Source organism: Petromyzon marinus, chromosome 1, assembly GCF_048934315.1.
Source record: "Petromyzon marinus isolate PM22_M1 ecotype Great Lakes invasive population chromosome 1, UKy_Petmar_22M1.pri1.0, whole genome shotgun sequence".
In the NCBI taxonomy this organism is placed as follows: Eukaryota; Metazoa; Chordata; class Hyperoartia; order Petromyzontiformes; family Petromyzontidae; genus Petromyzon; species Petromyzon marinus.
Genome location: NC_133667.1, coordinates 11,954,046 through 12,026,134, shown reverse-complemented (window position 1 = coordinate 12,026,134; position 72,089 = coordinate 11,954,046). Strand labels below are relative to the sequence as shown.

The following is a 72,089-nucleotide window of genomic DNA, read 5'->3' as shown; positions in this document are numbered from 1 at the left end:
CATTTGAGGCCGAGTTGACCTAAGGGAGGCCCCAGGACTGGTTCAGATAACCGTCACTGGTGTTGGCCGCTAGCGGGAATCGAACTCGGGCCGCCGGGTTCGTAGCGCAGCGCGTTAACCGCTACACTAACGCTCCGACGTACACACACACACACGCACTAGGCATGTGATGATTCATCCCCCCCCCCCCCCAGAAAGTTCGACGAATCGTCACGATGCAGACTCGAGATCAAATTCCAGATTCTAATTGATGTTTCGCTTTGGTCTCGATTCTCTCACCGTCTTTCCTTTTTATCGTTTGTCCCCTCTCTCTCTCTCGCCCGTCCGTACGCCCACCGCGTGACTTGGGACCTCTCTCGCGGCACATCCCCCGCCGCGGCAGTTTGCTTGGCCGTACTTCACCGAGCCGGTGAACGGAGCTGGGCGCTTCCCCGCCCTCCCGTCCCCCCCAACCACCCCCCCCCCCGGCCGTGAGATTCGCGGCGCGTGAATTCGCACCTCCGATTGGCACGGTTGGCTGCGTACGGCGGTGCGAAGGAAGTTTGGGTCGAACGTACGGAGAGCATTTCCCCTGTCGCTGGGCCCATTACGCCGTCCAATCGTCTGCATGATGCAATTTAAGATCGATCGTGAAGATATTTATTTGCTTAACGTTTTTTTTTTAAATATATATTTACGATCAAAATTAAATAACGTATATATTTAAATGTAAAACTAATGATATATTTTACATGTAAATATATACTTCATCTTAGATTATGTGGGGGTGCAGTGGCGTGCGCACAGTGCTACGATCCCAACTATATAGTTAATTATATACTTATATATCGATATCCTTATATATAAATATATATTTACAGAAATAATTATATAAAATACATTTATCTATAATAATTTAGGTATAAATATTATATATTTTGTATCCATGAATGGGTTGCATTGTTACATGCCTAATCACACACGCACACACATGCCCGCACGCGCACACACGTAGACCTATAACAAAGACAAAGGAGCCTGTCATCAGCCATACGGACTGCTGGGGCAAGTGCAGATTAGCGAGCAGCTATTGTTAAGGCTCGGCACATTGGCCAGCCGCACAGCACTTCGCTGCCTATGCCGCTGTTACCGTGGTACTCGGCTACCCATTCATTCAGGGCAGCTTTGGGGAAGTTTCGTGATGGTTCAAAATCATCACCGGCGTTATCCACGTCCGGGAATCAAACCGAAGGCTCTGGGATCGTAACAACGTGCGCCCACCACTGCACCACCGCTCCCCACGTAATCTTATTCTGATATTAAATTTATAGAGCGCCAACACAGGGCGCTTGACAATACGGGGGACTCCTCTATTTACGAACGAGTTAGGTTCCAGAGGTCAGTTGGTAAGTCGATTTGTTCGTAACTTTACTCCTGTCGATTCTAAACACGTATGGCGTGTACAATAAATACATGGGAATGGCTTTCAAAGTTGTATAATATTCTGTAGATGGCACTGATTCTTCACGTTCTGCAGATGTAGATACCACTGGTTCTTCACGTTCTGCAGATGTAGATGCGACTGGTTCTTCACGTTCTGCAGATGTAGGTGCCACTGGTTCTTCACGTTCTGTAGATGTAGATGCCACTGGTTCTTCACGTTCTGTAGATGTAGATGCCACTGGTTCTTCACGTTCTGCAGATGTGGATGCCACTGGTTCTTCACGTTCTGTAGATGTGGATGCCACTAGTTCTTCACGTTCTGTAGATGTAGACGCCACTGGTTCTTCACGTTCTGTAGATGTAGACGCCACTGGTTCTTCACTTCTGTAGATGTAGATGTCACTGGTTCTTCACGTTCTGCAGATGTAGATGCCACTGGTTCTTCACGTTCCGAAGATGTAGATGCCACCACCGCCGCCATCTATTGCACGGCGATTTAACTTACGACTCTCGGTCCGAACGGGCAACAGGACATATGGACAGCTTTGGGTCGTATTTCTGAAATTTCGTAAGTCGAATGTTCGTAAGTTGAGGTGTCCCTGTAGTTAAAAAAATGGCGACAGAATAGAATGATTGAGATGGCAGAGGCGGTGCTCCAAGGTATTCCAGTGACCAGCGCTAGAGGGTTAACTTCGGGGGATGACGAAAGGCTTCGGGGGAGGGACGGGAAGCGTCGGGAGAGGCGGTGGGGTGGGAGGTAAGAGGAAGAGAATGGGCAACAATGGAGAAGAGGCAATTGCGATTTATGAGGCGCCCTTAAGCGAGGAAGGAAATTGGTGAGAAGTAACCGGGGAGAGAGGGACTCGAGACATTTCTGAACGAGAGTGAGAGAGACCAGGTCGAAAACTCGAGAGAGAGACTGGGTTTAACGGCCGGTGGGGTCTTCAGCTGGGATTATAGTCTCCATTCACTGCTCTTTTCTGACCTCCAAGGTCAGGGAACTCCAGAGCTCGGGACGCAATGCAGACAGAATCCCAATCACCCCCAGGGGAGAGCACGTTTGCCTATAACAAAGAGAAAGAGCCCCCCGTATTGCATTAACAGGCTGGTTGGTGCTGTTGGCGAGCACCTACGAAGGCCGGCACGGCACACAAGGGGGTGGGTGGCCAACGCCACTCCCGGCCGCCTTTGTTTCCCCAGTGGCGATGTTTACACATTGCACCAGGTACCGAGTCGAACTAGGAGAGGCTCAGGACGGGTTCAAATAATCGTCACCGGTGTTGGTGGTCGTGAGCGAGAATCGAACTCGGGTCGCCGGGTTCGTAATTACGGAGCACTAACCCTCGTTGCACTACCGCTCCCAATTCGGCTGCCTATATACACACCACACGTGTTTATACAAATGCACACACCCCCATTACCAACGCCGACACCCATATATGCATCATACCTTAGGCAACCAGAATACAGCCCACAATTTAATGCTGAATGGCGGTGACATCGCTACGGCACCTGCGACCAAAACCATGACGCATGCCAGACGATTTCAAATGCTGCACCCGGTGTGACCGTACTCGCGCACATCAACAGCAACAACCGTATCGACACGGCGCCTGTGCCGGGCTAGGTGCACTTTTTTTTTAGGCCGCTTGAAGTGTCGAACGCTCGCTGGCAGGAGGTCACGGGGCCTTACCCGGGTGCCATGGGTTGACTCGCGCATCGCTCTCACACCCACACCTACCGGGTATGCGCGCGCGTATGTAATAAGGGAACGCACCCACAGGCACATGTATACTGTTTGACAATGTGTACACGTACACCCCCTTGTATGCTGCCGCGCGCGTGCACGTTGCAATACATAACATAACCGCCGTTCACCACTAAGTGGCCACGGTGCTTGTGCCAGGCTTGGTGCACTTTGACGCCCAGTGAAGTGTCGAAGGCCCGCTGGCAGGAGGCCACGGGACAGACCCAGGTGCCGTGGGTTGACCGACTGAGATGGCTGGCTGATGCATCACTTGTACTCCCCGCCCCCCCCCCCCCTATTGTGCCAACTTTGCGTTTTAGCCGTCCGGCGCTCCGCTCGTTGTTGTGAGCGTCGCTCCTGCCCCCACCGCTGTTGCAGGAGGGCGACTGCTTCCAACTCCCCAGCCAGCGCCCTGTGTTGCAATACGCACACGCCTACACACACACATATAACCACATGGGCGTGTATAGCCGTCCACATATATACCCCTTCACCACACCACGCAGGGTACACACCGACATGTAAATACACACCAACGTCTCGCGCAAGCATTTGCCTGCATATCGCACGATAGCCCGAGGCTTCACATTCTCCGTCCGCTTTGCCCGGCTGAGAACTAACTGATCGTACCTGGGGGGGGCGTGGGGGGGCTGGTGGCCACGTGACTTTGAAGTAGCCACAACCCTCGTCCAGGAGGTGTGTGTACCGGTTGGATTGTGTTGTGCCGGTCGCAGGCAGAGCCGGCCCGGCTAAAAAAATTGGCGTCCGCGGCGCGCGCCGTCCGTGGCGATCGATTCGACGAGCCCCAAAGCTGAGCCGCCGCGCCAAGTTAATAATTGCTCAAACCGCTGTAACGAGTTGACGATGCTGATGATTAAAAGTAAACGAAAATGAAAGCGTTGTGCCTGTTGGCAAAGCACCCACGGGAAAGGGGAGTCGAGGATGTGGAATCCACGTTGTGACGCTGAGACGGTGCGAGCGGGCCACGCTGTGACGGTGCTCACATTCACCGCTGGTGGAAAGGGGTGGCTCTCGAGAACTCTCGAGAGAGTCCCCGTCTCCCCTTCTAGAGGAGGAGATTAAAGCTACCCCTTCACGGCGGGCGGGTTGGACGTCTTGGGCGAGACGCGAAGCACCCACCACACTTTTCCCCACCACGTGCTACCTGCCGATCGAACCACCGCTGGGGTTGCGACCGTGTATTCAGCAGCCATTGGAACTGCACTCCGTTGATTTTAAAACGTAAGCAAAAAAACTGCAAATGTTATATATATTTTTTTTTAACTGGCCGATGCCATCAAGCTCGCCGCACTCGGCACACTGGCACACTTGCACACTTGCACACTGGCACACTCGTGTGGATAAGGCGCGAGAATTCGATTTTTAAAAAACTTAAACGGCCCGTGGCTCACGCGGGAGGGGTTGCTCACGCCCAAGAAACGGCTCGCAAACGATACGGAATTTTTTTTTTATTCGCAGAGCATCTTAGATGCTCGTACTCGAAGGGTAAAATGTGTCGAGCGTGGTTCTCCACCCTCCACCCCCTCCCCTTGTCACGTCCGTAACCGCGCGGGGCCCTCTCGCAGTGACAGCGGTGAGATTGTGGTGAATTAACAAGAAAAAAACGTCACTAACGGTCTGCTTCTCCTATAGCGGCGGCAGTAGTTGCGTTCCTGAAGAACACCGCGTAATGTGGAAATCTGGAAGCATCCAGCAGCATCCCAATGTCCCGTGCGATGCTGCGCCGATGGCAGCCGTACGGGCGCGCTTGTTCCTGCACGCGCTGTGACGTTCGCTCGATCGCCGTTCTCAAATCGCCGTGTTCCCTGATGCACTCGTAGCGTTCTAGCCAATTCGCGTTCTGAAGATGAACACGCCGCGTTACAGGAGAACGGACTGTGCTATTTTTACTTTAGGGGCCGTCCATGAATGACGTCACGCACCTAGTGGGGTGGGGGGTGGTGGGGTCAGACATTTGTGACGATGTGTGACGATGGGGCGTGGGGGGCGGGGTTTGAGAAATGTGACGTCACATCAAAATGCGCAACTTTAAATAAATATAGACAACACATACTACTTAATTAAATAGACTTTTTAATAAACGTTTTCTCCTACAACATCAGAGTGCAGCGCCACATTAAATACGCACTACAATGACAATAGTTTAAAGCGATTTGAAGCATGTTTTATATTTGGGGGGGGGGGGCAGAGCGTTGTGACGTCATATTTGAGGGGGGGGGTCTGACTTTTTGTGACGCCGTGCGCCTAGGGGGAGGCGGGGGGTGGGGAGTCAAAACTCGTCCAAAATCGCTCGCGTGACGTCATTTATGGACGACCCCTTTACCAGTTCGGGCCCCACTGAGCTATGTAGCTTGTTTTTTTTTAAATCAGAAGCGGCCTGGCCATCACAAACGATCGCTCAACGGAAGTGGCTTATCGTCGCGCGGTGCCGATTCCAACCGTGGAGGGTAAAAACCGGCGCACCCGAGAGACGAAACCACGGCGACAGAGACACCGCCGACTCCGAATATGAACAGACTGCGTCGGGTTCGGGGTCAATCGCACGACTACCAGGCGAGGTAGTGAACGTCTACGCCGCCCTGGTTAATGTGTCGCTCGCCAAAAGATATTCGAAGGTCCTGTCTGTTCGACCCTCCGGGTCATGTCTTGACGCACGATTCGAGCGCAGGTTTCGGCAGCTCCGTGCTTCGACGCGTGGCATCGTCCCCCCCCCCCCCCCCGATAGAGACACCCAGCACAAGGTCCCGAGCCCTTTGGAAAACACTTCTCTAAACCAGCTTAAAAAGACGCTACGAATCTTAACAACGTTCATTGAAGCTCTGTCGTCCCGACAGGTCTGTTCCTTTCACCCGAAGAAGGCCACTTGCGTTGTGGCCGAAACGTCGTGAGAATTTCATCGTGTTATTTTTTTATTAATTTATTATTTTTATTCTCATTCTACGTGGTGACTTTACCGAAAGAACCAAAGAAGGAGGAGGAGGAGGTGCTGCTCGGCGCTCTGACATAGCCACCAGCGCTCTGGTATCTCTTGGGAGGTGGCCGATTGCTTCCCCCTACCCCGCACCCCACTCGCAGAATCCGAACCGTGCCGCCGACGTCGGGCACAGCGTACGCTCCTCGGCCCCGCCGCCGTGGCGAGATGTTCCCGCCCTCGCCTGGTATGCGGGAGGTCGCGCCCTTCGAGCACGACCCTTGACGACGCCCGTGCACGGCGAGTTTGCCGTCTCTGTCTCTCTCTGTCTCTCTCCCCCGGCGGTGGGCGCGTGGATTTGTTCTCCGCGTCATCCGGGGGTTTTTCACCATCCACATTGCGAATCGACATGGCGCGTTCCGTGTGCATGCGGCGATGAGCCATCTTCGCGGAGCTGTCGTTTGTGGGCCCAATCCCCTTTGTGAAAAAGAGCTGCCTACGTAGCTCAGCGGGTCTTACCCGGTTAAGTAAAAAGTTTAAGTTTAAAACAGTTTGAAAGCCTTCCAATTAGGGTGGCTTTTATTTGTGTTTTTCAAAATCGATTCCCGGTTTGTCTTGTAAGCACCTCATTTTTTTATATAATAGGAGGGGACTTGTAAGGCGGTCATTGGCCCCCGGTAACATAAAAAAAAATAGCAGTAGTTCTCGCCCCGAGCCAGACTCAAAGTGCCTTGTGAGGCTCATGTGCTCGGCACGGTTCCGGCTCTGCAGTGGAAAACCACCCTCGGCCTCGAGGGCCCCACACGCCCGGGCCGGCTCGGCTCGCGTGTGCCAGTGGAAAAGCGCTCTTGAGAGACGCACCCAGGTCCACCAGCAACAACGACAGCAGAGCCGTCATTCGCCAGTAAGTGGCGGTGACGTCACCACGGCGCTTGGTGCCAGGCTAAGTGCACTTTAAGGCCACGCGAAGTGTCGAACGCTACGCTGGCAGGAGGTCACGGGAAATACCCAGGTGGTGCCATGGGTTGACTCACTTTGAGATGACCGGCCGATGCACCGCCTGTGCCCCCTACTGTGCCAGGTCGACCACCACCACCACCTGCGTTCGTTAGTTCTTAAATGCGGACTTCGTTTTTTTTTGCAAACGGCCACAAATGAAAATCCGTCGAATGATCCTTTCAGTTTCACTACCTAAATGTTTCCCTTCTCGTCTGCAGTTGCAACAAGAAGGTGGTGTTTGTTGTCGATGATGTTTAAACAAAAAACAAGAAATGCAATTTCGGTCAATGAATCTCTCGGTGGGTGTTTTAATATTTTTTTTTTTACGCGGCGTCATCGTCTCCCGTCCCTCCCAGTGGGCGAGGCGCGCGCGTGTCTCCGATTGTTGAGTCGCGAGGCGCTTTGTCAGTTTCTGGGGGAATACAGCGCTGTCTCTCTGTGGGTCTATACTGCAGGGGTGGGGAACCTTCTTTTCTGCCAAGGGCCATTTGGATATTTATTCAACATCATTCGCGGGCCATTACAAAATTATCAATAAAAAAAATTAGCCCGTTATATTTGGTGAAAACATTGAATTAACTCGCCCCTAATGCGATGGCTGGAACTGCTTCTCTTTGGCGAGGCGTGTGATGATGTTAGCCGGTATTGATGACGTTAGCTGGTATTCATGATGTTAGCTGGTTTTGATGATGTTAGCCGGTATTGATGATGTTAGCCGGTATTGATGATGTTAGCTGGTATTGATGTTAGCTGGTATTGATGATGTTAGCTGGTATTCATGATGTTAGCTGGTATTGATGATGTTAGCTTTTATTGATGACGTTAGCTGGTATTGATGATGTGAGCTGGTATTCATGATGTTAGCTGGTATTGATGATGTTAGCTTTTATTGATGACGTTAGCTGGTATTGATGATGTTAGCTGGTATTGATGATGTTAGCTTTTATTGATGACGTTAGCTGGTATTGATGATGTTAGCTGGTATTGATGATGTTAGCTTTTATTGATGGTGTTAGCTGGTATTGATGATGTTAGCTTTTATTGATGACGTTGGCTGGTATTGATGATGTTAGCTGGTATTGATGATGTTAGCTGGTATTGATGATGTTAGCCGGTATTGACGATGTCGCTACTCGCAACTGCTTTCCCAGGTTTGCTCTCCTAGATTTGTTGAATTTCGAGTCCCGCCTGCGGTTGCCTTGGCAGGGGCACACCAAATGATTTTGCGGGCCTTGTCCGGCCCATGGGTCGCACGTTCCCCACCCCTGGTCTATAGTATTTTGAGTTTGCATGTCTCTCTCTCCGTGGTCACGTGGATTTTTCTCCTGATCCTCCGGCTGTTTCCTCTCCACGTTTCGAAACACGCGTCGAGACTATTTTGGCTGCCGATGTAAATTTTCCACGTGATAAGCCACTTCGTTGAGCTATCATCTGTGGCCAGGTCGCTTGTGAGCTTCATACCTCAGTGGGCCTTACCTGGTAAAATTAAAATATATTTCTGTTTTAAATATATATAAAACAAACACTTAATAATAAAAAGCAATTATGTTGTAAAATTACATTCGCACTTAAAACGTCAGTGATGTTAATCACGGAGTCAGTTTAAATGAGGGGGGGGGGGGCAGGGGTGGCAGAGAACGGAGATGCCTAGGGACGAGACTTTGGGTGTCGGTTCCAAACATTTTCGGGGCAGCCGCGTTCAATGCCTTTCATCAAAAAATTTGCTTGCGAACTCTGGGAACTGTTACTACTGCTAAACTATTTTTTTTATTTTCCAGGTAAGACCCCACTGAGCTACGTAGCTCTTTTCTCAGATGCGACCTGGCCATCACCAATGAGACCTCAACGAAGTTGGCTTATCATCGTCACGTGGAAATGCATAGCAGAAGCCAAAATGCTCTAAGTGCATGATGTTGACTCTACATGTGGAGGGGAAAAACGGAAAAGCCTGGAGGAAAAAAAAAATTCACGCGACACACGGGGAGCGAGAAGACGCCGCAAACTCCAAATATACAAGCGCCAGAGTCGGGATCCAACCCGCGTACTTCTGTATTTCCATTTTCCCGAAGGCCTTAAGGGTCGCCAATATGCACGGCGGTTTTCAGGAGCGTAAACCCCCGCCGCCGCCGACCGCCGCCCGCGGTTGGTGAAGGATTGTACTTTCAGTGTGGGCATGTGATTTGTCAGTTCCTTTTAAGCTATTGCACACGTGCAGCCCAATATATATTTTAAAATATATATATATCTTTTTTTATTAATCCACTGCTGAGTGAAGGTCAGCCAGTCAGTGATGGTTTAGGCATGTTTTTTCTATTCAGCGTATAAACTTCTTTTTTTTAAACCCCCACCCACTCTCAGCTTCACCGTGATGAATCACGAGGGCATTGCAGGTTTTGGTGGAGGTCGGAGGAGTTAGCGCAGGACACCCAATGGATTTACCCACAGCGCTACGCCTACTGCAGCTCGGTGTCTGTGCGTCAGTAACACTGTGGGTGGCCTTCAAATGAGAATACAGTGAGGGGAAAAAAGTATTTGATCCCCTGCTGATTTTGTACGTTTGCCCACTGACAAAGAAATGGTCAGTCTATAATTTTAATGGTAGGTTTATTTGAACAGTGAGAGACAGAATAACAGCAACAAAATCCAGAAAAACGCATGTCAAAAATGTTATAAATTGATTTGCATTTTAATGAGGGAAATAAGTATTTGACCCCCTCTCAATCAGAAAGATTTCCGGCTCCCAGATGTCTTTTATACAGGTAACGAGCTGAGATTAGGAGCACACTCTTAAAGGGAGTGCTCCTAATCTCAGCTTGTTACCTGTATAAAAGGCACCTGTCCACAGAAGCAATCAATCAGATTCCAAACTCTCCACCATGGCCAAGACCAAAGAGCTCTCCAAGGATGTCAGGGACAAGATTGTAGACCTACACAAGGCTGGAATTGGCTACAAGACCATTGCCAAGCAGCTTGGTGAGAAGGTGACAACAGTTGGTGCGATTATTCGCAAATGGAAGAAATACAAAAGAACTGTAAATCTCCCTCGGTCTGGGGCTCCATGCAAGATCTCACCTCGTGGAGTTGCAATGATCATGAGAACGGTGAGAAATCAGCCCAGAACTACACGGGAGGATCTTGTCAATGATCTCAAGGCAGCTGGGACCATAGTCACCAAGAAAACAATTGGTAACACACTACGCCGTGAAGGACTGATATCCTGCAGCGCCCGCAAGGTCCCCCTGCTCAAGAAAGCACATACATGCCCGTCTGAAGTTTTCCAATGAACATCTGAATGATTCAGAGGACAACTGGGTGAAAGTGTTGTGGTCAGATGAGACCAAAATGGAGCTCTTTGGCATCAACTCAACTCGCCGTGTTTGAAGGAGGAATGCTGCCTATGACCCCAAGAACACCATCCCCACTGTCAAACATGGAGGTGGAAACATTATGCTTTGTTTTTTTGCTAAGGGGACATGACAACTTCACCGCATCAAAGGGACGATGGACGGGGCCATGTACTGTAAAATTTTGGGTGAGAACCTCCTTCCCTCAGCCAGGGCATTGAAAATGGGTCGTGGATGGATATTCCAGCTTGACAGTGACCCAAAACACACGGCCAAGGCAACAAAGGAGTGGCTCAAGAAGAAGCACATTCAGGTCCTGGAGTGGCCTAGTCAGTCTCCAGACCTTAATCCCATAGAAAATATGTGGAGGGAGCTGAAGGTTCGAGTTGCCAAACGTCAGCCTCGAAACCTTAATGACTTGGAGAAGATCTGCAAAGAGGAGTGGGACAAAATCCCTCCTGAGATGTGTACAAACCTGGTGGCCAACTACAAGAAACGTCTGACCTCTGTGATTGCCAACAAGGGTTTTGCCACCAAGTACTAAGTCATGTTTTGCAGAGGGGTCAAATATTTATTTCCCTCATTAAAATGCAAATCAATGTGTAACATTTTTGACATGCGTTTTTCTGGATGTTTTTGTTGTTATTCTGTCTCTCACTGTTCAAATAAACCTACCATTAAAATTATAGACTGATCATTTCTTTGTCAGTGGGAAAACGTACAAAATCAGCAGGGGATCAAATACTTTTTTTCCCTCACTGTATATTTTTTTAAAAAAACGGGCGACATTTTGCACATCGGTCCTTCTTTGTAGCACGTAAACGAAGTATCGTTGCGCTGCGAAAGAAGGGCCACTGACAAAGAAATGTCGCCGTTATATGTGTTTCATTTTGGCGCCAAAGTGTTAGGCTATTATATTCTCCAATATGGCAATAAAGGGACTCCTCTACTTAGGAACATTCGATTCAGGAACTCTCAGAGACAGGAACAAACCTGGTCCGTACGTCCGGTTGCAGATGCTCGGACCGAGAGTCGTAAGTTCAACCGCCGCGCAATGGGTGGCGGTGATGACATCTACATCTGCAGAATGTGAAGAACCAGTTGCATCTACATCTGCAGAATGTGAAGAACCAGTGGCATCTACATCTGCAGAACGTGAAGAACCAGTGGCATCTACATCTGCAGAATGTGAAGAACCAGTATTATCTACATCTGCAGAACGTGAAGAACCAGTGGCATCTACATCTACCGGAGATTATACAATTTTTAAAAACATCCCCCGTGTCTAGTGTAAATGCCGTACAACATGCCCGAACCACGCTCTCCCTAGCCCGAACCACGCTCCTCCTAGCCCGAACCACGCTCCTCCTAGCCCGAACCACGCTCTCCCTAGCCCGAACCACGCTCCTCCTAGCCCGAACCACGCTCTCTCTAACCCGAACCACGCTCCACCTATCCCGAACCACGCTCTCCCTAGCCCGAACCACGCTCCACCTATCCCGAACCACGCTCCACCTATCCCGAACCACGCTCTCCCTATCCCGAACCACGCTCTCCCTAGCCCGAACCACGCTCCACCTATCCCGAACCACGCTCCACCTATCCCGAACCACGCTCTCCCTAGCCCGAACCACGTTCCACCTAGCCCGAACCACGCTCCACCTATCCCGAACCACGCTCTCTCTAACCCGAACCACGCTCCACCTATCCCGAACCACGCTCTCCCTAGCCCGAACCACGCTCCACCTATCCCGAACCACGCTCCACCTATCCCGAACCACGCTCTCCCTAGCCCGAACCACGCTCTCTCTAACCCGAACCACGCTCCACCTATCCCGAACCACGCTCTCCCTAGCCCGAACCACGCTCCACCTATCCCGAACCACGCTCCACCTATCCCGAACCACGCTCTCCCTATCCCGAACCACGCTCTCCCTAGCCCGAACCACGCTCCACCTATCCCAAACCACGCTCCACCTATCCCGAACCACGCTCTCCCTAGCCCGAACCACGTTCCACCTAGCCCGAACCACGCTCCACCTATCCCGAACCACGCTCCTCCTAACCCGAACCACGCTCTCCCTAGCCCGAACCACGCTCCTCCTAGCCCGAACCACGCTCTCTCTAACCCGAACCACGCTCCACCTATCCCGAACCACGCTCTCCCTAGCCCGAACCACGCTCCACCTATCCCGAACCACGCTCCACCTATCCCGAACCACGCTCTCCCTAGCCCGAACCACGCTCCTCCTAACCCGAACCACGCTCCACCTATCCCGAACCACGCTCTCCCTATCCCGAACCACGCTCCACCTATCCCGAACCACGCTCCACCTATCCCGAACCACGCTCCACCTATCCCGAACCACGCTCCACCTATCCCGAACCACGCTCCACCTATCCCGAACCACGCTCCACCTATCCCGAACCACGCTCCACCTATCCCGAACCACGCTCCACCTATCCCGAACCACGCTCTCCCTAGCCCGAACCACGCTCTCCCTAACCCGAACCACGCTCCACTTATCCCGAACCACGCTCTCCCTAGCCCGAACCACGCTCCTCCTAGCCCGAACCATGCTCCACCTATCCCGAACCACGCTCCACCTATCCCGAACCACGCTCTCCCTAGCCCGAACCACGCTCAACCTATCCCGAACCACGCTCTCCCTAGCCCAAACCACGCTCCACCTATCCCGAACCACGCTCCACCTATCCCGAACCACGCTCTTCCTATCCCGAACCACGCTCCTACTAACCCGAACCACGCTCTCCCTAGCCCGAACCACGCTCCTACTAACCCGAACCACGCTCCACCTAACCCGAACCACGCTCTCCCTAGCCCGAACCACGCTCCTACTAACCCGAACCACGCTCCAGCTTACTAGGCCATCCGATCACCATCTCTGTACCTTTGACCCTCTCTCCCCAACGTTTATCACCTCGGCTGTTGAAACCCGGCCACCTCATGTCACTTTTTTTTACGTTTGAGCTTCGCTGTTGATCCTTGCAGCGGCACCGACTGACGACAGCAAAGTGCGCGCACACAACAGGGGGAGGGGGAGGAGGCTGTGTCAACAATCGGGGGAATTCACTAAAGTAGAGGATGTGCGGTCGCAATAATGATGACAAAGATCCCCCACCGCATGGCAGTTAACAGACACCGGCCGCCTTTGTCTCTCCCAGTGGCGATGTTTTACTACACACGCCGCACCAGGTGCTCAGTTTGAGGCCGAGTTACACAAAGACAAAGATCCCCCCCGTATAGCCTTGACAGGCTGTTGGGGAAAGTGCTGTTGGCGAGCACCTGTGAAGGCCGGACCGGTACGCCGAGGGAGTGGGTTGCTCAGCAGCACGCCCGGCCGCCTTTGTCTCTCCCAGTGGCGATGTTTCACTACACACGCCGCACCAGGTGCTCAGTTTGAGGGCTAAGTCGTCACTGGTCTTGGGAGGTCGTGAGCGGGGTGTCGCCGCGGGTTCGAACCGCAGCGTGCTAACCGCTCCGCCACCGCTCCCCTGTGGCTAAGGGGCCGTCCATAAATGACGTCACGCACCTAGGGGGGGGGCGGTCAGACATTTGTGACGAGGGTGGGGGGGGGGTTGAGAAATGTGACGTCACAACAAAATGCGCAACTTTAAATAAATGTAGACAACACGTTCTACTGAATTAAATAGACTTTTTTAAATAAATGTTTTCTCCTACAACATCAGAGTGCAGCGGCACATTAAATACGCACTACAATAACAATATATTTTGATTTATTTTATTGTTTCCCTTCTACGTGACTTTACCGAAAGAACCAAGAATATGAATACAATGATAATAGTTTAAAGCGATTTGAAGCATGTTTTATTTATTTATTGGGGGGGGGGGGGGGCAGAGCTTTGTGACGTCATATTTGAGGGAGGGTCTGACTTTTTGTGACGCCGTGTGACGAGGGTGTGGGGGAGGGTCAAAAATCGTTCAAAATCGCGTGACGTCATTTATGGACGGCCCCTAACCTCGCCACGAGACCCGGCCACCTGAGTTTCGAGTATTTGGCGACTGTGGACGCCACGGAGGCGAGATGTTAACTACCTCGCCTGGTGTACAGGAGGTCGTAGGTTCGATCCTGTCCCTGACGACGCCTGCTGCTGTATATTTGGAGTTTGAGGTGTCTCTCTCATCATCATCATCATCACGGTGGCTGGGAGATGTTAACTACCTCGCCTGGTGTACAGGAGGTCGTGGGTTCGATCCCGACCCTGACGATGCCTGCTGCTGTATATTTGGAGTTTGAGGTGTCTCTCTCTCATCATCATCATCACGGTGGCTGGGAGATGTTAACTACCTCGCCTGGTATGCAGGAGGTCGTGGGTTCGATCCTGTCCCTGACGACGCCTGCTGCTGTAATTTTGGAGTTTGCGGTGTCTCTCTCTCATCATCATCATCACAGTTGCGAGATGCTAACTACCTCGCCTGGTATACAGGAGGTGTCGTGGGTTCGATCCCGACCCTGACGACGCCTGCTGCTGCTGTATATTTGCTGTCTGTGTGTGTCTCTCTCTCTTTCTCTCTCCGTGCTCGTGTGGATTTTACCTCGGGTCCTACGGCGGGGTTTTCCCTCCACACTTATGAACGCGCCTTTGGAGTAATTTTTTTGCTGCTGATAAAAAAAAAATCCTAATTTTCGACGATGCTACATCTTCACGTTGACGCCTTTTTTTTAAACACGGGCGGCGTGAATATATATTTGTTTTTTTTTACACAGGGGGAGCACGCGAGCGGCACAGACTTGTTGTACACGTGTCTTTCTTTGAAGCGGGGGGGGGAGCGGTGGTGCTGCGGTTAGCACTGCGCTGCGCTACGAATCCGGCAGACACAATTACCGGCTCACGTCCACCGACACGAACGGCGATTATCTGAACCGATACTGGGACTCCCCCTAGGTCGACTCGGCCTCGAATGTGCACCTGCTGCGGTGTGTAAAATAAATAAATCGTCGCCACTGGGGGAGACAAAGGCGACCGGACGTGGTGGTGCTGGCCACCCACTCCCCTCGTGTGCCACAGTGCCGTGCCGGCCTTCATAGGCGCTGATACTCGCTGACAGCACTTGCCCCAACAGTGTGTTCAGGCTATACGGATGATCTTTGTCTTTGCGTGTGACCTGCGCCTCCTCTAGGTGGACTGAGCCTCAAATGAGTACCTGGCGCGGTGCGTAAAACATGAACACTGCCAAGACAAAGTCGGCCGGGCGTGACGGCGGCCACCCACCCACCCACCCACTCGCCCGTCGTGTGTGCCACGCAGTTGCCGGCCTCCATAAGGTGCTGCTTGCTCGCGACTCGCAGCACTTGCCCCATAAAAGTGCTTGTCGCAGATTTGAGCCTGGCTCAATGAGCAGGCTGGCTGCAGGCGGGTGGGCGAGTAAGAGGCGAGTACCCCCCCCCCCTTTCCGGATTCCTGACATCGCCGCTTGGCACGATCGCTTGATTGAAAGTTCACAAAGGGGGCTTTTTTTCCTCTGGCCACCTCGACACTCGACCGCGCGTCGAGTCAACACGATGGCACCACCACGCCCGTCTGTCCCCCTGGCTAGGAGATGTCAACTCCCTCGCCTGGTGTACAGGAGGTGTCGTGGGTTCGGTCCCGACCCTGAAGACGCCAACTGCTGCTGCTTGTTTATTTGGAGTTTGCGGTGTCTCTCTGTCTCATCATCATCATCACGGCGGCGAGAAGATGTCAACTCATTCTGCCTTGCCACTCTATGCACCTGCCTGCCCTGATGTTGTACATTCAGTACGCCAGTGCGTTTGCCCGTCTGTGTCTATGTCTTCATTAATATATGAAACTGAACTCAACTTTTTTTTTTTTACCAGGTGAGGCCGACTGAGGTTATAAAGCTCTCTTTCAAAAAGCGACCTGGCTTTCACAAATGATAGCTCAACGAAGTGGACATTATCATAATCATCATCACGTGGAAATGTTTAGCGGTAGCTACATAACTCTGAACGCGTGGATGTTGACTTGTAAAGTGTGGAGGGGGAAAACCGGAGGACCCGGAGAAAAATCCACGCGACCACAGAGAGAGGAGAGACACGCAGACTCCAAATATACAGCAGCAGGCATTAGGGGTAGGGATTGAACCCACGACCTCCTGTATACCAGGCGAGGTAGTTAACATCTCCTAGTCACTGCGAGGCCTCTTCAGAAATATCCTGTAACAGACCTGTTCACGGCCACCAACACCAGTGCCGATTATCTGAACCGGTCTTGGGACTCCTCTCGGTCAACTCAGCCTCAAATGAGTACCTGGTGCGGTGTGTAGTAAACATCGCCACCGGGGGAGACAAAGGCGGCCGGGCGTAGTGCTGTCCCATCCACCTCCCTCGTGTGCCGTTCCGGCCTTCATTGGTGCTGCTCGCTCACGACACTTGCCTCCAAAAGTCTTGTTAAGGGCTATACGGGGGATCTTTGTCTCTGTCCCTGCCTCTCCATGAACACAATTGCCTCTCCACCCCGTCTAGTCTGGACACAAAAGCTCCTGCTTGCTAATCCACATCGGTAGGTGGGAGGGGAGCTTAATTAGGACTTAAGAGGAGATCATAAAATACCAAGCCCCGTGCCCACCACTGTGTCCCAAAGCGGCTGCTGTTCGAACGGATAGAGAGGGGAGCTAAACGGGCACGGCCAGGGCTGGAGAAGAAGAGATGGAGCTGATGTGGTACAGGACTAGGCCCTGGTGTGGCCCAATCAATTTCAAGGACAATGCAAACATTCTCGGAGTGAGCTTGTTTTTGTTTGCATTCTGACCTGCAGGCATCGTGGTTAATGTGAACACGATTCCTCGTAAAACGGTTTCTGTTTTGTTGCCAGAAAAAAAGGGGGGGGGGGAAACCCCTATTATTATATTTTGGTACTGGCAAAGGAAGCCTCATGATGTGGTACAGGAGGACGAGGAGCTGAGTGGACTTGCCGATGACCGGTACCAGTGGTGTCAAGATCGGCCTCTGTGGAGGAGGCAGTCGCCCTCCAACAACAACGGAGGAGCGACGCTCACAACAACGAGCGGAGCGCCGGGGCGGCTTAAAACGCCGAAAGTTAACGCATCATGGGGCCGCACAGCTGTCGCGTCTGCCAGTCATCTTAGTCGGTCAACCCATTAGCACCACCTGGGTCTGATCGCGTGACCTCGTGCCAGATATGCGACCCTTCGAAACTCCACGTGGCCTCAAAGTGCACCTAACCTGGCACAGGCGCCGTGGTGACGGCGGTTGATGTTGCTGCTGCTGCGTGTGGTGCGCGCGCGCGTGCGCGTGTCCCTCCCGTTGAGTTTATCGGCCCACGTGTTCACGTGTCTGATGTGTCCCTTTGTCCCGTGCTGTACACGAGGGGGTACGCGGACCCCCTTTGGGGGTTGCGGTGCGGGGGGGAGGGGGTGCACGTGGCAATGTCCCAGGCGGGGTTTTTACGCGAGATGATTTTAAACGCGTTCGCGTGATGACCACAGCGGTGCGTCTCGAGAGAGTCATTGGTGAACGATGACGTCACATTAAATCTTGCCCATACGAAAGAAGTTTAAATAAACGTTGAAATCGATGTCGGTAAAACCTCGACAAACGACATCAACTCAGCGATCGTAAACGTTGCGGGCAGGGGCGACCCGTCCGTAGAAGCGAACGAGGGGGGGGGGGGGAAATGCAAATTTAAAAATATAAACAAATATAATTAATTTAATTACCGTGCGCGTACAGAGCGGATATTGCGTGATTCGCCCTTGGGCGCTGCCAGTTGCTGTGGCAGCTCGTGTAAGGGCCACCCCATGAATGTGTTTGGGTTTCCAAACTGTAACCCTGTAGGGGCCACCCCATGAATGTGTGTGGGTTTGCAAACTGTAACCGTGTTGAGGCCATCCCATGAATGTGTGTGGGTTTGCAAACTGTAACCGTGTTGAGGCCACCCCATGAATGTGTGGGTTTCCAAACTGTAACCGTGTTGAGGCCACCCCATGAATGTGTGGGTTTGCAAACTGTAACCGTGTTGAGGCCACCCCATGAATGTGTGTGGGGTTTCCAAACTGTAACCGTGTTGAGGCCACCCCATGAATGTGTGTGGGTTTCCAAAATGTATCCGTGTTGAGGCCACCCCATGATGTGTGGGTTTGCAAACTGTAACCGTGTTGAGGCCACCCCATGAATGTGTGTGGGTTTGCAAACTGTAACCGTGTTGAGGCCACCCCATGAATGTGTGGGTTTCCAAACTGTAACCGTGTTGAGGCCACCCCATGAATGTGTGGGTTTGCAAACTGTAACCGTGTTGAGGCCACCCCATGAATGTGTGTGGGGTTTCCAAACTGTAACCGTGTTGAGGCCACCCCATGAATGTGTGTGGGTTTCCAAAATGTATCCGTGTTGAGGCCACCCCATGATGTGTGGGTTTGCAAACTGTAACCGTGTTGAGGCCACCCCATGAATGTGTGGGTTTCCAAACTGTAACCGTGTTGAGGCCACCCCATGAATGTGTGTGGGTTTCCAAACTGTAACCGTGTTGAGGCCACCCCATGAATGTGTGTGGGTTTCCAAACTGTAACCGTGTTGAGGCCACCCCATGAATGTGTGTGGGTTTGCAAACTGTATCCGTGTTGAGGCCACCCCATGAATGTGTGTGGGTTTCCAAACTGTAACCGTGTTGAGGCCACCCCATGAATGTGTGTGGGTTTGCAAAATGTAACCGGCGAAATTAGGGCACGCGCGTAGAGCGGTCCAGTTGAACCACGTGTTTTTTTTTCTTTTCCTCGAGCGTTTTTGATTCGCTTGCAGGTGACGACAAAGTTGGGATTCAGATGACCCTCACAAAATGGACAATTTGGTTGAAATATCGACGTTCATCATTCAGGCAATATTTCTTGTTTTCAGAACCACCGCCGTTGTGGGTCGGGCAACGGCGCTACCGGTAGCCCCGAACAAGGTTTGAGAATCACTATGATACCGTATTTACGTACAGCCCCTGCTCAATCCAACCAACACCGTACGGGCAGTGGTGGGAGTGGAGGTGGGTGCACTTTTACCATACTTCACCACGTTGCTCGGTGGTTTAGTATGGTCAAAGGGGAGGGGGGTGGGGCCCATAGGAGTATGGTACAACAGTGAATTCCGCTGCACCGCCCTGCGCTGCCCATCACGCACGCCCATGTGCGTGCACATTTAGAAGTGCGCGTTTAGATTACGTGGCTATTGCGATCAAATCTCCGCGTGAAAAGCCACTTCGCTGAGCCGTCGCTTCTAAAGGAGAGCTACGTCGCTCAGTGGGGCCTTAATCTGGTAAAATAAAATAAAAAAAAATGTGCTGAATAGTTTTATGTTGAACTTCTTTAGCACCGTACGTAGCCAACCGTGCTCATCGGAGGTGCGGGGAAGGGAGACCAACCAAACGTATGAAGCGGATTTGGAAGCTTTCGTGACTACAGGAATCCACACTCTTTGGTTCTTTGGCTAAAGTCACGTGGGTATAAAAAAACACCGCAAGAACCAAAGGGTACAGTTCTAAAGACATGAAATGAGAGCACCTGTGATGCTTGGTGGTCACCCATCCCAAGCCCTATTAAAGTTCACACCCGCTTAGCTTCCAGGTAATTTTGTCAGCGGCCACACGCGCTCTGCTCCAACACGTAATCCGCCAAGACAAAGGTCCCCCGTGTAGCCTTAACGGACTGTTGAGGCAAGTGCTGTTAGTGAGCAGCAGCAGCGCCTATGAAGGTAGCGAGCAGCACCTATGAAGGCCGGCACTGCGGCACACGAGGGGAGTGTGGTGGGGTGGGTCGGTGGCAGCAGCACACCCGGCCACCTTTGTCTCCCTAGTGGCGATGTTTACTACACACCGCACCAAGTACTCATTTGAGACTGAGTCGAGCTAGGGGAGGCCCAGGACCGGTTCTGATAATCGGCACTGGGTGTTGGAATCGAACCCGGGTCACTGGGTTTGTAGCCCAGCGCGCTAATCACTGCGCTACCGCTCCCCACGGAGTATTCCACCATCGCCCCATTCACCAACCAACCCGTACCGACCAGCGTGGTGAAGTATGGTTTTTAAAAAAAAAATACCCCCAACGCACACGAACTGCGTGGCGTGGGGACACACTCTCATCCAGCAGTGGATTTCTTTTTTTTTGTTTTAAAGAGGCTATCTTTGCATGCGTACCAACCAAGTGAACATTCCTTAGCTTTCACATCTCAAACAAACCTGCTTGGCAGGTTTTAAGCATTCCAGCTCGTCAGCGATGGTTCAGACACGTTTTCCTATTCAGCGTACGAACCTTAAAAAAGAAACTCACCCAACCGCACCCCACACTCAGCTTCACCTTGATTAGGAATCGTCACCTTCCTGCAGCCATACATAAGCGTTGTCACCGACCATCTGGTGTACCCTAGATTATCCCTCCACTACTTAGAAACTATATTCTTGGTTTATAATAGGGTTTTTCTCTTTTTTTTTTGGCAACAAAACTGAAACCTTTTTACGAGGATTCGCGTCTGCATTGGCCACAATACCTGCAGTCAAAATGCAAACAAAAAGACATACTATGATAATATATGCGGCATTGTCCTTGAAACTGATTGGTCCACACCAAGGGACGGCTTTCTTTTGAGCCTCGACCCAATTGGTGCTCGACCAGATGACGACACAAGCACCAATTGGGTCGAGGCTCAAAATAAAGCCGTCCCTTGGTGTGGACCAATCAGTTTCAAGGACAATGCATATATTATCATAGTATGTTTTTTGTTTGCATTTTGACTGCAGGTATTGTGGTTAATGCAGACATGAATCCTCGTAAAAAGGTTTCAGTTTTGTTGCCAGAAAAAAGGGGGAAAACCCTATTATTATATTTTGGTACTGGCAAAGGAGGTCTAATGATATATTCTTGGTTCTTTCGGTAAAGTCACGTAGAAGGGAAACAATAAAATAATAAATGCTCTTCCTGTGGTTTTCACACCTGATGATGATTGCTTGTGTTGCAGTCGAAACGTCGTGAGAATTTTATTGTTTTATATTTTTATTATTTTATTGTTTCCCTTCTACGTGGTGACTTTACCGAAAGAACCAAGAATATGAATCCCTGCAGTCACGAAAGCTTTAAATCAAAAAATACTTAGAAACTATTAAAAAATAAACTATTGTTTTATTTTACTGGGTAAGGGGCCCTCCATAAATGACGTCACGCACCTAGGGGCGGGGTCAGACATTTGTGACGATGTGTGACGAGGGGAGGGGGGTTTGAGAAATGTGACGTCACATCAAAATGCGCAACTTTAAATAAATATAGACAACACGTTCTACTTTATTAAATAGACGTTTTTAAAATAAATGTTGTCTCCTACAACATCAGAGTGCAGCGCCACATTAAATACGCACTACAATGACAATAGTTTAAAGCGATTTGAAGCATGTTTTATTTTCTTTGGGAGGGGCAGAGCTTTGTGACGTCATATTTGAGGGGGGGGGTCTGACTTTTTGTGACGCCGTGTGACGACGGGGGGGGGGGGTCAATATCGTCCAAAATAGCGTCACGTCATTTATGGACGGCCCGCCCCTAAGACCGACCGAGCGACGTTGCTGGCCACAAATGATAGCTCAACAGAGTAGCTTATCGTCGTGTGGAAATGTACAGCAGGAGCCAATTACACAAAAGGTGTGGATGTCAATTCTAAATGTGGAAGGGGAAAACCGGAGGAACCGGAGAAAAATCCACGCGACCACGGGGAGAGAGAGAGAGACACCGCAAACTCCAACTATACAGCAGCAGCAGGCGTCAAGGGTAGGGATTGAACCCACGACACCTCTTGTATACCAGGCGAGGTAGTTAACATCTCGCAACTGTGATGATGATGAGAGAGAGACACCGCAAACTCCAAATATACAGCAGCAGCAGGCGTCAAGGGTAGGGATTGAACCCACGACACCTCCTGTAGACCAGGCGAGGTAGTTAACATCTCGCAACTGTCATGATGATGAGAGAGAGACACCGCAAACCCCAAATATACAGCAGCAGGCATCGTCAAGATCAGGATCGAACCCACGACCTTCAGTTCAGTTTATTTATTTAGGTATAGCCCTGTGAGCCATTCGGCTCTTGAATCGGGTGCAACCTCAACAAACAAAAAACAAAACACGAACAAGAAAACATCTTAAAGTGACTGTGTGTGACTGTGCAAACAGAAAATCCATGAAAAAAACAGCAAAATATTCCTGAAAAAAGGACCGTACACCAACGGTGTGTGCAAAAAATCCCAGTGGGTTGCAAGTCAAACAACAACAACAACAACCACAAGAAAACTTAGATTAAGGCCATCAGTCTAACTCCGTACTACAACAAAACAAACATGTCCTAACCAAAAAACGTTTTCGAAATCACCAAAAAATAAAGCCATAATTACATCGTAACAGTGATCATAGGGACTGTGACCGAAATTTTGCAATGAACTACATAAATAACATGTAACACCAAATCCTAGAGCCATAGCTGGCTGCATGAGTTACTCAACAACAGAAACATCAGTCGGGGTATCAAATTTTTCAATGCACCTATAAGATCAGCACGCTAAATCAAAATACAGATAATACTTTGCAGCGTCATCCGGAGTGAAAGATTTTATTTTACGCCAATGAATAGCAGTGGCAGCTAGGGGTGTACAACTCCTCTAGAGCAGTTTTGAGAGAAGATCTAATTGGTAGCGATTCAAATTGCAGTTTATTGGCAATAGCATTCCAGACCCTGGGGCATCAATAGCAAAGGCCCTTCCTCCAGTTTTTGTACGGTAATAGGGAATGTGAAGCTGGTAAATGAGCGAAGACCTGAGGTCAAATTTGTTCTTTGAAACAGAGAGGAGATCCAGCAGGTAGTCTGCGGATTTTGTTGTAAGTACATCGTGAATAAATAAGATCTGGTGCACAAGCCGTCGAACATTAAGAGATGTTAAGTTTGACCCAATGGAGAGATCACAGTGGTGAGTCCTATATGGGCAGTTCCATGTAAATCTTAAGGCCGAGTGATAGATGGAATCAAGCTTCTTCAGTACAGTACTTGAGGCTGATTTATACACGATATCACAGTAGTCAAGTAGAGGCAGTATGGTAGCTTTTATCAATTCCAAACTGAACATTGGGGGGAAGCAGTGCTTGTGTCGATACAGAAAACCAATTTTTATTTTTGTCTTTTTACCAATATAATCATGTGATCTTCAAAATTCAGTTTTGAATCCACGATGACCCCAAGATACTTATAGATCTTGACTTGCTCTATTTGATAATTATTTAAGGAATGTAATTGGGGAAAAATAACTTCCTGCTTTAGTCCTGGTGAGAAGCATAGCACCTTGGTTTTGGAGGTATTCAGGACTATACGAATAGGTTTTACCCTTTTAACTGGCACAAAAACTGACACCTTTATTCAAGGCATCATGTTTGCAATAACCACAACACAAACAGTCAAAATGCAAACAAAAAAAAGAAGACAACTCTGAAAATAAATATGCACTGTCCTTGAATTTGATTGGTCCACACCCGAGACAGCTTTTCTTAGAGCCTAGTCTCCATTGGTGTTGGACCAGAAGACGCCAAAAGGCGTACAACTCAAAAACAGCGCACTATCAGAGTATTGAGGGCTCGGGGTGAGCATTAACATTATGAGACCTCCTTTGCCAGAAACAAGATATAAGAATAGGTTTTACCCTTTTAACTGGCACAAAAACTGACACCTTTATTCAAGGCATCATGTTTGCAATAACCACAACACAAGCAGTCAAAATGAAAAAAAAAGAGTTGTATTTTTTTTGTTTGCATTTTGACTGCTTGTGTTGTGGTTATTGCAAACATGATGCCTTGAATAATGGTGTCAGTTTTTGTGCCAGTTAAAAGGGTAAAACCTATTCTTATATCTTGTTTCTGGCAAAGGAGGTCTCATAATGTTAATGCTCACCCCGAGCCCTCAATACTCTGATAGTGCACTGTTTTTGAGTTGTACGCCTTTTGGCGTCTTCTGGTCCAACACCAATGGAGACTAGGCTCTAAGTAAAAGCTGTCTCGGGTGTGGACCAATCAAATTCAAGGACAGTGCATATTATTTTCAGAGTTGTCTTCTTTTTTTTTGTTTGCATTTTGACTGCTTGTGTTGTGGTTATTGCAAACATGATGCCTTGAATAAAGGTGTCAGTTTTTGTGCCAGTTAAAAGGGTAAAACCTATTCTTATATCTTGTTTCTGGCAAAGGAGGTCTCATAATGTTAATGCTCACCCCGAGCCCTCAATACTCTGATAGTGCGCTGTTTTTGAGTTGTACGCCTTTTGGCGTCTTCTGGTCCAACACCAATGGAGACTAGGCTCTAAGTAAAAGCTGTCTCGGGTGTGGACCAATCAAATGCAAGGACAGTGCATATTATTTTCAGAGTTGTCTTCTCTTTTTTTGTTTGCATTTTGACTGCTTGTGTTGTGGTTATTGCAAACATGATGCCTTGAATAAAGGTGTCAGTTTTTGTGCCAGTTAAAAGGGTAAAACCTATTCTTATATCTTGTTTCTGGCAAAGGAGGTCTCATAATATTCAGGACTAGTTTAAGAGCAACTAGCTGATGTTGTAGTTTGTTGAAATCACCCTGTAGCTTAGCAATCACGCCATCTGGAGAGTGGCCAGCAGTAATCATTATCGTGTCATCTGCAAAAAGATTTACCCTGGAATGATCCAAGTCATTGACATAAAGAGAGAACAAAAGGGGGCCGAGGATGGAACCCTGTGGAACCCCTTTTGTTATCGTAACACTGTTTGACCTCCAACCATCTGTGAATACAGTTTGGGTGCGAGAAAAGAGGTAATTTTGTAACCATTTTGCTGCGTTTTCGGAAAAACCGAGGCAACTTAGTTTCCTAAGCATGGTATTGTGGTCTACTGTATCAAAAGCTTTGGACAGGTCTAGAAAAAGACAGGCACAGTACTGCTTATTATCAAGGCTACTGTAAATGTGATTCAGAGAGTTTAATGCAACAGATGTGGTGCTGTAGTTTTTTTCCGGAACCCAGATTGTTTTAGATGTAGTAAATTGTTGGTGGACAGGAAACTGCTACTTTGGTAGTTCAATAATTTTTCAAAAATTTTCAAAAACGGGGACAAATTTGAGATACGTCGGTAGTTATTTGGATCATCTTTAGGGCCCCCTTTGTGAAGTGGACGGACATAGGAATGTTTCCATTCTAGAAGAACTGATGCTTCTTTGATGGACAGGTTGAAAATATGGGCTATAGGTTTGTATATTAGGAGACCAACAGTTAGTAGAGCAAAGACGGGAATACTATCTGCTCCGGTAGAGGAGGACCTTTTGAGGTTGGACAGTTGTTTCAGAACATTACTTTCGTGGATTGGCTGGAAACTAAATTCGTTTAATGTTTGGACGGGTGTAGGAATTTGCATGAGCAGGGGTGACTCTCAAAACATTATAAAAAAGATTTCCAGCTTCAGAAAAATTAAGGTTAAAATTGTCAACAATTTTTTGGGAATCTGAAAATTATTCCCCATTTCGGTTAACTCAGCGGTCAGATTGTCTGTTTTGGATGCCTTTTCGATACATTTGATTGTTTTCCAGAAAATCCTGGCATTTCCATGTGCTTCCAGGAGAGTGGAGGAAAAGTAGACATTTTTTGCATGCCTTATTTTTTTACGCATCTATTCCTCAAAATCCTGTATTCTAGCCAGTCATTGACCAAATTACTTTTCTGAGCACATGCCCAAGCCTTGTCCCTAGTTTTCATGAGCTTTGTAATCAAAGGATCAAACCATGGTGGGCGGTTGCCTTTAGTTTTAAATCTAACCAACGGACCATGTATGTTAAGAATTTGGAGAAACGTGTACCTTGAAGGTCTCCCAAGCCGTAGTCAGGTTGGGGATATCACAGACCTTGTCAATATCCGAGTGATGCACATCATTAGTAAATGCCTGAGTGTTGAAATGTCTCATAGAGTGCTTCTCAACCAATTTAGGGGGGGCTTTGGGTCTGGCTGATGATCTCACCCCAAAAATGAAGGAGTGATCACTAAGGTTATTACCCAGAATACCAGTCAGTGTGAAATTGTGAGGGGCATTTGTCAATAGGACATCAAGCAGAGATGACTGTCCCGGATTTTTTAGGTTGGGTCTTGTGGGGACATTTATTAATTGAAACAGATTAAATTCATCTGCAAAATTTGTGGTCACGGCCGGCGGGTTTAGCCAATTCCAATTTAGATCACCTACTAAACCTATTTCATCTTTAGGGAGGCCCCCAAAAAGCTCTCTCAGTGCAGATGCAGCTTCAACATCCTTCCCACTAGGCGGTCGATAGCAGCACACTGCCAATATCTGTTGATTATTTGGGAGAGCTATTCTGAGAGCCAGACCTTCAAAGCAACATTTTTGAAACAAGGAGTGAGCTGGTGAACATGCAATTGTATCACGAACATAGATGGCAATTCCACCTCCTTTAGATCCTCGGTCAAGCCGAAAAAGGTTGTAGTTGTTAATCGTAATCTGCAAGTCATTGACGGCAGGAGTGAGAAATGTTTCTGTTAGGCAAAAAATGTCCGGGTCAAGATTTGCCACTTCTAGTTTTAGTTCACTTAATTTAATCACAAGCCCTCTGATGTTGACATGTAGAACACCAACACCTTTCCTGCCAGAACAATCTGGTAGGAAAGGCCAGGATGAAGCTCAATACCACCCAGAAAGAATAAAAGTAGAATTAATAGTTTGCACAAGTATTTTCTGTGAAAAGATGAAGAGCTTTTTGATTTACAGCTTTCGTGACTGCAGGGATTCATATTCTTGGTTCTTTCGGTAAAGTCACATAGAAGGGAAAACAATAAAATAACAAAAAATATAAAACAACAAAATTCTCATGATGTTTCGACTGCAACACAAGCAATCATCATCAGGTGTGATAACCACAACAAGAAAACTTGAAACTTGAAAAAAGTTTTCTTGTACGTGACTTTACCGAAAAAAACAAGAATAAGGGATGAATAGCGGCGAACCTTGGACGAATAGCAGTATCTCGCAGATGGTGTTATTTTTAAGAGCAAAATGAAGATTGGAAGGAGTGCTGGTAAATGGGACAAAGATAGGGTTTAAAAGGATACAATGATGGAGTGTAGAAGTGTCTATGAACTGTTTCATTAGCAGGTGTAGTGGCAAATCGAGCAACAAGTATGGACGCAAAGTAACGAGGGTAGCTGTTTGTAGAGTTGATTTTGGCACTAGATATGGCCGGGAGGGACAGCAGTAGGATACAGAGCAGGAGAATTGCCATCTCTAAAATATCCGGGGTACGCACAGATTAACACACAAGCGGAAAAGAAAAAAATATATTTACTTGTAGGCCGAGCACGAGAAAACGTCTTGCCGCACTCGTCACATATGCACGGCTTCTCGCCCATGTGCTAGGGTTGAACAGCGCCCCCCCCCAAGACAGCAGACAGCAGATTCTTGGCTGTTGTGTGCTTGGCTGAACCGCTTGCACCGCCTCCTTTCCCCGCCGCAGGATGGTGCTCGAGCTAGCCCTCCTTGAGCTCAGCCCACGACTGGAATGTCGTTTCCTGGCCTCTTGTGTCTCTGCTGTCCGACCAGACGGCCCCACTGAAGCCCACACAGGGGATTCTTCATTCACGACCCTTGGCCGTCTTGACGATCTCCATGAAGTTTTCCAGGAACATAGCTTGGGGTCCGTGGCAATGCTGCCCTGGCAGGAACACAGCTTGGGGTCCATGGAAATGTTGCCTTGGCAGGAACACAGCTTGGAGTTCGTGGCAATGCCGCCTTGGCAGGAACACAGCTTGTGGTCCGTCGCACTATTAACTAGGCCTCACTCAGGCTGTGCCATGGGTACGATCATCTAGGCCTCACTCAGGCTGCGCCAGGTGCACTGTCAACCAGGCCTCACTCAGGCTGCGCCTTGTGCATGATTAACCAGGCCTCTCTCAGGCTGCGCCAGGTGCATGATCCGCCAGGCCTCACCCAGGCAGTGTCAAGTGCACAACCAGGCCTCACTCAGGCCACGCCACGTGTATGACCAACTAAGCCTCACTCAGGCTGCACCTTGTGCATGATTTACTAGGCCTCACTCAGGCTGCGCCAGGTGCACAATCAGCCAGGCCTCACTCAGGCTGTGCCATGTGCACGATTTACTCGGCCTCACTCAGGCTGTGTCATGTGCAGTACTACCTAGGTCTCACTCAGGCCATGCCACCTGCACGATTAACTAGGCCTCACTCAGGCTGCGCCAGGTGCACAATCAGCCAGGCCTCACTCAGGCTGTGCCAGGTGCACGATTTACGCGGCCTCACTCAGGCTGTGTCATGTGCAGTACTACCTAGGTCTCACTCAGGCCATGCCACGTGCACGATTAACTAGGCCTCACTCAGGCTGCGCCAGGTGCACAATCAGCCAGGCCTCACTCAGGCTGTGCCAGGTGCACGATTTACGCGGCCTCACTCAGGCTGTGTCATGTGCAGTACTACCTAGGTCTCACTCAGGCCGTGCCACGTGCACGATTAACTAGGCCTCACTCAGGCAGTGTCATGTGCACGACCAACCAGGCCCCACCCAGGCCGCACCAGGTGCACGATCAACCAGGCCTCACTCAGGCTGCGCCAGATACACACACGAGCGCACATCACCACACCATCACACACACACGAGTGTACACCATCACACACACACACAGAGTGCACATCACCACACCATCACGCACACACGAACGCAGAAGTCCCTCTCGTCACGGCCACTCTCACACGGCTCACTCACACACACTCACACGCAGCTCACACGCAGCTCATTCTCACTCACATTTTCACACATTCTCACGCACAGTTTACACTCACGCAAAACAACTCACAAAAACAACTCACACGCTGCTTCACACGCTGCTACACACGCCGCCATCGTGGTAGCTACCTCGCCTGCTTGGCGAGGTAGTTAACATCTCACCACCGTGGCTCCCCTTAAGCAGGGAGGGCCCCCTCTTAAGACACTAAGCCAGACACGTTACCAAACCCACCAACCAAACTCATTACACGCTCTCTATTAACTCACTGTGGGCCTAAAATATGGCTCTAGATTTTGGTTTTATAATTTATTTATGTAGTTTATTGTTAAAAATTTGGTCACAGTCCCTATGATCACTGTTACATTGCATTTATGGCTTTTATTTTGGTGATTTCGAAAAGTTTTTTGTTTTATTTTTGGCCATGTTTTTGTTTATTGTAGTTTAATAAACCGTTTTAGCTAAAGGGTTAAACTTTGCAGTCACACCTAAACACACACCAGTTAATGATATCATTGCCCAAGTAGACGTGGCGCTCAAGGGCCTGGGTCACATCGCTGCAGACGTAGCAAGATCTGAAATCGCTGCAACCCTCAAAAACGCTAAGATGCCACCTAGCAACATCAGCAAAGATGAACGCTTTAAATTATCTCAATTAAAAAAGAGAGATGATATTGTCGTCCTCTCAGCCGACAAGGGCAATGCCACTGTCATCATGGACAAAACAGAATATAGCAACAAAATTCAAGATCTACTTAACGATGGCAGCTATACAAAAATGAAAAAGAGATCCCACCAACAGCCTGGTTACCAAAACGAACAAAATCATCTCTGATTCAACAGCATTAATTGACCAGACCAAACAGTTCTCGTTGAAACCCTCTGCTGCCAGACCACCAAGATTATATGGCCTCCCAAAGATACACAAAGAAGATACACCCCTTCATCCCATCGTCTCTACTATCAACTCCCCCACCTATAAACTGGCACGTTTTCTTGCTGATATACTACGACCTTTCACTGGAAAAAACACCTGTGCGGTACTAAATTCCACTCACCTGGTATCGACAATCAAAGGCATTTCCCTGTCCCCAGACGACCTGCTTGTCAGTTTTGATGTGGTGTCCTTGTTCACCAAAGTTCCGGTACCTGACACCATCACTATCATTGAAGACCTGGTTCATCAAGGACTGCACACTGATGTACCCCACCTGGTGAGACATTGCTTAACCAACACATACTTCACCTGGAATGGAACTTTCTACAAACAAACTGAGGGCACCCCAATGGGCTCCCCCCTATCTCCGGTTGTAGCCAACGTATTCATGGAAAAATTCGAAACTGACGCCATCCAGACTGCCACTCTACGCCCGACCTTATGGAAGAGGTACGTGGATGACACTTTTGTCATCTGGCCACATGGCCAGCCTGCTCTAGACCAATTCCGCGACCACATCGATTCCATACACCCAGCCATCAGATTTACCATGGAGGTCGAAAAAGATGGCAAACTACCCTTTTTGGATGTCTTAATTAAAAGGAGACCTGATGGTTCAATGAGCCACTCTGTCTACAGGAAAGCTACCCATACAGATGCTTACTTGAAACTGGATTCCCACCACCATCCATCCCAGAAGAACTCACTCATCAAGACTCTATACCATAGAGCCCAATGCATTTCCGACCAGGAACACATTACCAGTGAACTCAAGCACGTACACCAGGCTCTCAGAGCTAATGGTTACTCCGACTACACAATCCGCAAAGCCATCACTCCAGTCAGGAAGAAGGATCCTCTTGTGGAGCCACTCAAAACCATCACCTTACTTTACATTGCAGGGGTCACTAAATAGATCTCCAAAATCCTGAATAAACACAAGATCCAGGTCCGATTCAACACAGTACATACAATCCGTGATCTGGTTCCATCTGTAAAAGATGCTGTTCCAGACATACAGTACCCGGGCGTTTATAAACTAAAGTGCCTCTGTGGTAGTAGCTACATTGGAGAAACCAAACGACATATCTCGGACCGCATCCGCGAACATAAAGCAGACTTGAAACACGGTAGAACGAACTCCTCTGCCGTGGCAGATCACTGTTATAATTCAGTGGGCTCACATGACATTGACTTCTCCACGACAGAGGTTCTTTGCAAACCAATCGGCTACCATGAGAGATTCGTTCATGAGGCCATCCACATATACAAACACAGGGACAATTTCAACCAAGAAGATGGATTCTGGCTTAGTAACTATTGGAAAGATGTTTTAAACCATTTCGGTTCTTAATTAATTGTGTTTTACGAGGACCTTCAGACCACAGCTCTGTCAATAGCACTGACTCTTAATACCTCTCACACCACGGTTAATGGTATGGTTTATAACATGGAGTATAACAGCGCCTCGCAGCTGTTTCTCCCCTCCTTCCTCCTCCGCTCCAACCATGGATGGACTCGTCCGTCTGAACGGGGCTCGTAGCTGTCCGTGGTGCTGAAGTAGAAGGTAAGAATCCACCCGTTTTTTCACCATATAACATTGTGATATAACATTGAGGTGGTTTATATTTTAGTTTGTATTGGTTTACTATATGGTATTCATTATATAGTGTAGTGTATACCCAGTTAATGTTAATAGCTCAGCTTATTGAATAATATATTGAGTACATTTATTATATTGATGTAATTTAGAATTAGGTTTTTCACATCGGTTTACTATATGACAGTTGAGTTGTTGCAGCCCCCCTTTGGCGTCCATGTACGAGGTGCCTCTGTGGATGTGTAGGCTTTGACTTTAACATAGCCCTTTCCGTGACCAGTCACAAGCTAATCCCTCAGCTATTTGATATGCAAAATTACTAGTTGCCTCTGTGGATGTGTAGGTTTTGACTTTAACATAGCCATTTCTGTGACCAGTCACAAGCTAATCCCTCAGCTATTTCATATGTAAACCCCCTTTGTCAAGGTGCCTCACTTCTCCCAACCAGCTTAAAGTCGCTACAAATCTTAACAGCGTTCATTGAAGCTCTGTGGATGTGTAGGCCTTTACTTTAACATCTATTTCTGTGACCAGTCACAAGCTAATCCCTTAGCTATTTCAATGCTAAATTACTAGTTGCCTCTGTGGATGTGTAGGTTTTGACTTTAACATAGCCATTTCTGTGACCAGTCACAAGCTAATCCCTCAGCTATTTGCACAATCTAATCCCTTAGCTATTTCAATGCTAAATTACTAGTTGCCTCTGTGGATGTGTAGGTTTTGACTTTAACATAGCCATTCCTGTGACCAGTCACAAGCTAATCCCTCAGCTATTTGCACAAGCTAATCCATTAGCTATTTCAATGTTAAATTACTAGTTGCCTCTGTGGATGTGTAGGTTTTGACTTTAACATAGCCATTCCTGTGACCAGTCACAAGCTAATCCCTCAGCTATGTGATATGTAAACCCCTTTGTCAAGGTGCCTCACTTCTCTCAACCAGCTTAAAAGTCGCTAGGAATCTTAACATCATTCATTGAAGCTCTGTCGTCCCGACAGGTCTGCACCTTTCACCTGAAGATGGCCGCTTGCGTTGTGGCCGAAACGTCATGAGAATTTTATTGTGTTATTTTATTATTTTATTCTCATTCTACGTGACTTTACCGAAAGAACCAAAGAAGATGAACCAATCAGACAGTTCCACGTGGGAATGTGGGATTGGTTAGACCTGGCCACAAACGAGTATAAGAAGGGTGACCCAACAGAGCCCGGGGAGTTATCTCCCTACACGAAGACCGAAGCCCGGGCTGAAGATAGACAGGACCCTTGGCCCGGCCTTCCAGCCCTTCTGAGGGCTAAGGCTCGGCGTAACCAGTGGTCAAGACCCGCCGGGCCAGCAGTGGGTCAGATAGCCTCCCCTAGGTCCCAGCCGGAGGACTCTAGGATAGCGGTAGACGTGTAAGTAAGTCCCGCCAAGATAAGAGGCTGTACCTCCTTAGGTTAGGAAGAGACCTGTGTGTAGGTCACGCTAAGTCCAGAGGCTGTACCTTCTTAGGGTATCGGGTGAGGGGACCGTATACCCCTCTGTGTTAAGGACTGTGTAAGAGAAGTATTACAACAAGCAGAATGTGCCTCATAAGAAGTTTATTCGTCATTATAAACACTACACTTGCAAAAGAGGTCGTCTATTTGTCGTTTGAACATCTTAGCACAACTCCTGTTTGATTCGTTTTAACACGTAGGCTGTCGCGACCAATATTATGACTCCTGTTTGATTGCCAGCAAAGGATGAAAAAAAACCTATTCGTGTTTTTTTTTTCATACTCATTTATTTCATTGTCAACCGTTCCATATTTTTGCTCCACACGTGTGTGTAACACACGTCCACTGATCCGGGCAGGAGCCTTGCAGGGTGGATTTTTGATGTTCGTATTCATCCAGGAGAGCCCACACACCGCTACTAAGCCTACACACCGCTACAAAGCCCACACATCGCACACCGCTACTAAGCCCACACACCGCTACTAAGCCTACACACCGCTACAAAGCCCACACACCGCTACTAAGCCTACACACCGCTACTAAGCCCACACACCGCTACTTAGCCCACACACCACTACTAAGCCTACACACCGCTACGAAGACTACACACCGCTACTAAGCCTACACACCGCTACTTAACCCACACACCGCTACTAAGCCTACACACCGCTACTAAGCCCACACACCGCTACTAAGCCCATGCACCGCTACTAAGCCCACACATCGCACACCGCTACTAAGCCCACACACCGCTACTAAACCCACACACCGCTACTAAGTCCACACACCACTACTAAGCCTACACACCGCTACTAAGCCCACACACCGCTACTAAGCCCACACACTGCTACTATGCCCACACACCGCTACTAAGCCCACACACCGCTACTAAGCCTACCACTACTAAGCCTACACACCGCTACTAAGCCTACACACCGCTACTAAGTCCACAAACCACTACTAAGCCTACACACTGCTACTAAGCCTACACACCGCTACAAAGCCCACACACCGCTACTAAGCCCACACACCGCTACTAAGCCCACACACCGCTACTAAGCCCACACACCGCTACTAAGCCTACACACCGCTACCAAGCCCACACATCGCACACCGCTACTAAGCCCACACACCACTACTAAGCCCACACACCGCTACTAAGCCTACACACCGCTACTAAGCCCACACACCGCTACTAAGCCCACACACCGCTACAAAGCCCACACACCGCTACAAAGCCCACACACCGCTACTAAGCCCACACACCGCTACTAAGCCTACACACCGCTACTAAGCCCACACACCGCTACTAAGCCCACACACCGCTACAAAGCCTACACACCGCTACAAAGCCCACACACCGCTACTAAGCCCACACACCGCTACTAAGCCTACACACCGCTTCTAAGCCCACACACCGCTACTAAGCCCACACACCGCTACTGAGCCCACACACCGCTACTAAGCCCACACACCGCTACTAAGCCCACACACCGCTACTAAGCCCACACACCGCTACTAAGCCCACACACCGCTACTAAGCCCACACACTGCTACTAAGCCCACACACCGCTACTAAGCCCACACACCGCTACTAAGCCCACACACCGCTACTATGCCTACACACCGCTACTAAGCCTACCGCTACTAAGCCCACACACCGCTACTCAGCCCATACACCGCTACTAAGCCCACACACCGCTACTAAGCCCACGCACCGCTACTAAGCCCACACCGCTACTAAGCCTACATACCGCTACTATGCCTACACACCGCTACTAAGCCCACACACTGCTACTAAGCCCACACACCGCTACTAAGCCCACACACCGCTACTATGCCTACACACCGCTACTAAGCCTACCGCTACTAAGCCCACACACCGCTACTCAGCCCATACACCGCTACTAAGCCCACACACCGCTACTAAGCCCACGCACCGCTACTAAGCCCACACCGCTACTAAGCCCACACCGCTACTAAGCCTACGCACTGCTACTAAGCCCACACACTGCTACTAAGCCCACACACCGCTACTAAGCCTACTGCTACTAAGCCTACACACCGCTACTAAGCCTATGCACCACTACTAAGCCCACGCACCGCTACTATGCCCACGCACCGCTACTAAGCCCACACCGCTACTAAGCCCACACCGCTACTAAGCCCACACCGCTACTAAGCCCACACACCGCTACTAAGCCCACACACCGCTACTTAGCCCACACACCGCTACTAAGCCCACGCACTGCTACTTAGCCCACACACCGCTACTAAGCCTACATACCGCTACTAAGCCCACACACCGCTACTAAGCCCACACACCGCTACTAAGCCTACATACCGCTACTAAGCCCACACACCGCTACTAAGCCTACACACCGCTACTAAGCCTACACACCGATACTAAGCCCACACACCGCTACTAAGCCCACACACCGCTACTAAGCCCACACACCGCTACTAAGCCCACACATCGCACACCACTACTAAGCCCACACACCGCTACTAAGCCCACACACCGCTACTAAGCCCACACACCGCTACTAAGCCTACACACCGCTACTAAGCCTACACACCTCTACTAAGCCTACACACCGCTAGTAAGCCCACACACCGCTACTAAGCCCACACACCGCTACTAAGCCCACACACCGCTACTAAGCCTACACACCGCTACTAAGCCTACACACCGCTACTAAGCCTACACACCGCTACTAAGCCTACACACCGCTACTAAGCCCACACACCGCTACTAAGCCCACACACCGCTACTAAGCCCACACACCGCTACTAAGCCCACACACCGCTACTAAGCCTATACACCGCTACTAGGCCTACACACCGCTAAGTTGTATAGTCTCTCTTTTTTTCATCACGAGAGTCCTTGCATTGGGTTTAACATTTACTGTAAGCTGCTTTCAGCCAATTCATGTTGAGTTGGTCCGTTATGCGTGCAACAGCATGAGCAGAGGCAAATATTGCGCCAACGTGTCATCTCTCTTTTTTTTACGTGTGTATGTTGAACTTCTTTCGCACCGCACGTGCCCGTTGCTGTACTGCACTTCTACGCTTCCGCGCCTTCGCCAGTTGGCGTTAACCGGCGGCGTGGTGAAGCACGGCCACACATCGCTCACGACCCCCCACGCGGCGTTCAGAGAGGTTCTCATCCAGCAGTGGAATGGCAATGGGGCGCCGTTGTGCGTGCCGTGTGCAGTGTCCGTACGCGTGATCGTGGTGCACGGTTCACAGGTAGGATGGCAGTCAGAGTTTAAGCTTTCTTCTTAAAGGCAAATACGTATGTGTGCGTGTACGCTGTGCTGAACTTCTTTCGCACCGTACGTAGCCAACCGTGATAACCGGAGGTGCGGGGGAAGGACAACACACTATGGATCTCTGTGTGAATATATGGTCTCTGTGAGTCTATGGATCTCTGTGAGTCTATGGGTCTCTGTGTGAGTCTATGGATCTCTGTGTGAGTAGTCTATGGATATCTGTGAGTCTATGGGTCCCTGTGTGAGTCTATGGGTCACTGTGTGAGTCTATGGGTCTCTGTGTGAGTCTATGGGTCCCTGTGTGAGTCTATGGGTCTCTGTGCGTCTATGGGTCTCTGTGTGAGTCTATGGGTCCCTTTGTGAGTCTATGGATCACTGTGTGAGTCTTTGGGTCTCTGTGAGTCTATGGATCACTGTGTGAGTCTACGGATCATTGTGTGAGTCTATGGGTCTCTGTGGGAGTATATGGGTCTCTGTGTGAGTCTATGGATCACTGTGTGAGTCTTTGGGTCTCTGTTTGAGCCTATGGATCTCTGTGTGAGTCTATGGATCACTGTGTGAGCCTATGTATGTGTGTTGAACTTCTTTCGCACCGTACGTAGCCAACCGTGCTAATCATAGGCGCAGGCGGGGGGGAAGTGAGTTTTTCATCCTTTTTTAAAAGTTGCATAGCTCCAGTGTCCTAACATCGGAAGGCAAGAACGTTCCAGACGGCCGCAGAAGCAGCGCATCCGCCGCCGCTGCTGCTGCTGCTGCGAGGATGGCCGGAGTGTGGCAACGATGCTTTACGCTCCTTGATGACGTCGCCAAGGTAGGACAACGTGGTCAGCAATGGTGACCGGAGAGCGGGCAGCCAAAACAATGAATGGTGGGAAAGGCGTCCGTCTGAAAAGTTTGCGCCGTCTCGAAGGAGATGGAGCGATGAAAATCAGCGCGTGCCGCTCCCGGTGCTGGCTGGATTCCCACATCGCCGAATCGCGGTAGAATGGCGGTGACTTTGGGATGTCCGTTTCTGTTGTTCGGTTGACTGCTCTTGCCAAGCTTGGGAATTGATGTACAAATGTTATTTGAACGTATGCACTCTTATTCTTCGTTATTTCGGTAAAGTCACGTAGAAGGGAAACAATGAAATAATACAAATATAAAACAATACATTTATCACGACGTTTCGACTGCAACACAAGCAATCATCATCACACCTGATGGTTTTCACACCTGATGATGATTGCTTGTGTTGCAGTCGAAACGTCGTGAGAATTTAATTGTTTTATATTTTTTATTATTTTATTGTTTCCCTTCTACGTGACTTTACCGAAAGAACCAAGAATATGAATCCCTGCAGTCACGAAAGCTTTAAATCAAAAGTATGCACTCTTGTTTATTTTTGTATTTTATTTAAAGGGGAGCCACGGTATGCAGGAGGCTCGTGGGTTCGACCCTGACGCCTGTTGTATATTTGGAGTTTATATTCTTGGTTCAGTCTGGAGCCTTTATGAGCAGCTACGTTTGGAGGCTGGCCCCCACTTTTCTCTCGGCCTGATGAAGGCCGCTCGTGTTGCGATCGAAACGTCGTGGGTTTTTTTTGCTTTTATTTTTTGCTTTCTATTTATGTGACTTTACCGAAAGAACCAAGAATATGAATTCCTGCAGTCACGAAAGTTTTAAGTCAAAATTTACTTGGAGTTTGCGTGTTCTCTCTCGCTGTGGTCGCGTGGATTAACTCTCCAGGTCTTACATTTCCACCCCCCACTCCCCACATGTATAAACACGCGTTAGGATGATATATTTTACTGCGATAAATCTCCTCCACCTGATGTGCCAGTTTGTTGAGCTATCATATGTGGTCAGGTCGCTTATGAAAAAATAAGTTAGTACCTTGGTGCGCTTTGCCTGGGTAGGATGGGGATGGTTTCGTTGTATTTGTTTGTTGTTTGGGTGATCTGTCGTGTCGTTTGTGTCGTTTGTTGATGCCACGTGCTTACCCGCCCCTGCTGGATATCTGTGAAAAACAAAGAGCTTTGTATTTTGATTTAAAGCTTTCGTGACTGCAGGGATTCATATTCTTGGCTCTTTCGGTAAAGTCACCACGTAGAAGGGAAACAATAAAATAATAAAAATATAAAATAATAAAATTCTCACGACGTTTCGACAGCAACGCAAGCAATCATCATCAGGTGTGAAAACCACAGCAAGAAAATTTGAAAAAAGTGGCGGGTTTTTTTAACGTTAGCACAAAAAAACCCGCCACTTTTTTTTCAAAATTTCTTGCTGTGGTTTTCACACCTGATGATGATTGCTTGTGTTGCAGTCGAAACGTCGTGATAATTTTATTGTTTTATATTTTTATTGTTTCCCTTCTACGTGACTTTACCGAAAGAACCAAGAATATAAAGAGCTTTGTAGTTCATCAGATTCTTCCAGCAGTATAAAAATACATTATTGATTCTATTCCGTGTGCTTTGGTGATACATCATCAACACGGAGAAATCAAATGACAGCCCCGGGTCTATAAGGATGCCTCATTTGTTCACCGAAGAAATTCACCGCCACTTTCAACGTTTTATTTCTGCTGAAGCAGGCAGTTGGTCCGGCACTCATCTCCATCGGTGGCCCTGAGAGCCAGCGATGGGAATTCCACATTCTTATGACGGGAACCGGTCAAACGATCATCATCATCAATCCACTGTTGGATGAACGCCTTCCTTCCCCAAGCTAGTCGTCCTAATAGGGAAACCACTGACTTAACGCTTTCGTGACTGCAGGAATTAATATTCTTTGGGTCTTTCGGTAAAGTCACATAGATGGGTTTTTGTTATTTTCTTTGAACCTATCTACGTGACTTTACCGAAAGACCCAAAGAATAGGAAAACCACTGTTGACTTCCCAGAAAGTGGTACTCATTTTATGGACCCCCCCCCCCGAGAGTGAAGGTAAGGGGGGGTCAATAGGCGCCTATCCACGTTACCATGGCGGTGGCCAGTTCATCCAGAGAACCATTGTTGATTTCGGTTAATGGGTGCAGCGTGAATGATGGTGTTGAGTCGGACCAAGATAGTTTTGCCCCGAGGCTTTGGAAGACACTGCTCTCCACGTTACCATGGCGGTGGCCAGTTCATCCAGAGAACCATTGTTGATTTTCCACACAAGTGGGTAACTCGGTTAATGGGCGCAGCGTGAATGATGGTGTTGAGTCGGACCAAGATTGTTTTGCCCCGAGGCTTTGGAAGACACTGCTCTCCACGTTACCATGGCGGTGGCCAGTTCATCCAGAGAACCATTGTTGATTTTCCACACAAGTGGGTAACTCGGTTAATGGGCGCAGCGTGAATGATGGTGTTGAGTCGGACCAAGATAGTTTTGCCCAGAGGCTTTGGAAGACACTGCTCTCCACGTTACCATGGCGGTGGCCAGTTCATCCAGAGAACCATTGTTAATTTTCCACACAAGTGGGTAACTCGGTTAATGGGCGCAGCGTGAATGATGGTGTTGAGTCGGACCAAGATAGTTTTGCCCAGAGGCTTTGGAAGACACTGCCCCATTAAGATCAGTCAATCTCCACCTTAACATCTCAATTTAAAGCTCATCTCTCCTCTCCCACCTTGTATTTTCCGTCACTCCAACGCTCTTTATGCTGCTCTTGTGTTTAACACATATGCCATTGTTATTTTCATGTTATTTAGGTTGTTTTTTTTTAGTATGTCTAACATACATGTCAACCCATAGGGTTTACCCCTTTGTATTCTTGTACCGGAAAATTGAGTTTTGAGGTCGATGTATATATTTGTTTGTGTTTCTCCCCCTTGTGATGCGACTTTGTAGGATGAAGGTTTGAGATTTATAAGGGGCACGGGGTGATCAATACAGTCTGAACCGGTCTGTAATAAGGTAGGACACTGGTAAGTTCACAGGTATGTCTATAACATTTAAGATTTTTAGTTTTACTGTTGAGCGCTTTGAGCGTGTGAAAATCGCTATATGAATCAAATGCATCATTATTATTTTTTTTGTCCCTGGTATCAGCAAGGGGTGGGCATCTCCACGTTCCTATGGCGGGGACCGGTTCGTCCATGGGTTCTCGTTGTATTGACCGCCAATGGATGTTTTGTTTTCTTTATTCACATGCACGGAAGACGTTCGGCCAAGCAGTGGGCAGACAAAGACGACGAGAACGATCACAATAAATGGATAAACTCCTTCAAAAGCCAACTCATTCAATGACCTCATTCCATCAGCCCTAGGCATTTAAAAAAAACCAAGAATCCCGCGCGATTAAGGAATCGATTCGAGAATCGAGGCGTACGATTTGTCGCCCCTCACCCCAACATCCCCCCGCCCCAACAACCGTCAAATCCAACGCAACGTGAATCGATACTTAATCAACGACACTGAAGGAATCGGTATCGAAAATACCCCCCACGTGCTCTCTCCCGCCCCCCCCCATCTCCCCCCGCCTCCCCCAATCCTTGTCAACGTCATCGCCGGGTTGAGGTAGGGGGGGAGGAGGTGAGGGGGGGTGACGTCACCCAACAAGCCCCCCCCCTGTGCGTCAGCGGTGACGCCTCTCGCCAGCTCGACCAATCGGACGTCGCGTACCATCGCCGACCCGCACTGCGGAACTCTCCCATTGGCCCCGTGCGGCCGCCCCCACCCCCCACCGCCCCGGAGAGACGCGCGCTGCGATTGGTGCCGCAGCGCGAGCTCGGCTCGGAGGGCGTGGCGGTGAAGTGGGTGACGCCCCGACGGGCAAGGTAAGCCCCGCCCCTCATTCTTATCGCCCCTCCCTTCGTGCCCCATCGCCCCGCCCCCTCCAATCCTTTGGCTTAAATCAAGGCAGCAGCTGTTAATGCATTGAGGGATTTAAAGCATTGGGAAAGGTAAGAACGATGCATGTATGTTATTTATTGTTGTTATTGTGTTATTTTTTTTACAATATGCGGCGTGTAACACACACACACGCGTGTGCTGGCGTGTCAAATAGTTGCAGTGAAATAGACCGATGTTTGAATGGTATTTCAAACGTAGGGGTGCTTTTAAATTGACACCAAATTGAATGTCTGTCTGTGTGTGTGTGTCTCGTGTGTCTGTGTGTGTGTCTTTGTACGTATGGAATTGCGTGCGTGCGATGTGTACGTAATAATCGCATTGCCACCGAACACGATATCATTGCAATGCGCTTGCGTTGCATAGCCGTGCGCGATCGTAATTATAATTCTGTATAAATCGCAGCATTATGCGACGTCGCGTAATGATTGAGCCAGAGTGGTGAAGTATGGTCAAAAAAAATAACAACAACCCCCACCACCTCCGTCCGCACGCGACCCCCTTAAATCTAGCAGTGGATTACCAACGCGAGAGCAATGTGCGTGCAACAATGTACACATAATCGCCCATCCAGCAGTGGATGGATCATGAACCCGGCGACCCGATTTCAATTCCCCCAACTCGGGGCCACCAACACCAACACCACCGGTGACGATTTTCTCCGTACCGGTCCTGGGCCGCCTCCTCCCCTAGGTCGACTCGGCCTCAAATGAGTAACCTGGTGCGGTGGTGGAGTAAACATCGCCACTGGGGGGGGGGGGAGGGGGGGAAGACAAAGGCGGCCGGGCGTGGTTGCTGGCCACCAAACACCCCTCCGATGTTCATATGTGCTCGCTAAACAGCACTTGCCCCAACGGTGTTGAAGGCTACACGGGGGGATCTTCGTCTTTGTTGTTGTACCCCAATGAAGCATTTATCCAATGCAGAATTGTATCGTGTGTACATCACATTACACACTACACACAGTGCCAACGGCGGCCGTAACAATGCAGAGACGCATTGTGTACGGGCAAATTTTTTTTATATAGAGAAAAATATATATTAAAAAAAACACAATCGTATCCCAACATGGGACCCATTTGTTTTTTCTTGCCATACAATCAAAGTATGAAAAAAACAATCAGGATTGAACCACCACCTCCTCTACGGGGAGGGTTTTACCACTACATCTGTTAAGAGCTTTTTTAACAAGACTACGAGGAGACAACAAGGCTCACGTGATCGAGTCTCTCGCCTTTACCTACGGTGACTTTCAGCGAAAAGAACGAAATAGCGTGAGAAAAATAACAATCGGTTTTTACCCGTGGCTGGCAATAAAACAGGTGTATTAAGATGTTCAAACGGCGAATAGAAACATTTCTCAATGAATCAAGTGATGCATTAACCACGCACACACACACAGACGCACTACTTGTGGTGAACGTGTAAACAAAACATGATCTGATACAATGTTTTAATATGGCTTTGTCTTTGAAACCCCCTTTCGATTTGGCATTTGAACACCTTAACAACTGTTTTATTGCAACAGAAAGGGTAAAAAAAAACCCTATTATTTTTTTCTACTTTAATACGGCCCCCCAAAAAAGACCGGTCCATTTGCTGTCAGCTGCTCACCCCCGAGCTAGACAATACGATGCCATGATGGTGGGTGGCATTGTATTCTAGATTTAAAGCTTTCGTGACTGCAAGGATCCATACTCTTTGGTTCTATTCGGTAAAGTCACGTAGGTAAAAAAATAAAACAACAAAAATCACGACGTCCTCCAGACAGTCTCGTCCCTTCACCTGATGAAGGCCGCTTGTATTGTGGCCGAAACGTCGTGATTTTTTGTTATTTTATTTTCAGCTACGTGACTTTACCCAATAGAACCAAAGAGGGTGGCATTGTCTTGGTGCCGTTCGCCTTTTTGTCGTCGTTCCCCTGGCCTGCCACTGGTGAGACAAGGCCCTAAAGAAATTGGCTCTCTGATTTGGTGTAGACCAATCAGTTTCAAAGACAATGCCCATATATTGGTTTGTTGTTTTCGCTGCACGTTCACCACGAGTACACGTGTGGTTAATGATTCCTTGCAACAACAAAAAAACAATTATCTTCGGTGTTAGAACACCTTATAACGCCTCTTGTTTCATCGCCAGAAAGGGTAAACCCCCTATTATTTTTTTAACAAATCATATCCAAATGTGTTGATTGTGTTCGTGTAATTTTGGACACACAACGGTGTCCATCGGGAGGAGAACGGAGAGGTGGAATCCTTGCCGGTGCTGTGGGCTGGAATCATTTATGTATCACGTCGCTGGAACGTCGTACGGCAAACCTTCATCCAGCAGTGGATTGACCATGGCTCACGATGAGTTACCGACTGTGCCACGTGCTCTGTACGGTTTATGCATCGCCACGGTTTATGCATCGCCACGGTGTATGTTTCTGTTGTTGCTATGTACCGTATATGCTTACACGATGTCTTTCATTCTTTCACCAAGCCGACGAGCGTGGGGAAGTATGGTCAAATAACCCCCCCCCCCCTTTCACGACCCCGATGGCGTGACGAGTCCCTTCATCCAGCAGTGGATAAGCAAAGGGCTGTGTGTATGTGTCCAGCATCTTGCGTAGGGTCTGAACCTCGAACGGCAGATGACATTGTCCCATTCATTCATTATTGTATCGTATATGTATGCTGTATATCATCATCATCAAACGGCATACATGCTCACAAACAACATCATCGTCATCAAAATAATTTACAAACAGCATAACAAACATCACGTCATCGCAAATGATAATCATCATTGACATCGTAATAATTCACATCATCATCATCACCACAACCATCACACCTATTTGCATCAATAACATCGTCACAATCATCAACATCACCACCACAACTACATCTGGTTAAATGCTATAAACAACAGCGTTGGAATAAATCCTGAGTTTGGAAATCTCCTGGGTTGACTCGGCCTTAAAACGAGATAGCTGCCCCCCCGTGGTTGTTGAGTGTTTGATAGCTGTCAGGATCACACGTGAGTGGAATAGGAGCTCGCAAACCCTACCCTCCTCACTCCCTATTCATCCCTACCCACCACCAGATCGATGGAGCCCCCCCACCACCACCTATTCATCGCTACCCACCAGCAGATCGATGGAGCCCCCTATTCATCCCTACTCACCACCATATCGATGGAGCCCCACCCTATTCATCTCTACCCACCAGCAGATCGATGGAGCCCCCCACCCTATTCATCCCTACCCACCACCATATCGATGGAGCCCCCCCCCCACCACCTATTCATCGCTACCCACCAGCAGATCGATGGAGCCCCCCACCCTATTCATCCCTACCCACCAGCAGATCGATGGAGCCCCCCCCACCCTATTCATCCCTACCCACCACCAGATCAATGGAGCCCCCCACCCTATTCATCCCTACCCACCACCAGATCGATGGAGCCCCCCACCCTATTTATCCCTACCCACCAGCAGATCGATGGAGCCCCCCACCCTATTCATCCCTACCCACCACCAGATCAATGGAGCCCCCCACCCTATTCATCCCTACCCACCACCAGATCGATGGAGCCCCCCACCCTATTCATCCCTACCCACCACCAGATCGATGGAGCCCCCCACCCTATTCATCCCTACCCACCACCAGATCGATGGAGCCCCCCTCCCCCACCATCTATTCATCCCTACCCACCACCATATCGATGGAGCCCCCCACCCTATTCATCCCTACCCACCACCAGATCGATGGAGCCCCCCTCCCCCACCATCTATTCATCCCTACCCACCACCATATCGATGGAGCCCACCACCCTATTCATCCCTACCCACCGCCATATCGATGGACCCCCCTATTCATCCCTACCCACCACCAGATCAATGGAGCCCCCCTCCCCCACCACCTATTCCCCCCCCCCCCACCACCTATTCCCCCCCCCCCCCCCTATTCACACACGGGGCTCAGCAAGAGACAACTCTGTCACTGGTTGTTTGTAAAATGGCCACCGCGTGTTTTGGATGAATGAACGGGTGGCGTGCACCAGCCGGTCTCTCTCTCTATGTCTGCTGTATTTATCTTTGTGTACACGTGTGTGTACGTGTGTGTGTACATGTTTAAATGTATACGTGTGTGTATACGTGTGTGTGTACGTGTATACGTGTGTGTGTACGTGTATACGTGTGTGTGTACGTGTAGATGTATGCGTGTACGTGTACATGTATGCGTGTGTGTGTACGTGTACATGTATACGTGTGTGTGTGTACGTGTACACGTATACGTGTGTGTGTACGTGTGTACGTGTACACGTGTGCGTGTACGTGTGCGTACGTGTGCGTGTACGTGTGCATACGTGTACACGTATACGTGTGCGTACGTGTACACGTATACGTGTGCGTACGTGTACACGTATACGTGTACACGTACGTGTACGCACACGTACACGTGTGTGTGTGTACACGTGTGTGTGTATGTGTGTACACGTGTGTGTGTGTATACACGTGTGTGTATACACGTGTGTGTGTTTACACGTGTGTGTGTGTACACGTGTGTGTGTGTACACGTGTGTGTGTGTACACGTGTGTGTGTGTGTGTACACGTGTGTGTGTGTACACGTGTATGTGTGTACGTGTGTGTGTATGTGTGTGCGTGTGTACACGTGTCTGCGTGTACACATGTCTGCGTGTATACGTGTGTGCGTGTATACGTGTGTGCGTGTATACGTGTGTGCGTACGTGTGTACGTGCGTGTGTACGTGTGTACGTGTATACGTGTGTGTACGTTCGTGTGTACGTACGTGTACGTGTACACGTGTGTGTGTACGTGTGTACGTGTACTCGTGTGTGTGTGTACGTGTACACGTGTGTGTACGTGTACACGTGTGTGTACACGTACGTACACGTGTGTGTGTGTGTGTGCGTGTGTCTCTGTCCATTGCGTTGGTGTCTGTGCATTTTCTGTGGATGCATCTGAGACGGTCCTGAGTCTCCCCTAGGTCGACTCAGCCCTAAATGGGTAGCCTGTGATGTGTGTATTTCACCACTTGGGAAACAAAGGCGGCCGTGTGTGGTGCTGTCCACCCCCCTTTCATGCGCCGTGCCGGCCTTCATAGGTGCTCGCTAACAGCACTTGCCCCAACAGTCTGTTGAAGGCTATACGGGGGATCTTTGTATTTGTGTGTGTCTCAGAACTTGAGATGTCAGGCTTTGTGATGCCGGTTATGTTACTGGAGAGGTGAGGTTAGGGTGTAGGGTTAAGTGTTTGGGTCGGGATTCGTGGTAGGGTTGAGGTTGGGGTGTAGGGTTGGTGGTAGGGTTAGGATTTGGGGTTGGCATTGAGGATATGTGTGGTGTTAGGGTTGGGATTATGGTTGAGGTTTGGGTTGGCCGTGTTAGGGTCCGTGCTGTGTGGTTAGGATCAGGGTTGTTGTTAATAGTTCGGGATGAGTGATGACATTGGTGATGGTGATAGCGATGGGGATGGTGATTGTAATGTGGGTTGATGATGGTGATAGCGATGGGGTTAGTGATGGTGATTGTGATGTGGGTCAGTGATGGTGATTGTTATGTGGGTTGATGATGGTGATAGCGATGGGGTTAGTGATGGTGATTGTTATGTGGGTTGATGATGGTGATAGCGATGGGGTTAGTGATGGTGATTGTGATGTGGGTCAGTGATGGTGATTGTGATGTGGATTGATGATGGTGATAGCGATGGGGTTAGTGATTGTGATGTGGATTGATGATGGTGATAGCGATGGGTTAGTGATGGTGATTGTGATGTGGATTAATGATGGTGATAGCGATGGGGATAGTGATGGTGATGTGGATTGATGATGGTGATAGCGATGGGGTTAGTGATGGTGATTGTGATGTGGGTTAGTGATGGTGATTGTTATGTGGGTTGATGATGGTGATAGCGATGGGGTTAGTGATGGTGATTGTGATGTGGGTCAGTGATGGTGATTGTGATGTGGATTGATGATGATGATCGCGATGGGGTTGGTGATGTGGTTGGTAGCGGTGTTGGCGATTGTGATGTCATTGGTGATGATGGTGATGGGGATTGCGGGGAACGGCAGAACCGGTCCTGGGCCTCCCCTAGGTCGACTCAGCCACAAATGAGTACCTGGTGTAGCGGTGCGGAGTAAACGTCGTCACGGGGGGTGGGGGGGAGGGGGGATACAAAGGCGGCCGGGCGTTTCGCTGGCCACCCCACGTGCGTGCCACAGTGCCAGGCTTCGTAGGCGCTCGCCACTCGCCGACAGCACTCGCCCCATCAGTGTGGCTAGAGGCTATACGGGGGATCTTTGTCTGTGTGGATGACGATGATGGGGGGGGCGGGTGGAGAAACTGGGTGTATCCCAGGGTGTGACCCCCCCCCGCCTTACCCACCACCCCACCTTCAGCTGTGGGTGACGTGGAACAAACTGAATGGGTGTGAGCCTGAGAGAGAGAAAGAGAGAACGTGTACAGGTGAGTGTGTACAGGTGAGCGTGTGGATACGTGTACACGTGTACAAGGTGAGAGTGTGTACAACAGGGTTGTGTGTGCGTGTGTGTGTGAAATGACTCTGCTTCAAATGAGTAGCTGGTGCGGTGTGTAGTGAACATCGCCACTAGGGGAGACAAAGGCGGTCGGGCGTGGTTCTGGCCACCCACCCCCTCGTGTGCCGTGCCGGCCTTCATAGGTGCTGCTCGCTAAGAGCACTTGACCCAGCAGGCTATACGGGGGATCTTTGTACAGGTGTGTGTGTGTGGGTACAGGTGTGTGTGTGTGTGTGGGTACAGGTGTGTGTGTGTGGGTACAGGTGTGTGTGTGTGGGTACAGGTGTGTGTGTGTGTGGGTACAGGTGTGTGTGTGTGTGGGTACAGGTGTGTGTGTGTGGGTACAGGTGTGTGTGTGTGGGTACAGGTGTGTGTGTGTGTGTGGGTACAGGTGTGTGTGTGTGGGTACAGGTGTGTGTGTGTGTGTGGGTACAGGTGTGTGTGTGTGTGTGGGTACAGGTGTGTGTGTGTGTGGGTACAGGTGTGTGTGTGTGGGTACAGGTGTGTGTGTGTGGGTACAGGTGTGTGTGTGTGGGTACAGGTGTGTGTGTGTGTGTGGGTACAGGTGTGTGTGTGTGGGTACAGGTGTGTGTGTGTGTGTGTGGGTACAGGTGTGTGTGTGTGTGGGTACAGGTGTGTGTGTGTGTGGGTACAGGTGTGTGTGTGTGTGGGTACAGGTGTGTGTGTGTGTGGGTACAGGTGTGTGTGTGTGTGGGTACAGGTGTGTGTGTGTGTGGGTACAGGTGTGTGTGTGTGTGTGGGTACAGGTGTGTGTGTGTGTGTGTGGGTACAGGTGTGTGTGTGTGGGTACAGGTGTGTGTGTGTGTGTGTGGGTACAGGTGTGTGTGTGTGTGTGTGGGTACAGGCGTGTGTGTGGGTACAGGCGGCCGGGCGTGGTGCTGGCCACCCACCCACTCCACCCCCTCGTGTACCAGTGCCGGCCTTCACAGGTGCTGCTCGCTAACAGCACTTGCCCCAACAGTATGTTACAGGCTATACAGGGGATCTTTGTCTTTGTTGCCATGTGTACGGTGAGTCAAGCCATGGCAGCTGGGTCTGTTCCGTAACCTCCTGCCGGCAGGCCTTCTACACGCCACGTGGCCTCAAAGGGAACCTAGCCTGGCACAGGCGCCGTAGTGACGTCACCGCCAGTTAGTAGCGAACGGCGGTTGCTTTTGTAAATGCACGTTACAGGTGTGTGTGTGTACAGGTGTGTGTGTACAGATGTGTACAGGTGTGTGTGTACAGATGTGTACAGATGTGTACAGGTGTGTGTGTACAGATGTGTACAGATGTGTGCAGGGGTGTGTGTGTACAGATGTGTACAGATGTGTGCAGGGGTGTGTGTGTACAGATGTGTACAGATGTGTGCAGGTGTGTGTGTGTGTACAGATGTGTACAGATGTGTACAGGTGTGTGTACAGATGTGTACAGGTGTGTGTGTACAGATGTGTACAGATGTGTACAGGTGTGTGTGTACAGATGTGTACAGATGTGTACAGGTGTGTGTGTACAGATGTGTACAGATGTGTACAGGTGTGTGTGTACAGATGTGTACAGGTGTGTGTGTGTGTACAGATGTGTACAGGTGTATGTGTACAGGTGTATGTGTACAGATGTGTACAGGTGTGTGTGTGTACAGATGTGTACAGATGTGTACAGGTGTATGTGTACAGATGTGTACAGGTGTGTGTGTACAGATGTGTACAGATGTGTACAGTTGTGTGTGTACAGATGTGTACAGATGTGTACAGGTGTGTGTGTACAGATGTGTACAGATGTGTACAGGTGTGTGTGTGTACAGATGTGTACAGATGTGTACAGGTGTGTGTGTACAGATCTATACAGGTTGTGTGTGTACAGGTGTGTACAGGTGTGTACAGGTGTGTGTGTGTGTGTACAGGTGTGTACAGGTTGTGTGTGTGTGTACAGGTGTGTACAGGTTGTGTGTGTGTGTACAGGTGTGTACAGGTTGTGTGTGTGTGTACAGGTGTGTACAGGTTGTGTGTGTACAGGTGTGTACAGGTTGTGTGTGTACAGGTGTGTACAGGTTGTGTGTGTACAGGTGTGTGTACAGGTGTGTGTACAGGTTGTGTGTGTACAGGTGTGTGTACAGGTTGTGTGTGTACAGGTGTGTGTGTACAGGTGTGTGTACAGGTGTGTGTGTACAGGTGTGTGTGTACAGGTGTGTGTGTACAGGTGTGTGTGTACAGGTGTGTGTACAGGTGTGTGTGTACAGGTGTGTGTGTACAGGTGTGTGTGTGTGTACAGGTGTGTGTGTGTGTGTGTACAGGTGTGCGCGTGTGTGTGTACAGGTGTGCGTGTGTGTACAGGTGTGCGCGTGTGTGTGTACAGGTGTGCGCGTGTGTGTGTACAGGTGTGCGTGTACAGGTGTGGGTGTGCGTGTGTGTACAGGTGTGCGTGTACAGGTGTGGGTGTGCGTGTGTGTACAGGTGTGCGTGTACAGGTGTGCGCGTGTGTGTACGTGTGTGTGTACGTGTGTGTGTACAGGTGCTTATGAATACATATACACGTGTGTTTCTAAAGGTAAATGTACTGTATACAGGTGTGTTTCTAAAGGTAAATGTACTGTATACAGGTGTGTGTTTCTAAAGGTAAATGTACTGTATACAGGTGTGTGTTTACAATGGTAAATGTACTGTATACAGGTTTGTTTATAATGATAAATGTACTTTATACAGGTGTTTATAATGGTAATGTACTGTATACAGGTGTGTTTATAATGGTACATGTACTGTATACAGGTGTATTTATAAAGGTAAATGTACTGTATACAGGTGAGTTTATGTGTGTTTTATAAAGGTAAATGTACTGTATACAGGTGTGTGTGTGTGTTTGAATACCTCTACAGGTGTTTGTGTGTATGAGGATGGGAGTGGTGGTGTAGTGGTGAGCGCGACGCTGCGCTAAGAAACCCGGCGACCCGAGTTCGATTCCCGCTCACGGCCAACACCGGTGACGATTATCTGAACCGGTCCTGGGCCTCCTCTAGGTCAACTCAGCCTCAATGAGTACCTGGTGCGGTGTGTAAACATTGCCACTGGGGAGACAAAGGCGGCCGGGCGTGGTGCTGGCCACCCACCCCCTCGTGTGCCGTACATGCATTAATTGGTGCTCGCTAACAACACTTGCCCCTACAGTCTGTTACAGGCTATACGGGGGATCTTTGTCTTTGTATATACGTGTACAGGAGTGTACACTATTAACATGTGTACAGGTGTGTGCATTCGTGGGTGTAAATACATGTACAGGAGTGTACACTATCAACACCTGTACAGGTGTGTGTGTGTGTGCGTACAGGTTGGTGTGTATATATATACGTGTAGAAGAGTGTACGCTATTAACACCTGTACAGGTGTTGGTCCCTGTGTGATTCTCACCAGAGCTGTCAGCTCGTTAAGTAAAGAACGGTGGCCATAGGCACTTGCACCGGTGTACTGTACCGCACTACTCTACAGCATACGCACACCAGAGTGAAATGACCGAGGATCACCCAAGCAGTGTCTCTCGCCTAGGTTGACTCGGCCCGAACTTGGCACCCAGCGAAGGATCCATCCGCTGGACCGGCGTCCTTCGTTTTGCGCAAGGCCACCAGGGGCCCACTGGCGGGGCCCCTGGTGGCCTTTAGCGTGGCCCACTGACCCCATCATCGTCATCACCGTGCTGTCAATCAAACCCAACAGTCCATAATATAGGGGGGGGGGAGGGGGGGTTTGGGGGGGTAAGATCACGTAAACATAAATGCGTCGTTAAACCTGCCGCCACCCGGCGCAGCCAATTGGTGAGGTTTGTCACGTAAACAGAACGTGGCCAATTCGCTACGGGTACAGCAACACCGGTTGCGTTGGAGAGCGAATCCTTAACATTTGCCATCCTCAGCACGACGTTTCGCCGGTAAATCACAACGAGCTTCATCAGGCGACAGCCGACGTGTTTTAAAACGAACCCAAACGGTGGTTTCAAATGTGCGGCAGGGCCCCTTGGCGCGCACTACCGGATGATATCTTACCGGCGAAAGTGCCCCCGGTCTCAAAATTAGCGAAGGTCCACCGCCCAAGGTTGACTCGGCCAGACGTCGTCACCGCGTCGTGACACGGCCTCTGTGTCATGACACGGCCTCTGTGTCATGACACGGCCTCCGTGTCGGACGAACTCGAGTGGGCGGAAATGTGGGGAGGGGGGATGGGAGGAATGGGGGGTGGTACGAGGTGAGCTTACGGTTGTGGCACCTTGGGAGGTGCAAAAAAAACCCAACACAACGGGACCTCTGTAATGGGAAGGGGCGAGAGTGTCTCTGCAATGTTCCATCGCGTCGTCTTGTGTGGCGGATGGTTATGATGATTATGGTGATGATGATGATGATTATCAGCGTTATGCAACTGACCGAAACTGGGACGCTTTACCGACCCGGTGGAAGAATTATAGAATTCCCAGGGCACAGCTGCCACGTGAAAAAAAAACAAATAAAATAGGACTGCGATCCCGGCGAAACCGGGACAGGTACCAACCGTCGGTGTGCAAGTTACCCCTTGTTCGGTTTGGCGATACACAAGCACCCGGCGAGGTGCCCCCCCCCCCTAGGTCCGCTCAGCCTCAAACGAGCCTTGTGGAATGGGAGTGGCCATTTGATTGAAGGCCCCTTTCAAGGGAACTGGTTCTCGGTGGTCGTTGGGCCGGTAAATATCTCTGCCGACCCTGTGACCTGTGGTTATTATTCGCGCTCATGGCCAACACCGGTGACGATTATCTGAAGCTGTCCTGGGCCTCACCCTGAGGCCGACTCGGCCTCAAATGAGCACCTGGTGCGGTCCGTCAACATCGCCGCTGGGGAGACGAAGGCGGGCGGGCGTGTTGCTGGCCACTCCACCCCCTCCTCGTGTGCCATGCCGGACTTTATAGGCGCTCGCTAACAGCACTGTCTGTCAAGGGGGACTCTTCGTCTTATTCTGATCACTTCGACTATTTTTATTTTACCAGGTTAGACGCACTGAGCCATATCGCTCTTATTCAGAAGCGACCTTTGCCACATGACAGCTGAACGAAGTGGCTTATCACCATGTGGAAATCTAAAGCAGCCAAACACTGTAAACACGTGACGTTGATTCTAAATGTGAAGGGGGGAAAAACCCGGAGGACCCGGAGAAAAATTCACGTCACCATGGTGAGAGAGAGAGAGAGAGCGAGACACCGCAGACTGCAAATATACAGCAGGCGTCAGGGGGTCGGGATTGAACCCACGACGTTCCGTATACCAGGTGAAGGAGATAACATCTCGCCACCGTGGCCGAGGCTCCTTAAGCTTGATTTGAGCTTGTTTGCCCAGGAAAGCCTCGCAGAGTCCCCAGGAACCTTGTGTCAGCAGAGCGGTAATCCCAGTCGAGTAAAGTCGCAGGTAATTTCTCAGCACTGGGGGGGGGGGGGGGGGAGGAAGGGGGGGGGTGTGTTTTGGCCAATAGCATTTACATTTTATGAAGGAGTTGCTCTTTTTTTTTGAGAACCCAGAGGGCAACCCGCGCAGCACAGGGGGGAGAGAAGGTACAAGGCCCGACACGGAGAGTGCGCTTGGTGCGGTGCGGAGCTGGTGAAGCATCGGTTGGCTCTTTGTGTCAAGGAGCATAAATCAATCGCGCAAAAGCTCCGGCCGTTATCCTCGCAGCAGCAGCAACCGCAGCGGCTTTTGGGCTAATCGTAAGAACAAAGACGGTGGTCACCCGCATCCGTCGCTCGGCGCTTTCAGACGCGCTTCTGCGGCCGTCTGGAATGCTCTTCCTTACGATGTTAGGAAACCGCTGGAGCCGTGCGACTTTTCAATCGGCGAGATTGAAAACGCGATTCATTGGAACTGCTTTTTCGTGTTCAGCTTGTTGTCGTTCTCCCCGCCCGCCCGCCCGCCCGCCCGCACCGGTTGGCTACGTACGGTGCGAAAGAAGTTCAACACACACACACAAGTACTAGCCTTCAAACGAAAGCTTAAACTCGTGACTGCCATCCTACCTGCGAACCGCGCACCACGATCACGCGTACGGACACTGCGCACGGCACGCACAACGGCGCCCCTTTGCCATTCCACTGCTGGATGAGAACCTCTCTGAACGCCGCGTGGGGGGTCGTGAGCGATGCGTGGCCGTGCTTCACCACGCCGCCGGTCAACGCCGGCTGGCGAAGGCGCGGAGGCGTAGAAGTGCAGTACAGCGACGGGCACGTGCGGTTCCGCAAAAGAAGTTCGGCATGCGTGCATTGTCGTGTGCGAACACGTTGGCACAATATTTCACAGCAGTGGGTGGATATTTACGGTTCCTTTCCTCATTCTCACAGCGGTGGCGAGGGTTGCGGAACGCGTGGGTGTCGAGCGTTTAACGTTCGTGAAAAAAATAAGCAGGAAGGTGCTTTACCATATCTGGCAACAAGACGGCAGGTGTGTTAAGATGTTCACACGACCAAATCGATAGCTTTTGCAGGGAATCGAGTACTGAATTAACCACACACACACATATTACTTGTGGTGAACATGCAAGAATGCCGATACTAGCAGGGCATGTTTTTTTTCTTTGCATGTTCCCACCACACGTGGTATGGTGGTTGATGCACACGTGCTTCCTTGCAAAATGGTTTCTGTTTGGTGTTTGAACATCTTAACACAACTCTTTTATATGCCCAAAAGGGTGTAACCTATTCTTGTATGCCAAAAAACCCACCTCTAATATATGGGGCATTGGCTTTGAAACTGATTGGCCTACACCAGAGGGACAGCCTTCTGTCAACGATCAGAGTTTGTTTGCATGTTCGGCACAAAGTGTGGTTCATGTAATCCTCGATTCCCTGCTAAAGGTGTCGCACATTTGGTGTTTGAACATCTCAACACACAACTCCTGTGTTTTTTTGGTTTTTGCCAGCAAAGGGTAAAACAGCTGTTATTATTTTTCATACCTTTGACATTCCGCGTGTAACATTTGTTTAAACAAAGAATTAACATTGCCTGGACCTCCCCACCCCACCCACTCCGAGTAATTCGTATGCCCCCCCCTCCCTCCCCGTCTTCCCTTTTAAACAAAGTCACGCTTCAGGCTCCTGGCTTCGATTCATGAAAACACGGCTGACCGTGTCAGTGGCAGGGGGCGGGGGAGGGGCCGGCAGGCAGGCGGAAATGCTGTCTGTGTTATTTCATTCTGTTCTATTTTGTTATTGCTAAAGCGCCTTCCACTCCTACGCGCTTGACGATGCTTACCGACTACGGTACGAAATGGCAAAATGATCGGGGTCGTGACCCCGGTGGGGGATGGGGTGGAGGGGGGGGGAGCGAGGTGGATGCCGTGGCGTTGTGGAGGGGGGGCGTTGGGTTTGTGCTGATGGTAGCGGTGGCGCAAATAGGAAGGGAAAAGGCGAGCCAGAGAAAAGCGATTGGGGCCTGAGGGCAGTGCCAAGAGAGGAGAGCGAGGGGAAGAGGTCGGTTGTGGGGAGTTGAATTTGGTCCCTGTGTGTGTGTCGAGCACGTTGAACTCCTTTCACACCGCCGTACGTGGCCCAACCGCGCTAATCGGAGGTGCGGGTTGGGGAGGGGAAGGACAACGAGCTAAAGACGCGCAAGAAAGCAGTTGTCACGAATTGAGTTTTCAATCTGGCTGTACCGTACCTGTGATTTCCAGCGAGGGAGAATCCCGTAGACAGTCCCCCGGGTATGCCTCCCGGGTACGAAGCGTTCAGGTTTACGGAATTTCGCGTCGGCGCGGGCTGATGGCGTTCGGACGCTTGTCCATTTGGCGGAATGGAATTGCCGCGTTGGCGAGGTCCCTCGCTATGGCACCGCGCGGCGAGGCCGTCGTTCCAACCCCGGCAGCGTCACGGTGTCCCCCGCAGAGGAGCAGCGCAGTTTAACGCGCAGCAGTAGCAGCAGCAGTAGTAACAGAGCTTTCGTGTCGTTAAACCCGCCACCACCCGACACAGCCGCTTGACAAGGTTTGTTGTCACGTAAATGAAACGTGGCCAATTCGTTACCGGTACAGCAGCACACCGGTGTGTGTTGGAGAGTAAAACCCACGACATTAACAATTGTACTCGAATTGTACTCAAATTGTAAGTGTTGTTGTGGCTTTACTCTCCAACACGGAACCTGTGTGGTGCTGTACTAGTAACGAATTGGCCACGTTCTGTTTACGTGTTGGGTGGTGGCGGGTTTCACAACACATTTATCTATTTTACACGATTTTAGCACAGCAGCGCAGTTAACGCCTCCACGTCACCGCTCCCCGATCATTCCAGTGTGCAGCAGCGGGCCCTTTTTAGTGGGTTCCCTGAAAAAGGTGTGCTCTGATTTTTTGTTTCGTTTTAAAATTAATTATTATTATTATTATTCGATCCTTTTCATGTCCATGTGCTTCCATTGTTATTTTTTGTGTTTGCGAAAAGTGCTATTGGGTGTTTTGTAACTTTTTTTGGGTCGCGAGTAGCGTTTGGAATGACTTGTCCGAAACACATACCCGAATTTTTTTTTATATTAAATTAATGTGGGGGGGAGAGGTGGGAATTCCGTTTTCCGATTTGCGACAAAATTTCGTTTTTTACGCCCTGTGTCTTTACGGAATAACGCATCGCATCCTCTTTCGTAAATCGAGGGATATCTGCCTCTACGCTCATTGCTGCTGCTTTTGCTGCTGCTGCTGCCTGGAATAATGGTGGCCACATCATTGACGGTTTTCATATTCTTTAGGTTCATACAACCTATCTACGTGACTTTACCGAAAGATCCAAAGAATGTGAAGTCACGAAAGCTTTAAGTCAAGATTTATTGACGCTTTTTATGAAAACATTTTCAGACACAATTGCCCTGGTGTGCGTGCACGCACATGGGGGAAGCGGCAGTGGTTAGGGAGCCGCGCTACGAACCCGGCGACCCGAGTTCCATTCCCGCTCACGGCCACCGATACCAGTGACAATTATGTGAATCGGCCCTGAGCCTCCCCTAGGTCGACTCGGACTCAAAATGATTACCTGGTGCGGTGTGTAATAAACATCGCCACCCGGGGAGACAAGGGCGGTCGTCCGTGGTGCCGGCCACCCACCCCCTCGTGTGCCGTGGCGGCCTTCAGTTGGGGCTACTCGCTAACGGCACTTGTGCCAAACAGTCTGTTGAGGCTATACTCGGGGACCTTGCCCTGCGCCTTATCTCGCCTCTCTCGTCTCCTCCTATATCCCACTCCTCTCCTCCTCTTCGTTCCCACGAGCAGAGGGGGCTTCAGCAGAGAGAGAGGGAGAGAGAGAGTTCGCGTCGTTTTTTGCTGGTTCCTCCTCCGTTGAAGGAGCTTAGACCACAGTGGGTTTACTTGCACGGTCCACAGTTTGTGTTGCGTTGCCACAGTCGCACTGCTGCGTCTTACCCTTAACGTGTCTCAAGTGTCTCCTGTGGGTTTTACAAAATGGTCCACCGGTTGGATCCCGTAGGCCACGATTGTGCCACGTCTTAAACATCGGTGCTGGGGAGATTGATCCAGGCGTGGTGAAGCACAGTCCACGCTCGGAGGCCTTAATTGAGCGCTCGCCGACGGCACCTTGCAACGCGGCGGCCTGCGGTGGGACCCTGGTTTCGTCTTTTGTGATTTGTGCATATTAAAGAAGAGGAGAAGAGAGCGAGAGAGAGAGAATCATTCCGCAGACAAAGTGGACCGAGCGTCGTTGATGATCGCCGTGCATTTTGTCGCGCGACGCACGCAGCAAAGGCTCCTCCGGCCCCTTAGCCGAGGGGCCGCTCGCTCTGCGGGCGCGTTGAGCGTTGAGCGGCACGCCCAGCCCGCCCTGGCGCGAGGGAGCGCCCCGAGTTCTACTCTTGGCCACGGCTAACGTGGGCGGCGCGTGAATATCAAACACGCTACCGGTTTTGGGTGTGCCCACCACCACCACCACACACCACCACCATCCGCCCCCATGTTAACTACCTCGCCTGGTACGCAGGAGGTGTCGTGGGTTCGATCCCGAACCTGACGATGCCTGCTGCTGCTGTATATTTGGAGTTTCGGTGTCTCTCTCTCTCATCATCATCGTCATCATCACGGTGACTAAGGATATGTTAAATCCCTCGCCCGGTATATAGGAGGTCGTGGGTTTGATCCCGACCCTGACGATGCCTGCTGCTGCTGTGTGTTTGTATGTCTCTCTCTGTTTCTCTCCGCTCTCTGTTTGGTTGTGTCGAGATGTTACCTCCCTCGCCTGGTGTACAGGAGGTCGTGGGTTCGATCCCGACCCTTGACGCCTGCTGTAATATTTGGAGTTTGCGGTGTCTCTCTCTTTCCCCGTGGTCGCGTTTTAGAGTATTTGGCGACTGCCATGAAGATTATAGAGGGGGATCTCTGTGTCGGTGTGTGTACAGGAGCGGTAGCGTAGTAACTCGATTTCTGCTCACGGCCAACCGCAGTGACGATTATTTGAACCGATCCTGGGCCTCCCCTAGGTCGACTCGGCCTCAAATGAGTACCTGGTGCCGTGTGTAGTAAACATCGCCACCGGGGGAGACAAAGGCGGCCGGGCGTGGTGCTGGATACCCCACCCCCTCGATTGCCGTGCCGGCCATCATAGGTGCTCGCTAACAGCACTTGCCCCAACAGTCTGTTACAGGCTACACGGGGGGGGGAGGGGGTCTTTGCCTTTCTCTGCATGTACAGGTACACACACAAAGGCCGGCACTGTGGTTGGTTACCGTCTGCTTTGGAACGCCGAATGAGCTACTTTTCTCACTGCTGGTGGCAGGCCGGAGTAGGTGGCACGTGACTATTCGTAGCCACGTCCATCGTGAGAGGGATTACCGGGTGAGAGCCTGAACCGGGTGTGAGAATCCTGAACCGGGTGAGAGGAGCCTGAAGCTGTTATTTGACAATGGATGGTGCCTTGTTGCTGCCTTATGAGCAGTGGTGCAGCTACATTCCGTCAATAAGGCCGCATAGAGGCTTCTGTCTGGGCCTCTGTCTGGGCCTTTCCCTCTCTAGGCCAGTGGTTCTCAACCGGGCGGGGGTACGCGAACCCCTGGGGGTACGTGGCAATGTCCCAGGGGGGGGTTGGGGTGGGGCTACATGATGCGATTTATTTAACGTGCCTTAGGCTGTCGCATTCCTTGTGCTGCGTATGCGTAACGTTACCGATGTTCATTATATCCGTACGTTTATTTCTCAGAGCAATGTTGGGGGGTCATGGCAAGGGGGGGGTTACTACTCGGTTGAATAAAAACAAATTCAGCAAGGTGGGTACAGTAGCCCACACAAGGTTGGCAAACAGTGCTTGAGGCCTCTCTCTCTCTCTGTGCTACCAAGAAGGGCCAGTCTACAAATGGTCACCGATTTACTCTGCAGGGTGGGCCAAAAAGTCAAGACCCGCACACATGGGTTATTTTCCATAGATTTTTAACACCGGTACTAAAACATTTGAATTGATTAATATCTATTTTTATTTCGATTTAAAGCTTTCGTGACTGCAAGGATTCATCTTCTTTGGTTCTTTCGGTAAAGTCACGCAGAATGAGAATAAGATAATAAAATAAAACAATAACATTCTCACGACGTTTCGGCCACAACACAAGTAGCCGTCCTCGGGTGAAGAAACAGGACTGTCCAGAAGACAGCGCTTGAGTGAACCCTGTCAAGCTTGACAGCGTCTTTTAAGCTGTCTTCCTGTGTGTGTGTGGCGGTGAGGGGGGAGTCACCTCTTCACATCTGTAATTTTACAAAACGCGTCGAAGAATGAACGACGCCCCCCCCCACCCCCCGGAATGAATTGAGACGAAGCACAATTGTTGAGTGTTCAAAGTTTTTGCACCCCGTGACCTTTGCAATTCGAGCAAAAGTTCTAAATTCATCTCGAAGGAGAGTTCGCGAATCGTGTCGACCGTGCGAGCCGTCGGGTTCGACGCGTAGCAGCGGGAGGCTTTCGCTCACCGATATTCTCCATTTCAAAAGAGGGTTTTTTGGTTTGGAGTCGCGCGACCTCTAAACGTTGCGTCGTCAAACCCCGCCGCCGCCCGGCACGGCCAGTTCAGTGCGTACACACGTTTTGTCGCGCAAACGAAACGCGGCCAATTCGTTGCTAGTCTTAGCACGAGCCGCCTGTGTGGTTGCGGAGTAAACCCACCGCAGCGTTTCTCCACAAGTCTGGCCGTCCGTCCGATGATGCCGGCCGTTGTGATTTACCGGCGAAACGTCACGGCAGCCCGAATTGTGAACGTTGTTGTGGGTTCAATCCCCACCGCGAGCGGTGTGCTGTGCTTTGCTGTGCTATTAACGAATTGGCACGTTTTGTTTACGTGACAGACCCTTACTAATTGGCCCTGCGTCGTGTGGTGGTGAGTTTGATGACACGCATTTATGTTTACGTTGTATAACCCAATGGGAGTTCGGTTTGAACGTTTGTTATAATAAATGAAATGACCCTCTGCGATCTGTTAAACTTTATATTAATACCCCCCCCCCCCCACGTGTCCTGACTTCTAGGACTTCCCTGTGTACGTGTTTCCCCTTTCAAGGCCGCAGACGGTGATATTTGACGAACGTGTTGTGAGTTTTTATTTGGCTTTTGTCCGCGCGCCTGTACTGATCCGGGCGCCGGTCACGAATGTTGACATGGAAGTAGAAAGCGGAACAAACACTGAAAATGTATCAAAAAGGAGGCGCGTGCTTTTGCGTATTATTACACTATGTAACACAATTTTTGTTCCTGGGTAGTAAGTGTTAGTTCGTTTATTGCTTATGCCTAAAAAGTATAGAAAATGGCTATTATTCCCCACAAACTTTGCTTTTGTGACCAGGACACTGATATTTAGAAATTTACCTATTTTCAATGAGAAAACGGGCGATTTGGTGTCTTTTCGTTCACAAAGTCAGAAAAAAAAAACATATTAATCAAAATTAACATTTATTTATACTAAAGTAATACAAAAATGACTACACAAGATTTAGAAGTGAGTAGTTCATATTCCTTGGACCTTTCGGTAAAGTCACGGAGATAGATGGTGACGATCGCTTGTGTTGTGATAGAAACGCCGTAGTTTTTATTTTATTTTACTTTAATTTTTTCTATCTTACGTGACTTTACCGAAAGATCCAAAGAATATGAATTCCTGCAGTCACGAAAGTTTTAAGTAAAACATTTTAAGTGAGTAGTTTTTCGAGATTTACGGTTATACTGTAAATCTCATGTTCTCGTTATACTGTCCTTGGTAGCGGCGTGCAAATTCCAGTAAATCCTGGTGGAAGCGCTCGCCTTGCTCCTCCGAGTACGCTCCCATGTTCTCCTTGAATTTATCAAGACGAGCATCAAGGATATGGACTTTGAGGGACATCTTACAGCCCATTGTGCCGTAGTTCTTCACCAGAGTGTCAAACACATAGTTTTCGACCTTGTGATTGCCCAGGAAGCCATGAACCACTGCGACAAAGCTGTTCCAAGCCGCTTTCTCCTGACTAGTGAGCTTCCTGGTTGCACTCCAGGATCTTCTTTATCTGTGGTCTGACGGAGACACGGCCGGCTTTGACCTTTGCCTTGGACAGCTTAGGGAAGAAGTCTTGAAGGTACTTGAAGGCTGCCGACTCATTATTTACAGCTCTGACAAATTGTTTCAAAAGGCCCAATTTGATGTGCAGTGGTGGAATCAGCACCTTCCGGGGGTCCACCAGTGGCTCCCACTTGACGTTGTTCCTCCCCACAGAGAACTCGGTCCGCTGTGGCCAGTCCCGCCTGTGGTAGTGCGTCTTGGTGTTTAAATCTTTTGTAGTAATTTGTTATTACTTTAGTATAAATTCATATTAATTTTGATTTATATGTTTTTTTTCTGACTTTACGTGAACGAAAATACACATTCGCCCGTTTTCTCATTGGAAATAGGTACATTTCAAAATATCAGTGTCCTGGTCACATAAGCAAAGTTTTTTGGCAATAATAGCCATTTTCTGTATTTTTGAGGCATAAGCAATTAGGAAATAACACTTGCTACCCAGGAACAACAAAAATTGTTACAGTTTTATAATCGCACGTCAATGGACTATTCAGAATCGGAAGTTTATTTCATGCTGAGTAAAGCCCATGGAGCTGATGGACAAATGATTGGCAGCTGTTGTTGGTGGTGGTGCTGGTGCCACAGTAGGGGGTACAGCTGGTGGTGCATCTACCGGTCATCTCAGTCAGCCAACCCACGACACCTGTGTCTGTCCCGAGACCTCCTGCACCTAGCCTGGTACAGCTTGTGGTGCATCTACCGGTCATCTCAGTCAGCCAATCCACGACACCTGTGTCTGTCCCGAGATCTCCTGCACCTAGCCTGGTACAGCTTGTGGTGCATCTACCGGTCATCTCAGTCAGCCAACCCACGACACATGGGTCTGTCCCGAGACCTCCTGCACCTAGCCTGGTACAGCTTGTGGTGCATCTATCGGTCATCTCAGTCAGCCAACCCACGGCACCTGTGTCTGTCCCGAGACCTCCTGCACCTAGCCTGGTACAGCTTGTGGTGCATCTACCGGTCATCTCAGTCAGCCAACCCACGGCACCTGTGTCTGTCCCAAGATCTCCTGCACCTAGCCTGGTACAGCTTGTGGTGCATCTACCGGTCATCTCAGTCAGCCAACCCACGGCACCTGTGTCTGTCCCGAGACCTCCTGCACCTAGCCTGGTACAGCTTGTGGTGTATCTACCGGTCATCTCAGTCAGCCAACCCACGACACCTGTGTCTGTCCCGAGACCTCCTGCACCTAGCCTGGTACAGCTTGTGGTGCATCTACCGGTCATCTCAGTCAGCCAACCCACGACACATGGGTCTGTCCCGAGACCTCCTCCTGTCAGCGAGTCTTCAACACTTCACGTGCACCTAGCCTGGCACAGGCGCCATGGTGACGTCACCGTCACTTGGTGTCGAATGGCGGGGTTATTGGTATGTTGGTGCTGGTGGTGCTGGTTGTAGCCTCAGAAGCGGTGGTGTTGCGGCTAGCGGGGCGCGCTATGGACCTGGCCGCCCGAGTCCCGCTCAAGGCCCCAACACAGGTGACAATTATCCGAACAGGTCCTGGGCCTCCTCTAGGTCGACTCGGCCTCAAATGAGCATCTGGTGCTCTGTGTAAACGCTGCTACTCTGGAGACACGGGCGGCCGGGCGTGGTGGTGCTGGTCACCCACACTCTCGTGTGCCGTGCCGGCCTTCGTAGGTGCTACTCGCTAACAGCACTTGCCCCTCCCCCCCCCCCTTCAGGCTGTTAAGCGCTGTCCTACCAGACAGTCTCGCTCCCTTCACCTGATGAAGGCCGCTTGTGTTGTGGCCGAAACGTCGTGAGAATATTATTGTGTTATTTTATTTTATCAATTTATTATTTTATTCTCATTCTACGTGACTTTACCGAAAGAACCAAAGAAGATATACGGGGGATCTTTGTCTTTGTGCGCGTGGTAATGGGATCTGGGATTGGGTAAACGGCAGAGTCTTTGTGTCGGAGAGCGAGCAGCATCAATAATGCAGGGTGTACTCCATTACGCTCTCGTACACACACACACGCACTGCGGACGTGTGACTGTGCGTGAGCGCGTGCGTGCGTGCGTGTGTCGCACGACGCTGCCGTGCCGGCCAGGAGTTTTATTACTATATATGTAAGTGATTGTTTACCTTTCCTATTCTTTGCACTCCTATCGTGTTTTTTTGTATTGTTTGTAGTTATAACGTTCTGACCCGCCCCTACTGAGTGTGTGTGAAAAAAGGAGCTTCATAGCTCATCAGATTCCTCCAGTATAAATAGATATATTTCTGATTCATAAGCGATCGCTGACAGCACTTGCCCCCAACAGTCTGTTAAGGCTGTACGGGGTGGTATTTGTATCACATCGCACAACGTGGTGTGTATCACCCTACCCATGCAGTGAGTACTCTGTGTGGTGTGATGTGCGTCTCTGTAATGTACGTATAAGCAAAGGCGGCCCGGCGTGGTGCTGGCCACCCACCCCCTCGTGTGCCATGCCGGGCCTTCATCGGTGCTGCTCGCTAACAGCACTTGCCCCAACGGTATGTTGAGGCCATACGGGGGATCTTTATCTCTTGTAATGAGCAGAGTGTCGCGTGAGTGCCCCTACGTGGGCATTTGTATAGGAAACGGTGGCCACAGAGGGATGCTTTGGTAATCGTCATCATGGCTGTAATCACCACTGCCAGAGTCCGTTTTGTCTCGATGATCGCCGCATTGTCAGAATCCTCCGCATCGCCTTCGCCGCCATCATTTTAACGTCACTGTCGTTCTCATCGTGGCCCCCGACGTTAACGCCGCCGCCGCGTGCTCGCGCGCGCGTGCGTGTCGCGCAGCGCGCTCGACCGTCGCGCCACCGCTCGCCGTATTTATGCGTCCAGCAAGCCCTCGTCTTAACGCGCCAGCGGCGGGCGCGTTCCTGAAAAGTGCCGCCCTCATTTAGCGAAAACGTTTCCCCGTAACTTAATGTGAGCACGGTGACGTTTGGGCGAGATACGGCGCACCGCTACACGCGGCGAGATGGCGGGACGAGTAACCGAGGCTACACTGCCTCCGCCACCGTTGCCATATCGCCGTGTCGTGCCGCTCGCAGCCGTGCAGCTCAAGAAAGTAGTTCCTCGTCGGCTGCTCAGAAACCACGGGATAACGGTGCGCGCGATAACGGTGCGTTATGACGCGTTGTAACGGCGTGCGCGCGTCCCGTGCTACAGCGTCTCGCGTTGTAACGGCGTGCGCGTGTTCCACACGGTGCCAAGAGTGTTCCCGAATGGGAGAACGGTGTTCCAGAGAAAACGCGTTGGTATCGTGTGAACACCGCCACGCGTCTAAGTGAGGACTCGCGCCTTTGCACGCGTACACACACGGAAGAATTTCAGAACCCTGGTCGTCGGCTGCCCTGTTCAGCACCCTGGTCAGCGACCGGGTCATGAACCCTCTCTTGGGACATCTTCACGGCCAGGTCCCTGGCCAGGCTGCCAAGTCGGTTTTAACACGTCGGCTTTTGCGACCAAATATCATCCATGACCTCTATTGTGCGGGCTGCTAAGTGTATTTAAATGATCGTTTTACAAAGCTATAAACTAAACTATTTAGTTATGCCAGCTAAGGTCTACTGAGCCATGTAGTTCTTTTTCAGTAGCGACCTGGCCACAAATGATTGCTCAAGCAAGTGGCTTATCATCGTCACGGGGAAATTCACAGCAGTGGCCAAATACTCTGAATGCGTGACGTTGATTCTAAATGTGGAGGAGGTGGAAACAAAACGGAGGACCCGGAGAGAAAAAAATCCACGTGGCCATGGGGAGAGAGACCACACGCAAACTCAAAATATACAAACGGGCATCGTCAGGGTTGGGATCGAACCCATGACCTCCTGCATACCAGGCGAGGGAGACAACATCTCCTAGCCACCGCGCTTTTATTCAACAGCGACGGCGGTCTTGGTCAGAAGGGGCCGGCGGGTACGGCGTCACGACCAGCGACCCACCACCCCCCCCCCCTCCCCTTTGTCCGCGTGGCGTTATGTCCAATCGATCCAACGACGAACACGACTCTTTCGGGGCCGTCCGAATATATATTTTTTCAGATTTCTTTTTAAAACATTCAGACTTAACGTGAAAATCGGCGGCACGTCCCCCTAGACCGAATAATGTCTGCGTCTCTCTCTCTCTGTTTCCGTCTGTCTCACGATGTGAACATGCAGTTTCATTGAGGCGTGCTGTGTTGTTGTTCTCCTCCTGGTGCGGTCTGGGACGTTGTTGTTGTTTTGCTGCCTTTCCCCCAAGCTTGGAATTTGGTGTCGAAAAATTGGCATGAATTATTTACTTCATTACGCAATTTGTCGTCCGCTCCCCCCCGGCACCTCCGATTTTAGCACGGTTGGCTACGTTAAGCACATGTACATATACTTTACTTTTAATTTATTCTGTGACTTGCTTAGCCGCCCCATACTTTACACTCTTAAAACAGTTGTTTTTGTTTCGTTTGCTGTTGTAACAACACTGATCCCGTGTCCCACCCCTGTTACTGGACATTTGTGTACAAAAATAAATATATAATGCTTCTCATAAATTAATTCTAGGAATATAAATACAGGGGGCTCCTCTACTTACAAACGAATTAGATTCCAAGAGGTCTGTTCGTAAATGGATTTGTTCCAACTTTACTCCTGTCAATTCCAAACAAGTTGTACGGCATGTACACTAAACACGGGGCATGGCTTTAAAAGTCGTATAATCTCCTGTAGATGTAGATGCCAATGGTTCTTCACGTTCTGCAGATGTAGATGCCACTGGTTCTTCACGTTCTGCAGATATAGATGCAACTGGTTCTTCACGTTCTGTAGATGAAGATGTCAATGGTTATTCACGTTCTGTAGATGTGGATGCCACTGGTTCTTCAAATTCTGCAGATGTAGATGCCAATGGTTTTTCACGTTCTGTAGATGTAGATTCCACTGGTTCTTCACGTTCTGCAGATGTAAATGCCACTGGTTCTTCACGTTCTGCAGATGTAGATGCCACTGGTTCTTCACGTTCTGCAGATGTAGATGCCACTGGTTCTTCACGTTCTGCAGATGTAGATGCCACTGGTTCTTCACGTTCTGCAGATGTAGATGCCAATGGTTCTTCACGTTCTGCAGATGTAGATGCCACTGGTTCTTCACGTTCTGCAGATGTAGATGCCACTGGTTCTTCACGTTCTGCAGATGTAGATGCCACTGGTTCTTCACGTTCTGCAGATGTAGATGCCACTGGTTCTTCCCGTTCTGCAGATGTAGATGCCAATGGTTCTTCACGTTCTGCAGATGTATATTCCACTGGTTCTTCACGTTCTGTAGATGTAGATGACACTGGTTCTTCACGTTCTGCAGATGTAGATGCCACTGGTTCTTCACGTCCTGTAAATGTAGATGACACTGGTTCTTCACATTCTGCAGATGTAGATGCCACTGGTTCTTCACGTTCTGCAGATGTAGATGCCACTGGTTCTTCACGTTCTGCAGATGTAGATACCACTGGTTATTCACGTTCTGCAGATGTAGATGCCACTGGTTCTTCACGTTCTATAGATGTAGATACCATCAACGTCACCTATTGCATGGCGGTTGAACTCACGACCCTCGGTCCGAAGAGGCAACTGGACATATGGATAAGGTTTGTTCATATCTCTGAGAGTTTGTAAGTCGAATGTTTGTAAGTAGATGAGATCCTGTATATAAATATCTATAAATAAACATCAAGTGAAAGAGCTTCACAGCTCTTCGGATTCCCTCCGGTCTACACCAACGATTTCCGAGCGCTGACGATTCCGATGCCTGACCATCGGCGACTTGTCCCGGCGTGCGTGCGTGCGCAGCATGGCGTCCGCAGGGGAGAGCCGCCAGGGGGTGAAGGATGCCGCCGACCAGAACTTTGACTACATGTTCAAGCTGCTCATCATCGGCAACAGCAGCGTGGGCAAGACGTCCTTCCTGTTCCGCTACTCGGACGACACGTTCAGCTCGGCCTTCGTCAGCACCGTGGGCATCGACTTCAAGGTGAAGACCGTCTACCGTAACGACAAGCGCGTCAAGCTGCAGATCTGGGTGAGTGGGGGTGAGGGGGGTGGGGGGGGGGCAGGGAGAGGGAGGTGGGGGGGGGGTCAGGGGGGGGGGTCAGGGAGGAGGGAGATGCGTGGGGGGAGGGGCGGAGTCGCTTGGGGGAGAGAGGGGATGGTGTGATTTTGGAAGGTAGAATGACAGTGGTGGTTGTGGTTCAATGGCAGTGGTGGGATGGTGTGGTGGTGGTGGTGGTGGAGATGGTGATGTGATCGTGGGAGCGAGTGACGGTATGGTGGCAATGGTGCCGTGGCGGTGGTGATGGTGCTGTGGTGGTGGCGGTGGTGGTGATGGTGTGCTGGTGGCAGTGGTGGTGATGGCTATCGCGATGGTGGCGGTGATGATGGTGCGACGGTGATGTGCCGATGGGGCGAGCAGGACACCGCCGGGCAGGAGCGCTACCGCACCATCACCACGGCGTACTACCGCGGAGCGATGGGCTTCCTGCTCATGTACGACATCACCAACGAGGACTCCTTCAACGCCGTGCACGACTGGTGAGACAACCCCCCCCCCTCTACCACCGGCGCTACCGGAACCGTCACCGCTGCCACCATCACCACCGCCACCACCGGCTCTTTCACCACCGGCACCGCCAGCACCATCAGCACCGTGAACATCACCGCTACCGGTCCCATCACCAACGTCATCAATGTCGCAAGCTTCAGCACCATCGGCACCAGCACCACCAATAATCCGCCATGAGCTGTAACGTCACTACCGTCGACATTATCACCGTCCTCGCCGCCATCATCATCCCCGCCATCATCATCATCATCAGCAGCAGCATCATCTTCTTTACACCACCGTGAGGTGTGACGTCACCATTCACATCGGCACCGGCGTCGTCACCGTCGTCACCGTCGTCAGCTGTAAAATCTCCACTGCCGTCACCGCCGCGGCCACCACCACGACCCTGAGCTTTCACGTCACCGCCATCGATGCCCGCGCCACTGACCTGCGTTGTACGGTGCTGGCGTTGACGACGACGCTGATGCCACCATCATTGGAATTGCTGACAACAACATCGATTGATTATGATGATGATGGTTGCGTTGCTGATGCTGCTTCTGATGCTGCTTCTGTTGCTGTTGCTGCTTCTGCTGTTTCTGTTGCTGCATCTTCTGCTACTGCTGCTGTTGCTGCTGTTGCTGCTTCTTCTGTTGCTGCTTCTTCTGTTGCTGCTGCTTCTTCTGTTGCTGCTTCTGTTGCTGTTGCTGCTCCTGTTGCTGCTCCTGTTGCTGCTTCTGTTGCTGCTTCTGCTCCTACTTATGTTGCTGCTTCTGCTGTTGCTGCTGCTTCTGCTGCTGCTTCTGTTTCTACTTCTGCTTCTGTTGCTTCTGCTGTTGTTGCTGCTGTTGCTGCTGCTGCTTCTACTGCTGCTTCTGCCGCTTCTGCCGCCGTCGCCGCCCTCGCCGATGCCAAACGCCGCCCCGTGCTGCTTGCTTCCGCGACGCACAGGGCGACGCAGATCAAGACGTACTCGTGGGACAACGCCCAGGTCATCCTCGTGGGCAACAAGTGCGACCTGGAGGACGAGCGCGTGATCGCCATGCAGCGCGGCAAGCAGCTGGGCGACCAGCTGGGTTCGTGTTTACCCCTACCCCCCTCGCGCCACCCCCCCCCCCCCCCACGTGGCTCTCTGTTTACGCCCCCTTTTTATCCATTGGGGCATCGAATCCGAGACGTATTGCATTGTGGGGAGACCGCGCCCCCCCCCCCTCCCCGTGAGACGCACTGCATCATGGGTAGGCTGTGCCCCCCTTCCGCCTGTGAGACGCACTGCATCATGGGTAGGCTGTGCCCCCCCCCCCCGCCTGTGAGACGCAGTGCATCATGGGTAGGCTTTGACCCCCTTCCGCCTGTGAGACGCACTGCATCATGGGTAGGCTGTGCCCCCCTTCCGCCTGTGAGACGCACTGCATCATGGGTAGGCTGTGCCCCCCCCCCGCCTGTGAGACGCATTGCATCATGGGTAGGCTGTGCCCCCCTGCCGCCTGTGAGACGCACTGCATCATGGGTAGGCTGTTCCCCACTTCCTCCTGTGAGACGCACTGCATCATGGGGAGACGGTGCCCCGTATTGCACTGCGTCAGCCGGCGGCTGTGTCTCAGGTTCTCGCGGCCTTCACATCTTCATTGTCGTCGTCGCCATCATCAACCACCCGATGTTATCGTCATTACGGTCCATGTGACCCCCCTGTCACCACCACCACCATTGCTATCATCGTCACTATTGTCACCGCCACCACTGTTGTCACTGCCAACCGTGGAGCGTCATCACCAGGTGACCCCTCACCGCGTCCCCTAAATCCTGTGCCATTACAATCGCCGAAATCTTCACCTCTGCGTTTTTTTCTTGACCTCCCAATCCCTCCCACCCCTATCATCCCTCCCACCCCTCCCACCCCTCCCATCCCTTCCACCCCTCCCACCCCTCTCACCCCTCCCACCCCTCTCACCCCTTCCACCCCTTCCACCCCTTTCATCCCTCTCACCCCTCTCATCCCTCCCACCCCTCTCATCCCTCCCACCCCTCCCACCCCTCCCACCCCTCCCACCCCTCTCATCCCTCCCACCCCTCTCATCCCTCCCACCCCTCCCACCCCTCTCATCCCTCCCACCCCTCCCACCCCTCCCATCCCTCCCACCCCTCTCACCCCTCCCACCCCTCTCATCCCTCCCACCCCTCTCATCCCTCCCACCCCTCCCACCCCTCTCATCCCTCCCACCCCTCCCACCCCTCTCATCCCTCCCACCCCTCCCACCCCTCTCATCCCTCCCACCCCTCCCACCCCTCCCACCCCTCTCATCCCTCCCACCCCTCTCATCCCTCCCATCCCTCCCACCCCTCTCATCCCTCCCACCCCTCTCATCCCTCCCCCCCTCCCACCCATCTCATCCCACCCCTCCCTCCCACCCATCCCACCCCTCCCACCCCTCCCACCCCTTCCTCTCTCTCCCCCCCCCCCACACCGCACGCACCACCGGCGCAGGCTTCGAGTTCTTCGAGACGAGCTCCAAGGACAACATCAACGTGCGGCAGACGTTCGAGCGTCTCGTGGACGTCATCTGCGAGAAGATGGCCGAGAGCCTGGACACCGACCCGGCGCTCGCCAGTGGCAAGAAGAGCACCCAGCTCACGGACACCCCGCCCCGACCCGACTCCAACTGCGCCTGCTAGGGGGGGGGCCACTGCCCCCCCCCCTCCACCCGCCCCCCCCCCCCCGCCACCCGCCCCAGCCGCCCCTCTCCCGATCCCACAACCGCACGCTCAGTCGCGAACGAGGGCGGCGACTCCGTTGAGTTTTTAGTTTTTGACCAGAGGGGGGTCGCCCCGGGGGGGTCGCTCGGGGGTGGGGGGGGGGTTGCCGGGGGTTGCCGGGGGTCGTCGGGAGGGTTGCCGCAGGTTGGGGCTTGGAGACCGGACGAGCGACATGGCGCGTGCGTGCGTGCGTCACGGCGCTCGTGAGCATGTGGCGGGACCGGAGTCTATCCTCCGGGCACGCACGCGGCACGACGCTTACACGCTCGCTACGGATGGCTGATTCGCGCACACTGCACCACACACGCACACACTGCACCACACAGACACACACTGCACCACACACACACTGCACACACACACACACACTGCACCACACACGCACACACTGCACCACACACGCACACACTGCACCACACACGCACACACTGAACCACACACACACACGCACTGCACCACACACACACACACTGCACAACACGCACTACACCACACACACACACACTGCACCACACACACACACACACTGCACCACACACGCACACACTGCACACACACACACACACTGCACCACACATGCACACACTGCACCACACACACACACACTGCACCACACACGCACACACTGCACACACACACACACACACTGAACCACACACACACACACTGCACCACACACACACGCACTGCACAACACACACACACGCACTGCACCACACACACACACGCACTGCACCACACACACACGCACTGCACAACACACTGCACCACACACGCCCACACTGAACCACACACACACGCACTGAACCACACACACACACACTGCACAACACGCACTGCACCACACACACACACACACGCACTGCACCACACACACACACACGCACTGCACCACACACACACACTGCACCACACACACACGCACCACACACACACGCACTGCACCACACACGCACTGCACCACACACACACGCACCACACACACACACACTGCACCACACACGCACTGCACCACACACACACTGCACCACACACACATACACTGCACCACACACACACTGCACCACACACACACACTGCACCACACACACACACACCACACACACACACTGCACCACACACACACACTGCACCACACACACCACACACACGCACTGCACCACACACACACACTGCACCACACACACCACACACACACTGCACCATACACACACACACTGCACCATACACACACACACTGCACCACACACACACTGCACCATACACACACACACTGCACCACACACACACTGCACCACACACACACACACACTGCAC

At 50.6% G+C, this 72,089-nt stretch overlaps 2 protein-coding genes across 4 annotated transcripts in view; both read left to right on the top strand.

Moving 5' to 3' along the window:
• LOC116943204 (thioredoxin domain-containing protein 12-like) overlaps window positions 1–4,065 on the top strand; it is a 23,050-nt gene extending 18,985 nt beyond the window's left edge. The window contains exon 7 of the mRNA XM_032955869.2: window positions 1–4,065. This exon is cut by the window's left edge and continues 478 nt beyond it. The gene's annotated coding sequence lies outside the window, so the exon portion shown is untranslated.
• A 37,268-nt stretch (window positions 4,066–41,333) lies between these two features.
• LOC116943122 (ras-related protein Rab-3C-like) lies at window positions 41,334–71,697 on the top strand. Of its 3 annotated transcripts, none has more exons than XM_032955703.2 (5): window positions 41,334–41,426; window positions 67,268–67,496; window positions 67,887–68,005; window positions 68,970–69,094; window positions 70,504–71,697. In XM_032955703.2, exons 2-5 carry the CDS (start codon window positions 67,269–67,271, stop codon window positions 70,689–70,691), a joined length of 660 nt encoding a protein of 219 aa, XP_032811594.1. In that variant the 5' UTR covers window positions 41,334–41,426; window position 67,268; the 3' UTR covers window positions 70,692–71,697. The 3 variants fall into 3 exon arrangements, with proteins under 3 accessions (XP_032811594.1, XP_032811601.1, XP_032811609.1); XM_032955710.2 differs by lacking the exon at window positions 41,334–41,426 and adding an exon at window positions 47,729–47,848; XM_032955718.2 differs by lacking the exon at window positions 41,334–41,426 and adding an exon at window positions 47,863–47,895.
• Window positions 71,698–72,089: the final 392 nt, after the last annotated feature.

What these genes read in the sequence shown, in the direction of transcription:
- LOC116943122 (XM_032955703.2), top strand. Translation starts at nt 67,269, where the DNA reads ATGGCGTCCGCAGGGGAGAGCCGCCAGGGGGTGAAGGATGCCGCCGAC. An exon ending in GCGTCAAGCTGCAGATCTGG is followed by an intron (nt 67,497 to 67,886) that starts GTGAGTGGGGGT and finishes TGGGGCGAGCAG; the next exon opens with GACACCGCCGGGCAGGAGCG. An exon ending in TTCAACGCCGTGCACGACTG is followed by an intron (nt 68,006 to 68,969) that starts GTGAGACAACCC and finishes CGCGACGCACAG; the next exon opens with GGCGACGCAGATCAAGACGT.